The 72,089-nt window shown below is 41.2% G+C and overlaps 1 protein-coding gene across 1 annotated transcript; it reads left to right on the top strand.

Annotated features, from left to right (window-relative positions):
• The first annotated feature begins 26,846 nt into the window (after positions 1 to 26,846).
• Nampt (nicotinamide phosphoribosyltransferase) lies at positions 26,847 to 59,113 on the top strand. Its single transcript, XM_055624551.1, is given in 12 exon segments — positions 26,847 to 27,142; positions 35,773 to 35,929; positions 37,525 to 37,628; positions 39,514 to 39,642; positions 45,033 to 45,191; positions 45,860 to 45,996; positions 49,680 to 49,905; positions 51,428 to 51,547; positions 53,511 to 53,531; positions 53,533 to 53,652; positions 55,015 to 55,149; positions 56,983 to 59,113. Coding segments are annotated over 12 exon segments (1,476 nt in total). The 5' UTR covers positions 26,847 to 27,085; the 3' UTR covers positions 57,094 to 59,113.
• Positions 59,114 to 72,089: the final 12,976 nt, after the last annotated feature.

Here is a 72,089-nt window from a genome sequence, read left to right as displayed (position 1 = left end):
GTGATGCATTTATGTATATGTGCGTGTATGTATGTGTGTGTACACACACACATAGTCACAGGGGTTTGATGGGTAGAAGAGATGGCTCAGCAGTACTTGCGAAGGAGCATGTTTGATTCCCAGCACCCCCGTGGGGCTGCTCACAACCATCTGTAACTCCAGCTCCAGGGGATCAAGCTGCCTGCAGAGGCAGCTGCATTCATGTGTGCACAGCCACACACAAGCACATTATTAAAAATAATATAACTGTAAATGTTATGGAAAGAAGGTACCTGGTCTGAAGACTGTGGTGTAAGAACCCTGCTTGAGTTCCCGGCTTGCGTGATCTGTCCTGCAGATTTTCAACTCAAACTTGCAACATCAACTCTCACCTAAATTTCTAGTCCACTGCTCTGCCCTACGGAATTTGGGCTTGTTAGCCTCTGTCCTCATATATGCCGACTCCTCAAACCCCCTTTCACTGTCTCACTCCTTCTCATGTGTATAATGTAGTATGATTCTCTGCTTTGTCGAACGTCACAGAATCAAAAGCTCCCAACAGTTCTGCACAAAAGAAATCATTTTCTTCTGGGAAATACTTCAGTCACAAATATGATCAGAGTTGCTTTTTTTTTTTTTTTTCAATAGTAAGAGAGCTTTATTATGAGCGCGATCATCGAACTCGGGACCCAAGTCTCCCTGACGCAGCATTAGAGAAGTGAGACCCCGAGCTCTGAGTGAACGGGATTTTTAAGGGGAAAGTCTGTGAGCAGGGGTTTCCATGGCAGCAAGCAGGGGGGCACACGCCTTGGCCTTACAGAACTGGGTGAAGTTTAGCAGGGTGGGGTGACCTTTTCTGAGGCACACAATCACAGTGGGGAAGCTAAGGGGGAATGGCTTAGTCACAGCAGCTTTTTTGCTTTTTTTTTTGTCAGAGCCGCTGACAGAGTCAAACAGTACCTGGGTGGGGAGTGAGGATTCAAATAATTAAAACAAATCACAATACACACGGGACCGGCTCGGCTTGAGAGGGCTGTCAGTATGACTGAAGCAGCACGGGTTTACCCAGGGTTCATTTTTGATAGGAAAAACAAAAACTAGTCACACCCATACAAAAAGAAAAGGTTCATGGAAACGCCTAACTTCTTTTCAAAAACTACTTCCCTATAGAGGATATAGTCCTTTTCTAAATTCCCTAAAGCAATTATGGTCCAAGGTCACACAGACCGGAATTTGGAACAAGCTTTTGAGGAATTTGGTGATACCTCCTCTCCTCTCTGTCAAGGTGAAAACATAACAAAGCAGCTCGCCACTTTTTTTTTTTTTTGAGACAGGGTTTCAGAGTTGCATTTTTAAAAGAGTGCAAACCTCTACCGGAAAGGACAGATGCTGTGGGGAACCGCGCCAGATCTACAGGCCCCACCTAGTAACCCCCAGAGCTGGGCGCTACCACTATCGCTCCTCTGCGCCTTTGACTCGGGGTAACACCGGTTTCCAAGAAAAGCTCAGCCAGTATGAATCACTGGACTCCAGACGGCTGGCTGTTTCATAGAAGGCAAGAGAGGCGGCGGCAGCTACAGCCAGAGGCTCTCCCAGGTAACAGCTGCCTGTCTCATCTCTGCCCTTGTCTTCTCTCAGACCACCTGCCTCCGTGTATTCCCTCCCCTAGCCACGCACCGCAGCCTGAAGCTCCTTCTTGTTCAGCCATCTAGAGAGAGCCAGGTGTGAGTTTTGGGCCAAAGTCTAAATTCCTTGAGATGCAGACTGGAGCTCATATTCAGCCCGGGGCTAATCAACCGTGGCCAAAGAAAGCATAAACTATATTAGAACTAACCGCATGGATAAGCCGGAAGGAAGCGTAGTTCCTAGAAATGGGAAGGAGCACATCCAAAGGAAAGTGGAATGGAGTGGAGCCAACAAGAGCCCTCACACCTGCCCTAGGACATCCATCCAACTCTGGGAAGACATACAGGTGAGGTTTTCCTCACAAAATATTTCAAGAGTCCAGGGTTAGTTTTGGTAGTGGATTTTATCTTAAAGTGCAACATTGTTTCAGAATACAAAAAAAAAAAAAAGGAAGTAACGGTAAGAATGCAGATCCTAGTTACTGGATGAGAGATGAGCTCAGATGTCCATCCCAGTGTTACACCAGAGAAAGGCGGAGCAGCTCTGAAGATCAGCAATCCGGGATGGAAGCTCTCTTGATGCATCCTGCCTCAGCTAGCAGTGTTAGCATGAGCCCGGCTTTGCTAACTGCGCTCTCTGGGGACAGAGACCCTGAGCATGGACCCTGGGCTCCCCAGGGCTAATCTGCAAGTCTGAAGATAGGAAGCCCAAAAGAGAATATTATAAAAGGGAGACCAGGCTGAGCCCATCCCTTCCACCTCCTCCCCTTCCCCCCAGCTTCTGAAACAGACAGCCTTAGCAACAGCCCCGTTCTTAGAAGAGGAGAAGTTAAGTGAGGTCTAGTTGTTCCAGCTTGCACAGAAGATTAAGAAAGACAAGAAACTAAAAGTGTTAATCACTGGTGAGGAAATTGGATGTTTGGGGAAGAATGTTGAGAGAGAAACTATTTTCTAGGTAAGTATTTGGGTCTTTTCTTTTTTTTTTTTTATTTGACTTATAGAGTACTAAACAAAAAAAATTAATTAGAACAATTTGCTCATGAAATCATTACCAGACAGTCATAAATAAGAATGTGTGAGAAACAAATTACTGGCCAGATTTTATGTATACAAAATTTATGACAGAAAGGAATTATTTTCAATACAGCAAAAAATACCAATCCAAGTTTATGTTCCAAGAAAGTGGCAATGGGCACAGTAACAACAGGATCTTTTTCTTGGTAATATGGGCCAAGGGTGCAGAGGGTGACGAAAGTCACCCTTCAGCTGCCTCGTGACATCCTTCCAGCTTCCCACCTTATATCTTCCACTTTATCAGCCCTGGCGTCTGGGATAGGTTCCTCTGTGTTTCCCAAATGCAGCCATCTTTGCAAACCTGAGCCTCCTTCCCTCTCAGTGTGCAGAAGCAGACACCCCAGAGCCTTTTTTTTTTTTTTTTTTAATGTTTGTGTGTGCTAAGCACTGAGCATTATACCAGAATATACAGGTAAAATCACACTCTATTGGGGTCTGGAATAAACACACATACTGAGTTGATGATGCCAAAGCCATTTATTCATGCAATTTGCTTGTTTCAAATACTTGCTTAGTAACAAAAGCCTTGACTGTGTAAGCGGAACTTAGTCATTGCCTTGCGAAACAGGGAAGTCTCCACCGTGCGCACCAATTTAAAAATGAAAGCAACTGCATGAGCATAATTCACTTGGGGAAATTTTTGTGATACAAGAGATCCAAAGCTTGGTTTTTTTGAAGAACAGGGCTTGTTCCTCTTCAGCTTTCCCAAGGTTTCTCATTTCGAGTGTTCCTCATCCCTGTTTGATCTGCTTTTCCAGGTCTTGGTGCTTCCTGGTGAATTTTCATATGTGTTTACTGCAGTCTTTTTGTTTCCATGGACTGATCAAACAGGAGGATAGTCCATCCATCAATGTAGCCCTATGTTTCTTTTGTAGTCATTGTAGTTCTACCTGCTGGAGAATCTGGGGCAGAGGCTGTATGTAAACCCAAGGCCTTTATGTGAGCTCAAACAATGTGTTGTGTTTTGTTTTGTTTTGTTTAACAGAGAAGCCCCAGTTTTAATTTTTTGAGACGTGTTCATTTTTTTAAGTGTGTGGGTGTTCTGCACATGTCTGTGCACCATGTGCATGCAGTGCCCGTGGAAGCCAGAAGGGGGCACTAAATTCTGTGGCACTGTTTCTACAGACTGTTGTGAGCTACCCTATATAGGAGCAAGGAATTGAACCTGGGACCTCTGGAAGAGCACTCCGTGCTCTTAATTGTTGAACCATCTTTCCAGCTCGGAACAGCATTTTTTTTTTTTTTTTTGAGACAGGGTTTCTCTGTGAAGCCTTGTCTATCCTGGACTCATTTTGTAGACGAGGCTGGCCTCAAACTCACGGAGATCTGCCTGCCTCTGCCTCCCAGAGTGCTGGGATTACAGGCATGCACCATGCCCAGCTAGAACAACAATTTTAATGGTGTTTTTTCACCTAATTTTTCAGTAAATTCCACTGCAGAACATTAGTACTTCAGATTGCAATATAGTGAATCTCAGCTCGGCCTCAGATGAGTTTCCTCCGTCAAACAGGTTCCTTCCCCATTTCCAGGTGTCATTCACATCCTGCTCCCAGGTTCTCCAGTGCAGTGCTTTCTAACCCCATAGCCTGTATGACTGTTTGAAAGAGAACGGCCTTATATGCTCATATGTTTGAATACTTGGCCCCCAGTTGGTGAAACTATTTGGAAAGGCTTAGAAGGCATGGTCTTTTGGAAGAGGTTTGTCACCAGGAATGAGCTTTAAGACTTCAAACGCCCACACCATTCCCTGCTAGCTCTGTCTCTGCCTCATGCCTATCGGTGAGCTGTGAGCTCTCAGCCCATGTTCCAGAACCATCTCTGCATGCCCGAAGAGATCCTCCTGCCATAATGGGCACCGATGCACCCTCTAGAGCTACAAACCTTTCACAGACTCTTCCTTTTATAAGGTGCCTTCGTCAGTGTCACTTCAGAGCAATAGAAAAGTACCTAAGATGGCCTGTTCAGCAGCTAGAAGATAATGCCCTGGACAAATGCTGCATTTCTAACCCAGGAGGGAAGTGAGTGCTGGAAGAGTAGAGTGCTGGAAGAGAGATGACTATAACAGAAATCACACAGCATACCAAATGTGTGTGTGTGTATCTGTGTTCTGTCTCTTCTTCACCCTTATACTAGAATAACAGGATGGAATCTGAAGTATTAGAAAGATAAGGCATTTTCATTTGGAAAAAAAAATTCTAGATAAATCTGATAACCATTGTTCTACAATTAACTAGGAAAAATAAGCATACTATAAACCAACAGGAACTATACCTTAAACCTCAGAGGCAGAAGAGAAAGAGAAAAAAATAAGAAATCGGGACTAAAAATTAATGTTTTCCTAATTTGAATAGTACAAAAAATGAGAAGCATAAATGGACTGGTTTCCTGGCCTTGTTACTCAAACTGGTATAAAGTAATTAAAGGAGCAGAGAGTAGACCAAAAGAGTTGGTGGAATAGAAACATATAAAAACACATTTGATGATGTGAAAATAAAAAGAATAATAGAAGAAAAAGGAAAAAGTGGATAGCTTGCTCTAGAAAGCCAAGATATAGAAACTTAAGTAAGAGACAAGAAGACTAGACTCTATGATGTGATCATGAGCACAGTATAAGGGAAGCAATGGGAAATGGCTCTGATTTTATTTTTGAGGAAGTGAAGAGTTGAGAAGAAGAGGAAAGGAAGAACTAAGTGACAGTTAAAGAACGTGATAAGACACTCCAGCTGAGATACTCCATGCATGGGGATAACCTAGAACCTCTGCACAGATGTAGCCCATGACAGCTCAGTCTTCAAGTGGGTTCCCTAGTAATGGGAACAGGGGCTGTCTCTGACATGAACTCATGGGCTGGCTCTTTGATCACCTCCACCTGTGGGGGGTGGGGAGAAGCAGCATTACCAGGCCACAGAGGAAGACAATGCAGGCAGTCCTGATGAGACCTGATAGGCTAGGGTCAGAGGGAAGGGGAGGAGGACCTCCCTATCAGTGGACTTGGGGAGGGGCATGGGAGGAGAAGAGAGAGGGAGGATGGGATTGGGAGGGGATAAGGGAAGGGTCTACAGCTTGGATACAAAGTGAATAAATTGTAATAAATAAATTTAAAAAAAATTTTTTTTAAAAGAACCTGACTAAAAAAAAAAAGGAACTCTGTAGAAAGAGAAAGTGAAAGAAAAGAACAGAAAAGGGAAACATCGTCATCAGCAGTCCATACTTCCACAAGTCTGAATGCTTTCTCTTAAGGAGCTGGACATCAACTGATAAAGTGTTGGCCTTGCAAGCATGAGGACCTGAGGGTAATCACAGGAACACACACACACACACACACACACACACACACACACACACACACACACACACTCACACACGGCAGAGAGAGAAAAACCTCAAAAGCTACATAAGCAATGTTTCCTCCAGTGCAGGGAAACAAGGCCATTCTATGAAAGAGTGGAGAACGAGGCCTGCCTGCCCAAGGCTTCCAGATTGGTGCAAAGTGGGGATGAATTAGGCCTGACCTGTTGGATAGAGTGGAGGAGAGAAGCTTTTCAGTCACCCCCTCTCCACCTCAAGTGCACTGAGTGAACGCTAGAACTGATTGCTGTTTACCTAATGTGGCGTGCTTCATTCAAGATCTTTTTACCTCTAAAGGACAAGCAAGCCCTGGAGTGATACTTGGCACTGGAAGGTGAGAACACTATGAGTACTTAGTCATGGGGACTAAGCCTCACTGAGGGAAGATAAGTACATGCCTCAGTTGCCTCCCATGTGACTTCACAGCCTACAATGATCACTGCGTGAGTGTCTTCTCTTTATCCGGGGCACTAATAGCTAGGTGAAAGAAAGGGAGTTAGTGAAGGAGTCAAGATTAAATGCATGCTCGTTTCCCCCTCTCCATGAATTATTAAACACCACTATGTATTTTAAATCACATATTTGGATACAGACTTGAGTAGGATATTTTGTGGGCTTGATTCGTAGAGTTTTTATGAGAATCCCTTCCATCTGCTCCATATTGTGAGTGGATTCCACCCCTACTCTTGCTATTACATGGGATTTGTCCCATTTCTCTTCTTTTTTATGTATATAAATTTTATTTTTTTATATTAATTACAGGTTATTTACTTTGTATCCCAGCTGTAGCCCCTCCCTCATTCCCTCCCTCATCTCCTCCCTAACCATCTCTAAGTTCACTGATAGGGGAGGTCCTCCTCCCCTTCCATCTGACCCTAGTTTATCAGGTCTCATTAGGACTAGCTGCAATGTCATCCTCTGTGGCCTAGCAAGGCTGCACTTCCCTTGGGGGGGGGGCAGCCACTGAGTTCATGTCAGAGATAGTCCTTGTTCCCCTTACTAGGGTAACCCACTTGGATGCTGAGCTGCCATGGGCTACGTCTGAGCAGGGGTTCTAGATTATATCCATGCACGGTATACTCACTCATAAGTGGATACTAGACCTATAAGATAGGATAAACATACTAAAATCTGTACACCTAAAGAAGCTAAACAAGAAGGAGGTTCTGAGGTAAGATGGTCAATTCTAACTTAGAAAGACAAATGGGATGGACATTGGAAGTAGGAGAAAACAAGAAACAGGACAGGAGCCTACCATAGAGGGCCTCTGAAAGACTCTACCTAGCAGTGTATCAGAGCAGATGCTGAGACTCATAACCAAACCTTGGGCAGCGTGCAGGGGAAACAAAGGGGAGTTACTAAGACCTGGAGAGGACAGGAACTCCACAAGGACCAAGTATATCTGGGCACAGGGGTCTTTTCTGAGACTGATTCTCCAACCAAAGATCATGCATGAATATAACCTATTTCTCTTCTTGAAACACGTTGATTTCTCTGTTTTAATTTGGACTTCTTGCCTTCCACGCCTGCTGAACAAATGCCACTCTGAGTTTTCTCCTGTAGAAGATGATTGCATCAATGACCTGCTTCATTATTCTTCTGGCGTCATGATTCTTCTCATTTACCCTATGTTGCCTCTTTCTGTGCATTTTCCCCTTTGTTATGCTATATTTCACTAAGGAAATTGAAAAAGTAGCAATGGTATCTTTTAAAGCACTAAATTTTTCTACTTTATTCTAGGATCTCTTATGTGATTAATGTGGAATAGGCCCTTAGCTTGTCTTATTTGCTGATGAAGACAGGGTAGCAATCTTCAGTTGCATATTCGCCCAGTTTTAGATGTACTCTGAAACCCAAGTCTTCAATCACCCTGAAGGAAGATGCACTCTCAGCAGAGTTTGGATCTGACCTCTGGTAGGCCACGGGCTTCGTCATTTGAACTGCTTGCAGGGTTAACAGTGAGGTATTGGTGGTGCCAGGTTCGATATTCACAGTGGTGAGACATGGAAACTGCCTGTACCTCATCTTCCCCACTTATCTGAAATCTAAACCTGGAGTCAGCCAAAACACTGAATCCCGCAAAGAGAGCTAGGGGAGATATAAAACAGTCCTAGATGAAAGGACTTCATCCCCTAAAAAGCACATACCACAAATGTATTTCAAAAAGGGGGGGCATGTGCACAATGTTAGTATAATGATGCCACGGGCAAATGACTTAAATGGTCCTGCTCCATCTCATGTCCATTGGCTGGGTCAAAACCAGTAAACAAAAAGCTGTGGTCACCACACATCCACCTGGGCAAGGTTTCAGAAGAAATTATGAAGCAGAGAGACATTGGAAATGTGAGAGACAGTGCCTTTTACGAAGGAATAAAAAGAGGCAGCTAGAGAGGGAACCAGGCCTGTGTCAAAAGCATTGCAAGGATCCAGTTAACAAGCATTTACTAGTTCCTGTTCGAGACCCACACTCTCTGTTCCACCTGGCATTTACAACATGGGGTCCTTCCTTTTTGATTAGGCTCACTGCAGTCTATATAGCCCAGATTCTTTCCGTTTGTTTTGGTTTTGTTTGGGAGTGGCAGTGAGACAAAGTCTCGTGTAGCCCTGGTTGGCTTTGAGCTTGCTGTGTGGTCAAGGATGACCTTAAGTTCCTGTGGCGTTTTGAATGAGGAATCCTTCCATAGGCTTCTATGCTTAAATAGTTGGTCCCCAGTTGGTGGAACTATTTGGGAAGAATTACGAGATATGGCCTTGCTGGAGTAGGTGTGTCACTGAGGGTTACACAAACCCTTTGAAATGGTGAGCCTCAAAAAAACCTCTTTCTTTTATAAATTGCCATGATCAAGGTTATCTATCTTACCACAGCAATAGAAAGGTAACTAAAACAGTTCCTGATCACTCCAGCCTTATCTCCAGTCTCAAGAGTTCTCAGATTATCACCATACCTGGTCCTCAAACCAGGCTGTAGCGGTGCTTTTTTTCTAAATTTTTTATAACATGCTCAACTTTTCACATTAAAAATAACAATCAAAGTATAATGGTGCACAGTCCTAAAATCTTAGTTGCAAGAGGCTGGGGCTGGAAGATGATGAGTTGGAGGCCACTTTGGCTATACAGTAAATTCCAGGCCAACTGGTTTACCTACCAAGACTTTGTCTCAATAACAGTAATAGTAATGACAACAGGGTCAAAATGAGAAGGACAAAGGAGTCAGGGAGACAGAAAAAGAATGAAAAGAAAAAGCACAAGAAGAAAAGAAAATCATTTTGAAGTCATTTCTCTCCCTGGAGACACCCTTTTACCTCTGGACTCACGGATGGGATTGGTTGCACCTGCTGTGCCTCTAACCTCCCAACTTTCTTGTTGGTTATTTGTGTTCTTTGAAAATACATTCTTGCCTCATACAAGTCATTCCAACCACAGTTTCTCCTCCCTCCACAACCTCCCCAGTCCCTTCCTACCTCCTCTCTCCCCCAGATCCATCCCCCCTCTGTTTCCTCTTCAGAAAAGAGCGGGCCTCCAAGAAATGACAGCCAAAGAGGACAAAACAAGATACCATAAGACAAAATAAAAGCCATCATATCAAGGATGGACAACGAAATGAATTAGGAGAAAAAGAATCCCAAGAACAGTCAAAAGAGTCAGATACACCCACTTCCACTGTTAGGAGTCCTGCAAAAACACAAAGCTTACAGCCACAACATAAATGCAGAGGACTTGGTACAGACCCATGCAGGCCCTGCACTTTCTGCCTTCAGTCTCTGTGAACCCATGTGAGCGCTGCTCAAGTTGATTCAGAGGGCCATGTTCTCCCAGTATCCTCCATCCCTTCTAACTCCTTCAGTCTTTCTTCCTCCTCTTCTGTGGGATTCCCCAATTTCCATGTGGAGAAACCCAACAGAGACTTTCAATTTAGACTCTCTCCACATAATTTCTGGCTGTGGGTCTCTGCAGCAACTCTCATCTCCTTCCATAAGAAGCCTCTCTGATGACAAATGGACAAAGCACTGATCTTTGAGTATAGCAGAGTATTGTTAGGAATCATCTCACTGATTTGGCTTTTCCTTGTTTTGTTTGGTTCTACCCTAAATCTCTGGACCATCAGGTCTCCAGTTCATGGCCACCCAGGCAGTGTAGGGCATGGGCTCCCCCACATGGCATGGGCCTCAAATTAAACCAAACATTGGTTGGCCATTCCCACCATTGGCCTAGCATATCTTGCAGACAGGATAGATTGTGTAGATCAATGTTTTTGTGGCTGGGTTGGTGTCCATGTTTCTCTTTCTGTAGCCTACAGAATAACATCCCACACCAAAGAGACTAGAACATAGTGGTAAAGGTTCCAAGCCTGCACCAGCATGACCTCTCTACAAGGAGCTGTGTGGAAACCGTCCTTGGCAATGGAGCCCAGATGTCAGTTTTCAGAGAATAATCTTCTGTCCTAGCATCAGTCTGGATTGTTTAGGGATCTCCTTAGGACCTTCTTGGCCAACAATTTAACCAAATGTAACCCAGCCCCCCCCCCCCACTGGAAGCCTTGCATGGCTACAAAAGATGGCCAGCTCAGACTCCGTACCCTACATTACTGGGAATCCTTATTAGAGCCACTCTCGTAAGATTCCAGGAAAATTTCAGTGCACTTAGATTTCCACAATAGCCCCAGAAGCTCCCCAATTCCAGCTGTTTCTCCTAGCATTCTCTTCCTCTACCCTGCCACTCCCAGGACCCCAGACCCTCATGTGTTCCCTCCTGCTCCCAACCCCACCCGCCCCCAGTCTACCCACTAAATCTATTCTAGTTCCCCTTCCCACAGAGATTCATGCTTCCTCCCTAGAGCCCTCCTCTTCACCTAGCTTCTCTGGCTCTGTGGATTATGGCTCATCATTTACTTAATAGCTAACATCCACTTAAAGTGAACACATACCAAAGTCTGGGTTACCTCAGTGGGGATGATTTTTTTTTTCTAGTGTCCTTGTGGGAAGATGGAACATTTTTGGGTATATGACCAGGAGTGGTATATCTTCTTTGTTTTTTCATATGAAGTTAAATATTGTCCTTTCAAGGTCTGGAAAGAATTGTGTTGTAATTTTAATGGTGATTGCATTGAATGGGTAGATTGCTTTTGGTAGGATGGCCATTTTAACTATGTTGATCCTACTGAGTCAAGAGCATGGGAGATCTTTCCATCTTCTAATATCTTCTTCAATTTCTTTCTCAAAAGACTTGAAGTTCTTAGCATACAAGTCTTTCACTTGCTTGGCTAGAGTTGCTCCAAGATGTTTTATATTATTGGAGGCTATTGTGAAGGGTGTTGTTTCCCTGATTTCTTTCTCAGTCCATTTGTCATTTGTATATAGAATGGCTAATGATTTTTTTTTTTTTAGTTAATTTTGTATCCAACTACTTCGCTGAAGGAGTTTATCAGCTGTAGGAGGTTCCCAGTATAATTTTTAGGGTCACTCATGTACTCTATTGTATCATCTACGAATAACAATACTTTGACTTCTTAGCTTCCAAAATGTATCCCCTTGATCTCCTGCAGTTGACTTAATTGTTCTAGCTAAAACTTCAAGTACTATATTGAATAGATATGGAGAGAGTAGAAAGCCTTGTCTTGGTCCTGATTTTAGTGGAACTTCTTTAAGTTTTTCCTCATTTAATTTGATGTTGTCTATTGGCTTGCTGTATATTGCTTTTATTATGTTTAGGTATGTCCCTTGTATACCTAATCTCTCCAGGACTTTTATTGTAAAGATGTATTGGATTTTGTCAAGTTTTTTTGCTTGTTTGTTTGTTTGTTTTTGGCATCTAATGAGATGATAATGTTTTTTTTTTCTTTCAGTTTATCTATGTTGTGGAATACATGGACTGATTTTTTCACATGTTGAACAGTCCCTGCATCTCTGGGATGAAGCCTACTTTGATCATGGTAGATGATCTTCTTGATGTGTTCTTCGACCCAGTTTGCAAGAATTTTATTGAGTATTTTTGCATCAATGTTCATAAGGAAAATTGAACTATAATTCTCTTTATTTGTTGAGTTTTTATTTTGTTTTGGTATGGGGTGACTGTGGCCTCAGAAAATGAATTGAACAATGTTCCTTTTGTTTCAATTTTATGAAATAGTTTGAGGAGTACTGACACGAGCTCTACTTTGAAAATCAGGTAGAATTCTGTGCTAAAACCATTTTATCCTGAGTTGGTTTTTTTTGTTGTTGTTGTTGTTCTGTTTTGTTTTTGTTGTTGTTGTTGTTGTTGTTTGTTTTGGTTGGGAGACATTAGATCCATTTAAATTGATTTAACTTTGGTAAGTAACAACTATATGTTTCTTTTGGATTTTCCAATTTGGTGGAGCACAGGCTTTTAAAGTATGCTTTTAAAAATCGGACCAAATCTCATGCCATTTATACATTATGACCCTTGCCCTTTGCTTCCGGCCTTTTTTCTATGTATATTTTGCTAGCCATCTGGTCCCTTTAGCTTTCCTCCATTCCTCAAAGTGTGCTAAGCTCTGCCCTGCCCTAGGCCACCTGTATATTGTTCTTTCTCCCTCAAATGAGTTTTTCCTCACTCACAGCTTCGCCCACTACATGCCTGCTCTTCCTGCATACTTCACCTCATGAATCATCTTCTCTTCCAGCCCCAGTTAGACTATGTCACACACAGCACTGAAGCCTACTGGTTCTTTCCCGGGACTGACCAGGACTTGTGACAGTGGAAAAAAATATCTTGTGCTTCCCCATCTACATTATGAATTCATAGAGCTACTGATAGGGGATCTCCAAAAGCTTAGACGATTTCTTCATCTCTGAAATTATCCACATTCTATATGTGCTTGATTTTCCAGGAAAAGAGCTGTAATGTGAGGGAAACAAATTATGTATTCTGTTTAACAAATTTGCATTGTCATGCTTTATTATTTTTATGTGAGAGGGTTTTTTTCTCTCTTTCTGATTTCTTGTTTGTTTTTTTGTTAGTTGATTGGTTTGAGACAAGGTCTCTCTGTGTAGCCCTGGAACTCTCTATGTAAGCCAGGCTGGCCTTGAATTCACAGATATCCACCAGCTTCTGCCTCCCAAGTGCTGGGACACCAACACCATGCCCGGCACTTACTGAACTGTTTCTGAAGTCATTTGCATGTCTCAGGTAGTTTTCTTGCTTGTGTTACAAACCATAATTTTCCACCTTCTGTTCTCTGCCTGCTCAAACACTTTTTTTTTCTGTTATGGTTCATTGTTTTCATATATTTTTTGTAAGTTTTTGAAGAAAAGAAGCAAGTGGATCCGCTTTACTGAGACCTAACAATTTAGTCCAAAGTACTGTGTTTATTCTTTTACTCCATTCCCCACCCCCCATCTTGCTATCCCATTTCCCAATAGTTTCTCTTATTAGAAATCTCACCTTCTGTGTGTTCCTAGAATTTTGTATTTGGGGGATGAAATCTGACAACACAGAGGACCCAGCATGGAACTCCTTTTGGTCCAGTTCCTAAAACATTTATAATTCGTCACTAGAAATCTTATTCTTGTTAATTTTTTTTTTTCTTTCTCTGAGTCATTTTATTGCCTGGGGCATAGAATTAAGAGTGCTCTTTACTTCTGTGGGTCTCCTAAACAGTAAAACCATCACGGACTTATTATTTATTCAGCCATTTGCTTTGTGCCAAGTGCTACAGTAGGTGCTAAGGCTGTGGTGGGGTCAGTGTGCCACAGGGGGATCCTCTGGAAGGAAGTGGAAATCCATCAACCGTTGACTAGCAGGCGATAGCAGCGGTGTGAGGAAAGGATACAGGAGGATACAATAACATCTAAAGGTGGCTTAAACTTGACCTGAGAGTGATGACGCTGCTTCCCTGAAGAAGTCTTGAATTGAATCTAATGAGGAGCAGAAGTTAACTAGGTATAGATGAAGGTAGGCGCATGAAGGGAAGAAGAACCATTTGGGTAAGCACCCCAAGTCAGATAAGAACATAGCATATTCCAGGAACTGAAAGAAAACCAAAGGGTCCTTGCATGAGCAGTACTGTTCAGTAAAAGTGGAACCACAATTTGCTTCTGACCAATAGAACACATGGACATCCAGACTACCCAGCCCTATTCAGCCCTCAGGACCCACATGGTAGAAGGAGAGAACTCTTTCAAGTTGTTACCTGGCCTCCCAAGTACATGAATACACATGCTCACAAAAATGAATAAATAGTTGTGAAAAAGGAGTATATGGCAACGATTCCATGCATTTCTTTATATTGTATTAAAAGCAATCCATTTTGAGAAAAATACCCTTTGCTGGCTTTGAGCAAACAAGCAGTGTACTGGACAATTCATGTGACAGGAAATAAGAGTGGTGCTGACATGGATGTGGATTGTTCTTCACAGTGGAGGTTCCATCCACATACTGGCAGTGCTAAAGCCATGGACCTTTAAGAGGTGTCGTCTAATGGGAGCTCACTTCTGGACACTCCTTCAAGTCTGGCTTCCTCTGTAATTGCTTTAAATAATTTCTCTGTGAGAAAAAGCTGTAGATTCTCCATAGATTCAATGTTCCTGGCACACAGCTTTAAAGACATCCTCGAAACTTGAATGTTGTTGGCACGGGGATATTGTTGGCCTACACTAGCTTATCCCCTGGGAGAAAACAGAAAGCAATATGATTGTAGCACAAAACATTTAAGACATGCATGGGTAAAAAAATGTGTTGGTTCCGTAAGAAATTGACCAACACTTGTGTTGAGACGATAGGGCTCAAATGTTCCTTAGAGCAAAACCTCACATCCAGGTGCTTTACAACTTGTATGGCACATGGAAGCAGCAGTGTCTCCACAATTCATCAGTGCTTATCTGATGTGTACAGAGGAGACTGATTTTAGAAGACCAGTGGGACTAGCCTTGACAGAAACTCCTCTGGAGTACAGGAAACTAATTTCCAGATTTGGCTTAACAAAGATAGCCTTTTCAGGCTATCTCACACGGTACACCCTATTTTGTACCTGCCAAGGAAATCTGTGATCAGTAGACAGACTCTAGAGGAAACCTGCTCTGCAGATACCAGGATCTCATTGTCAAGTCTGCTTTCTTTTGTTCACACTGTTCTTTATCATGTCTTCTGTCAGAGAGATGAAATCGGTTGACTGCCTGTTTAGAGATTCTCAGTCCTCCATGGCCAGATCAACTTTGGGGGACCTGATGGAATCATTTCTGAATCTGACATGCTGAGCATAGATAGGCCCTAAAGCCATAAGATGCTCTTGAACTATCTCCGCATAAGGAAAAATAGGGTAGGATTTTTTCTTTATTTTCTGTTTTCCATACATAGTATTTATTGGTTTTCTCTTCCTCCTCCTCCTTCTCCTCTTTGTCTCCTTCTTCCTTGTCTTCTTCTTCTTCTTCTTCCTCTTCCTCCACTTTTTTTTTGGGGGGGAGGGGTGGGTATATCTCAGGCTATCTTGGAACTCCACAAAGAGCCAAAGACAGTTTGAATAGGAATGGCTCCCATAGAGTCATGTGTTTGAACAGGAGGTGTGGCCTTGTTGGCAGAAGTGTGTCACTGGGGGTATGGGCTTTGAGGTCTCAGATGCTAAAGCAAGGCCTAAGCCTCTGAGCTGTAAGCCAGCTCCAATTAAATGTTTTCCTTTATAAGAGTTGCCGTAGTCATAGTGTCTCTTCACAGCAATAATATCGCAACTAAGACAATGGCATCTATAGCAGCCTCCTAGTTCTGCAGCTGTGGCTGGACTCCCAGCAGGCCGCTATACCAGCCTCAAAATTCTGCGGCTGCAGCACCACTGAGCTGACAGAGCTCCTACACTCGCATTTGCCCCAGCAGGCCCTAATCTGAGGGTAGAGAACAGAAAGTACCTAGTTATGACTCCAACCAAGCAAGTGAAAGACCTGTTTGAAACAAACAAACAAACAAACAAGCAAAAAAAACTTTCAAGTCTCTGAAGAAAGAAATAGAAGAAAGTATCACAAGATAGAAAGATCTCCTATGCTCATGGATTGATAGGAATAACATAGTGAAAGAGCCATCTACAGATTCAAAGCAATCTACAGATTCGATGCAGTTCCCATCAAAATACCAACACAATTCTTTACACACCTTGAAAGAACAATACTCAACTTCATATGGAGAAACAAAAAACCAGAATTGCCAAAACGATCCTGTATAACAGATCGTCTGAAGATACCTGAAGATCCCTGATCTCAAGCTGTACTACAAAGCCATAGTAATAAAAACTGCATGGTACTGCCATAGAAACAGAATGGTGGATAAATGGAACTGAATAGAAGATGCAGAAATAAAACCACACACCTAAGGATACTTGATTTTTGACAAAGAAGCCAAAACCATAAAATGGAAAAAAGACAGCATTTTCAACAAATGGTGCTGGTCTAACTGGATATCTACATGTAGAAAAATGCAAATAGATCTATATTTATCACCCTGCACAAAACTAAAGTCCAAGTGGATCAAAGACCTCAACATAAACCAGACACACTGAACCTCTTAGAAGAAAAAGTGGGGAAGAGCCTTGACCTCATTGGCACAGGAGACAACTTCCTGAACAGAATACCAACAGCACAGGCTCTCAGATCAACAATCAATAAATAGGACCTCATGAAACTGAAAGCCTTCTGTAAAGCAAAGGACACTGTCATCAGAACAAAACGACATCCTACAGATTGGGAAAGGATCTTCACTAACTCTATATCTGATAGCAGGCTAATATCCAGTATATATAAAGAACTCAAGAAATTAAAAAGCAACAAACCAAGCAATCCAATTAAAAAATGGAGTACAGAGCTAAACAGAGAATTCTCTGTAGAAGAATATCGAATAACAGAGAAACACTTAAAGGAATGTTCAATATCTGTAGCCAACAGGGAAATGCAAATAAAAATGAGCCAGAGATTTCACCTTACACACATCAGTATGGCCAAGATCAAAAACTCAAGTGACAATACATGCTGGAGAGGATGAGGAGAAAGGGGAACTCTCTTCCATTGCTGGTGGGAATGTAAACTTGCACAACCACTTTGGAAATCAATCTGGTACTTTCTCAGACAATTAGAAATAGTGCTTCCTCAAGATCCAGCTATACCACTCCTAGGCTTATATCCAAAATATACTCAAGTACATAACATTTGCTCAACCATATTTGTAGCAGCTTTATTCGTAATAGCCAGAATCTGGAAACAACCCAGATGTCCCTCAACTGAGGAATGGATACAGAAATTGTGGTACATTTACCCAATGGAATACTACTCAGCAATTAAAAACAAGGAAATCATGAAATTTGAGGGAGAAATGGTGGGATCTAGAAATGATCATCCTGAGTTAGGTATCCCAGAAGCAGAAAGACACACATGGTATATACTCACTTATAAGTGGATATTAGACATATAATATAGGATAAACATACTAAAATCTGTACACCTAAAGAATCTAAGCAAGAAGGAGGACCCTGGATAAGATGATCAATCCTCATTCAGAAAGGCAAATGGGATGGGTGTCGGAAGAGGGAGAAAAACAGGGAACAGGAGAGGAGCCTACCACAGAGGGCCTCTGAAAGACTTTACCCTGCAGAGTATCAAAGCAGATGTTGAGACTTCTAGCCAAATTTTGGGCACAGTGCAGGAAATCTTATGAAAGAAGGGGGAGATAGAAAAAACTGGAGGGGACAGGAGTTCCACAAGGAGAGCAACAGAACCAAAAAACCTGGGCACAGGGGTCTTTTGTGAGACTGATACTCCAACCAAGGACCATGCATGGAGATAACCTAAACCCCTGAACAGATGTAGCCCATAGAAGCTCAGTCTCCAAGTGGGTACCCTAGTAACAGGAACAGGAACTGTCTCTGACATAAACTCAGTGGCTGGCTCTTTGATCACCTCCCACTGAGGGGGTTGCTGCCTTACCAGGCCACAGAGGAAGACAATGCAGCCTGTCCTGATGAGACCTAATAGTCAAGGGTCAGATGGAGGGGGATGAGGACCTTCCCTATCAGTGGACTTGGAGAGCAGCATGGGCAGAGATAAGGGAGTGAGGGTGGGATTGGGAGGGGATAAGGGAGGGGGCTACAGCTGGGATACAAAGTGAATAAACTGTAATCAATATAAAAAAATTAAAATTTAAAAAGAAAAAGATAGGAAGGGTACTTTGTACTCATCAAAGGAAAAATCCACCAAGATGACATCTGAATTCTAAACATCTATGCACTAAATGCAAGGCCACCCACAGTCTTAAAAGAAACATTACTCAAGTTAAATCACACAAATGAACCCCACACATTGATAGTGGAAGACTTTAATACCCAACTCTGACAAATGGATAGGTCAACAAGACCAAAACGAAACAGAGACAGAACGAAAATAACCAGTATTATGAATCAAAAAGGACCTAACGGATGTCTACAGACTATTTCACCCTAACACAAAAATGTATACCTTCTCAGCACCTCATGGAACCTTCTCCAAAACTGAGCATATACTCGGTCACAAAGCAAGCCTCAACAGATACATGAAGATTGAAATAGCCCCTTGTATCTTATTAGACCACCATGGGTTAAAGCTGGAGCTCAACAACAACGGAAACATGTTGCAGCCCCAGCAAGTAGCAGAACTTGGGACCTTCAGCAATGCCAGTCTGGCTTTAGAGTCAAGGACAGAAGATAGATGTTACAAACTCTCTCTCCACAGCTAGAAAAGCAGCTGAGGCCAGTCATAATGTCTGGGGTGTCCTTGCATGGAGCCCTGGAGAGGCCATTGTGTGAAACTGTGAAGGTGAAGCCTGGATCACCTTGAAGATTCCAAAATGTTGATGATGCCAGAGCCTTGGGATGCCTGCTGAGGAAGGTTGCTAACAGGGAGTGACACTGCCCAAGAGAATGAAGGGTGTGGCAGTCAACAAAGCTGAAAGGAGCTGGGGAATCTGAAGATCGCTTTGACATCAGACAAGGAGATGCAAAGTTTGGAGTTTGCCCAGCTGGTTTTCAGTCCTGCTTTGGTCAAGCATTTCCTTACTATGCTCCCTGTCCTCCAATTTGGAATGGTAATGTATATCCTGTGCCATTGTCTGTTGGAAGTAGGTGATCTGCTTTTTGATTTTTATTTCACAGGGGATTACAGTTAAGAGATTGCATGAGTGTCATAAGAGACTTTGAACTTTGGACATTTACACAAGTTTAAGAATGTTACAGACTATGATTTTGAAAGCTAAAGTAAATGCATCTTGCATTATGATATGGCTATAAGCCTTATCAAGTAGAATGTGGTGGTTTGAATAAAAATGGTTGCCAGAGGTCCATAGGGAGTGGCCCTATTAGGAGCTATGTGTGGCCTTGTTGGAGTTGGTGTAGCTTTGTTTGAGGTGTGTCAGTAGGAGCAGGCTTTGAGGTCTCAGAAGCTCCAGCAAGGCCTAGTGTCCCACAGTCATTTCCTGCTGCCTGCCGATCTGGATTCAGAACTCTCAGATACCTCTCCTGAACCATGTCTGCCTACCTGCCACCATGCTTCTAGCCATGATGATAATGGACTAAATCCCTGAACTGTAAGCCAGCCCTAACTAACTATTTTCCTTTATAAGAGTTGCCATTGTCATGGTGTCTCTTCCCAGCAATAGAAACCCTAAAACAAATATCTTGCCAAATTAATTGCATTGCTCTGCTTACATGTCTGCTAGTACATTATATGAAAATAAGTGCATAATTAATGCTTTCAGGTGGTGGCAATAAAAATCTAGGCAATAAAAATTGAACAGAAGCTCAGATTATTTTTTTAGGACTCTAATTATTAAAAAACATAGCTATCCATGTATCCAAGCACAGTGGCTCAAGCCTATAATTTCAGCACTCAAAACACTGAGGCAGAGGCAGGCGGATCTCTGTGAGTTTGAAGCCATCCTGGTCTACAAAGCAAGTTCCAGGACAGCCAGAGCTGTTACGCAGAAAAACCCTGTCTTGAAGACCTCCAACTCAAATTCAACAAACAATAAATAAGAATTCTGCTGTAAGTGGGCATTTGAAAGCTCAGAAACAAGAGTTGATCACCTAAGATAAAGTGAAGGAGCAGGACGATTAATCTGAGCTAAATTAGTTTCTCTGAGCCTAGAGGAAAAAGGAAATGCGTGGGGTCTGTTGGGATTCAGCAGGTTACAACTGTATGACATCTGGGAGTCTCTACAGCTTCTAAGGAAGGCTTGTTTCTCTCACTACATATCCAATGTCAGTGGCTCCGATTCATCTCTTGTTCCTGTGAGTCAGGTGATTCCATCAGCCCCTGTGTGGAATGTCACAGTCTCTGTAACAGAAAGAAAGGAGAAACGGAAAATCATACTCTCACTCATAATGTTCCTCCCACACATCATCTTAGCCCACATTTTGGCTAAAGCCACTTACAGGACTGAGGTGATAACTGAGCTCAGCAGAAGAAGGAGGGCTCTGTATATAAATGAGCAAAGGAATAAGAAAGGATGTCAGATCTGAGTGAACAGGGCTATATTTGTTGATTCGGTAAATATTTACTAGTCCTCAATATGTGTCCAGCACTCCACTTTCCTCTGAGAACAAATCTGTGCATAAGTTATATCTCTGCTCTCATAGCTATTATGGGTTAGGGGAGTTCCTACCTGATGGCCTTAGTTTTACCTAAGCCATAGGCAACTACATCATCTTCTAAGACAAAGGGATGGTTTGGAGGTAAGAATTTAGGAAGAATAATATTTTTAATAACCGTTAAGCAAAATGGGGGAAGAAGCTAAGGAAATACAAGGTTCCAGATGCTATGCGTGGCTAGCTCACAGTCATGTGGTATTCTCTCTTACCACATGACAGCCTGCCTACTTCAAATTGCTCTTCAGGTCTGAAGATCGGAGGGCTTTGAGAGAAATCAGAAAGAGTTGATCTCGGCATAAAGAAATGGAGTCCTAGCCAGGTGGTATTACATATTGAATATAAATGTGCCCATAGGCTTCCATGCTGACGATTTGATCCCCAGCGGCCAGGACTACTTTGGGAGGTTCTGGAAACTTTGAAATCGGGCTTAGATAGAACAAACAAGTTACTAGCAGTCCTTTTTAACCCCTATCCTGCAGCTGTCCCTAACCCTTTCCTTATGCCTCTCTGCTTCCTATCTCCCATGTGGGACAAGCTTTGCTCTATCTTGGCCTTTCAACCATGGTGAAGGCCAAGAAAAATGGAGTGAAGCAAGTGACTGTGGACTGAAAACTCTTGAGACAATGAGCCAAGATGACTCTTTCCTCAGGTTGTTTCTTTGAGGCATTTACTACCTGATATATTTGTAGCAATGAAGGGCTAACACAAACAATTGACAATAGGATCATGATGTTGGTATCAGAAACTTTAGGGAGTCCCACATTGGGCACCACATGTTCCTTTCATCAATAAAAACCAGAATCAAAAGGAAACGTTGAAGACAACTTATTAGAGTTTGAGGGAAAAAATAAGGACAGGAAATCTGAAAATCTTGGCAATGGGAAGTCAGAGACAGAGAAAAGAAAGGTGTGCCTTTTGTTAGCACCCCCATAGTGAAAGGGGAGATATATTCACAGGAAGAGTGAGAAGGACCATGGCTATCATGGAAAGGATAGCTATCATGGCTATCACGTTTTAGAAAAGGAAGAACAAAAGGAAGGTTCAGCTCTTCTGAATAACTCAGAAAAATCAGTCAGGCTTTGCAGAGCTGCTTGGTGGTGGCTCTGTCAGCCACTGCACAGGGGCAGGGTATCTAGGGAAAATAAGTACAGGGTCTCCACTAAGGGGATAATTATTCTTCCAGCTTCTCAGCCTGGCTTTAGGGGGATCAGCCTTTCTGGGTTAGGGTGGGATAGTCTCTTGGCCAGGTGATTGATAGGTCCTGTTAGATTAACTGGGGAAGAGAAAATCATATGTATTATTTTAGTTTGTAGAGCAGGTCAGAAGGTCCAGGGCCAGAGGTAGATTCCATTCTTTTGACCGGGAGGAAATAGCTTTCCCTTTACGTGTCTCAACCAAGTGCTAATATCTCTGAGGCTACTGAACACTTAGGAACTGTCTACTTCCAAGAGAGTTCATAAACCTTTGGAATTAGTTTGCCGAGAGGAATTTGGAAAAGTTTGAAGGCTGACAATGTAATAAAAGCTTAAGGGCTATTCTCTTGGGAGACAAAGAAACCTGAGTACTGGTAAAAGGACAAACAGTAAATACTTACAAAGTTTCACACAGAAGTAAAAAATCTGTGTGATTTGAATTAGAAGCATTCATATAACACTGTGAAACTCCTCTACATTTTGTCCACACTGTAAGTCATGGGTAAAGCTAAGCTTAAGAATGATGCAATAATTACTGTGACAGAGGAAATGACATGGCAATCCAGCATTCACACTGCTAGTATTGTTGCTACCAGACACTTTCAGCAACATTTACACTTATAATAAGAAGCACAATGCAGAAAAAAAATATTTTAAAACATGTAGTCTTGCAAAAAGGGAGCAAATTCAAAGGGACAAGGAAGATGTGGTTATTAAAGGCAATTAGAAAAGGCCAATCATTCTGCACTGGGACAATAGGACAATGTTTTGAGGACATCACAGGAACTGGCTTCATCCCACTGATCTGAGTTCCAGGGTATAGAAGTGTAAAATCATTTTAAAAGATTAGCCTTGAAAAGGGAGCAGAACTGGAATGTACTACTCACTTCTCACATGGAAAGTTGCTTTTCCAGGAGTCACTTGACCACGCTTAGATACCCGGGTTCTTAGAGGCTGTTACTACCATGGCCAAAGGAAACCAGCTGGAGCTGGAGCAAGGGGCAGGCGCTGGTGTTGTCTGCATGAGGCTGGTTTTATAGGTATACAGAACGCACGTCATGGGATCACAGAGGCTTTTCCACCAAGTAAAGCCTGAGAAACCGGTCAGTGTGCTCTTTGGTTGGAATTTCACAGCCAGTCCTATAGAGACGACGTGTGAAGCTGTAAGAGCAAAGCTGAAGATGGAGTAGATGTGGGGCACATGGGACACTTGCCAGGATAAGGAAGAAACCATATGCACCACAATAAGAATGACCATCCAAGCCTTAGAGATCACATCCTGCCAATGTGCGCCCCAATTGCCAGACACGAAGTTATGCAGCTGCAGGACCTGATTTTTGTTTTGCCATATCTCTGATTCGCTTTGTTTCTATCCCTCATCTCTGTGCTCTAGTTTCGGGAACGCTTACTCTGTGCTGTTGTATCTGAAAGCCCGATGTTTGTCTTGAGTTCTGCAGAGAATCTGGACTTGAACTTCTGAGATACTAAGGATTCTTGAAGATGGACTAAATGCATTGCATACTATGAGATGGTCATTACTCTTTGAGGCCAGGAGTAGAAAGTTATGGTTTGAATATAAAATGTTATCTACTGGCCCATGTGTTGAAAGCTTGTCAACTAATGGTAATATTTTGTGAGGTTATCGAAATATTATGATTTGGAGCCTCGCTAGCAGTGGGAAATCAGGGCGTGTTCTTGGGACTAAACCTTGTGTCCTTCTCCTCGCTGTCCTCACCCCCATTTCTGGCTTCTTTGAGGTGAGAAACTTTCCTGTCACACATTCCACCATGGTCCACTTCCCCACTTTTAAGTCCAAAACACGAGGCCAAGTGATATGGACTGAAAACTCTGAGATTTTAATATTTTAATTTAATAAAACTCTGAGATGTTAATATGAGCCAAATAAATATTTCCTCTTTTAAAACTGTTTCTCTCAGGTGTCTACACAGTACCAAAAGTCTAACACACATGGTAAGAATACAGAGCAAGGCAGATGGGGCAAACTGGGGTCTGGGGCAAAGGTCTTGAGAACCAGAGCTAAAGTACAGGGAGAGGGATGAGTGAAATAGAAAGCAAGGACGCAGTGATCCAAAACCAGACCACTGCAGCTTGTGGTTTCTCTGGTGGCAAGTCCTTTACCTGGAAGAGTACAGAGCATGGAAAATGGCTAAATTAACTATCCAAGCCTTAACTGTTCCCCAGAAGTTCCTCCTGCAGAGAAGGGTTATATTCACGTGTAATTTTATCTTGATCTTACAATCAGATGTTGAGCCTGCCAGGGATAATGAATGACCTCTGATTCTGTCTCCCTCTGCAGATCGCAGTTACTTTGTAGCTAACAGGTTTGCTTTTGAAACCATTAGTGCCTCAATGTACAGTGTGGTGCCTGGGCCAGGTGCTGACATTTCCCTCTTGGGTTGATAATATTAGGATTAATTCTTTGTCCCAATTGATACCTAATAGCAGGAATGTTCACTCTTTTGGTTTTGGGATAGTATAAACATTCCGGAATATCCTTTATCTAATCAGGGCAAAATAGTGTTCATTGCCTAATCATGCAAACAATGAGATGGAAACAATGAGAAGTGAAGACATAAAGTCCAGGGGTAAGAGCCAAGGAGACAGAATCCAGAACCATTTAAAGAAGAAAGGTGTTCTTTGTTCAGTTTTAGACATAGAAGTTACTTACAATTCACAAATTTTAGTGTAGATTCTAGTGATTCTGCTTCCCTTCACTTCAGCCAGTACAGCCATTAATCTGCTTTCTTTCCCACATTTTTGTCTTTTCTAGAATTTCATATAGAATTCGTGTAACATGTAATCATTCATGTTCAGTTTCTTCAAGAATATGTCAAATACAGGCTATGGACACTCAAAGAAAATACATCTCACCATCTGAGTGTCCTTCATTTGGATTCATTCTAAGTTAAAAGTCCTAAACAAAGTCAGATTCTATATGCAAGTTATATTTTTCTAATATCCCTTAAAATAATTATTAAAATTAAGAATGCTTCTCTGGACACCATTAATATTCATCTCCTATAGCATAAGTGATAAGCATATCTCACTTAGAAAAATACTAAGTTAAAAGATCTTGACATCCTTTAATAATCCAATTAGCGGTATTTTCTCAGTCATTGATTTGGACTATTAAATCTTAGACAAGTAGAAGTGAGCAAAATTTCTAATAATGACAACTGGACCCCATATAACATTGCGACATATGCATATTTACCTTCCCTTTAAAGGTGAACCTAAACATTTTAGCTCTGCTATATTTGTTCCCATTGTTACTTTTTTATTGTAGTGACAGAACACCATGACCAAGAGAACTTATAAAGGAAAGCATTTAACTTGAGGAATCACAGTTGCAGAAAGCTAGAGTCTGTGACCACCATGGTGGTTTCAGTCAGCTTTCATCACTTCTACAATATAGCTGAGAAAATCAGCTCTGCCAAGGAAAGAGTTTATTTTGGCTCACAGTTTCATTGCTCAGTTTCGTGGACATCTTGCTTTGTGCTTGTGGTGGCATGGTCCATCTCACCCAGAAGACACAGAGAAAGAAATGAGACAGAGTTCCAGTATCTCCCACCTCCTCAGTTATGGAACTACCTCCAGTCAGACCCCAACTCCTAAGAGTTGTGCCACTTCCCACTTGTCAGAGGCCTGCAGTCAACATTAGCATATAGGTCTTTGGGTGACATTTAAGATTCAAACTCTGACAACTTCATTGCTATCTTTTTAACTAGCTGTGTCAGTATGCTTACGATGTTAACATTTTTACATTTTGAATCTTTCCCATTTTTATACAAGAAAACTCAACTTCAAAGATTGCAAGATCAAATTTTGCTTTTTAAAAACGCTGCCGTAAACAAAGACTGCTTTGTAATCAGAATCCTATTTTTTCCCCCTACATAAAACGGCCTCGAACAGCGGTCAATTGTAGATAAATGGATTCCAGGAAGCTACTAACTTGATGCAGTCTGTGCCAGTTTTCTTAAACCAATTTCCCCTGATACTTGGATTTTATAAAAAACAAACCAAAAAAAAAAAAAAACCTTAAATCTTACAATTGTTAAATGCTATTAAACACGCAAAGGAAATTTTGGTTTTACAGTTTTATGCAAAAAAAACCCCCTGCAATTATGAATGTGAAAACGGACCAAGAGGATGGTTTCAAGGATATTGGATGACGTCATCAGACGTCATTCGCTTATTTGGGTGGCTGCAAGCTCTATTCCCAGAATTTAACGATTTAAAGGAAAAACAAAACAAATAAACAACAACAAAAAAACAGGTCCACCGTCAAAGACTTGGCTGGACGCCTTTTACTTCCCAACAATATTAGATTCAATTTGGTCCTGTCCCTACACTGTCCGGGAGGATTGACTTTAACCTTCCCCTTTAGACGCAAAGGACGGTTTAGACTTTTCTGCAGGAAAAGTCAAGCAGCCTTCAGAGGATCAAGGCGCTCAGCTTCAGACAGAGCGGGAAGGAAAGCGGGTCCGCGCAGCAGGACAACTCAGACCTCAGGCAGCTTCTCGGATTTTAAAGAAAAATCTAGAGGATCAAGATCGGCAGGACGGGAAGGTTCCATCTGTACTCCGAGAGGGAGACAAAGGTAATTCAGCGCGTGCGGGAACAGGGAGACGACAGTGGGAGGCTCTGCGGCCCAAGCCGGTGGCGTGACTCCAGCAAGACTCCCAGGACGAGCAGGGACTGGGTAGGACAAGAGGAAGGTCCGGGTTGGGGCGGGCAAAGAGGCGCGCGGCGGGAGGGGCGAGGCTGGGAACGCCCAGGCCACGCCCCGCCTCAGGCCACGCCCCTCGGAGCCGGAGGACTGGCGCGGAGGCGGGCGGCCAGGTCACGCGCTGGGGTGACCGACGGCCTCAGGCCTGGGGCGGGCGCCGCTGAGGCAGCGCGCGTGCCTCACGTCCTCCTCGGCCCCCCGCCCCGGCGCTGCGCACGCGCAGCCGTGCCCCGCCCCTTGTCCCCGGGGTGGGCGGGGCCGGGCCGAGCGGGGAAGCCGCGGGAGCGCTGGGCCAGGGGAGCGCACGAGCCTCCGCCGCCGCGTCACGGACCCGCCCGCTCTCCCGGCCCCTCCCCGCGCTCCGTTCCCGGCTCTCCCGTCCCCCGCCCCCTCCCCCGCGAGCGAGCGAGCGGTGACTTAAGCAACGGAGCGCAGCGAAGCCCATTTTTCTCCCAGCTCGCACCCGCGCCGGGCAGCTCGTGGCGCGGCGCCTCCGCTCCGGCCCGAGATGAATGCTGCCGCAGAAGCCGAGTTCAACATCCTGCTGGCCACCGACTCGTACAAGGTGGAGCTGCGATGGGGCCCCGGGGCCGGGGGGCGGCGGGATGGGGCAGGTGGAGGAGCCGCAACGCGGCGGCTGAAGGATGGAGGCGCGGGCCGGAGGCGGGGCCTGCGCCGCGGCGGGGGCGCGGCCGGAGGCTCGGCGGGATGGGTGCACGCTGCCGCTCCGGTCGCCGGCGGCGGCCTTGGCTCCCCTGCCGGGTGCGCTGGTTGAGACAGCTCGGCCATCGGGCTGGTTAGGTAACGGCGCCAGGCTGGGCAGGTACGTTCCTGCCCCGGGGAGCGCGGGGAGAGGTCCTGGCGGCGTGCCCGGCACCCAGCCAGCGGCCCCCAGCGTGGAGGACAGACCCGACCCCTGGAATTCAGCCGCCCCACTCCTCTGGGCTGCATTTCAAACTCCTTTGCACCTAGGGATCCTTCACGTGGTTGGCCCTGCTTGCAGAGGCCAATGTGCTCTGGCCCTTCAGGGTCACTACAGGATTTCTGTGAAAAGGAAAGTGAAACACCAGGAGGTAAAGGAACTGGAGTTTTAACCCAGGAGAACTTGTAGGGAGGGAAATGGCACATTTACTTTAAGGTGCCTATTGATTTGGTTTTTGCAGTAATCGCATTTGAAACGCACCTTAGCAAAGAGAGGAGTGATGAGGAAATGTCCCTTCGATCTTTAAGTTAAGTTTTGTTGGCCAGGATGTCTAGAACTAGGACAGATTAAATTTTAGCTTTCAAGTTTAGTAATTACTTGAGCATCGTGATGGTTTTGAGTGTAGTGATTAGGTGTAGTACTCTGGTGTTTTTGTTTTGATTCTTTGCTTTTTACTTTTTAACCCTGTAATCTGAGTGTTTCAGAAAGTCTCATTTTGATTAAATTCTAGTTTGTCCATTTCTTAGTAATCTATTTATTGTAAGTAGGTGAGTTTTCATTTTAAGAGATGCAAAATTTATTAACAGGTGGTCTTTCACATAATTTTATAATTTCACGTTAGTTTTTAGAGGCAGAATTTCTATGTAACAGCCCTGGCTGTCCTAGAACTTGTTTTGTAGATGAACCTAGCATCAGAGATCTGCCTGCCTCTGCCTCCTGAGGATAAAAGGTTTGTGCCACCACACCCTGCTTCAGATGGAATTTTAAAGTAGAAATCACCTTTGCAAGATTGCTATCATTGCTACTGTGGTACTTGAGACTCAAAAAACAAAAAAACAAACAAAAAACCTCTGCTTGTTTTAGTTCAATTGAGGTTTAGGGACATCCTTAGTGATTTTAGAAAAGTGGTTCATAGTTTTGTAAAATTTAACTATGTCAAAATTATTTTCAGATATTTACTGTATTATGTATGAAATGATTGAATTTTCATGGGAAACATAAACAGATATTAAGTGCAAACTTTAAAAAGGTCAAGCCTGGAAGAGCTCATCTTAAGCCCAACACTCAGAGGTCAGAGAGGTCGATTGCTGTGAGGTACAGACTAGTATGCTCTCTATAGCAGTTAGGGACAGCCAGAGCTCCGTATCTTAGAAAGAAAGCAGTAGCTCCTTTGACTGTGGTGAATATCAAATGTGAAGCTGCTTTAGCAGCAGGTTTTGGTGGTTTTTGGAGACTTTGGAGACACTTTTACTTAATAAAGAATCTTAAAGCTTTTCTAACCTCCTAGCAAGTCATGATTATCTGCAGGATTATAATTTTCATATAAATTTTATTTCTGCCCAGTCTCATTACACTGATATGAAGTATTTATCCTTTTTGCCTTTTTAACTTAGGAAGAGAGATAGCCAAAAATGCTGTACTTGAGATTACAAGTAATGAAAATTCTTTTCTCTGGAAATTACATATTCTTGTCAGTACATAGGGCGGTGGCCAAGCATATAGCAGCATGTGGGATGCATTTTCACAGTGTCCTTAAGAGAGGGCGGAACACTTGGGACCAGTGGAGAAGCATTTGAAACACTTCACTTCTGTGATCTCGTATTTCATTATGTGTAATAAGGAGCTGAGAACATAGGCAAATGCAGCTCTTCGGTTTCATCAAGATTTCTTTTTTCAAATAAAAAGGGCCTGCTCTAACATCTTCAATCATTTATATTTTCAGAATGGCTTAAGGCACAGTTCCTACCCAGCTTTAGTGGCATTGCACTAACCCAGCTAGGGAAGATGGGTGTGAACAGTCCAGTCATTGCAATGGTTGGGTTGCATTCAGGACTTTTCCTGTAAAGGAGACATGGTTTTTCTTTTTAGCTTACCTCTGGGATCATCAGTTTCCAAATAACTGAGAAGCAGTAAAAGATGCTTTTCTTCTGGGTTCCACAAAACTGTATACGTTTTGTTTGTAAGCGTCTACAGCAGAGAATAGTGTTAACATTTTTCAACATTTTATCTCTAGCAGATTAGCAGAAGACATTGTCATTGTGCTATGGCTGGAAAAGACAGGATACACAAAAGTAGTCCTTCATCGATGTTCAGGTCCCATCAGACCACTATGAAATGTGCTGCCAGGGTAACTTGCTTCTCAGAGGCCTCCTAGGCCAGCTGCCTGGACCTCAGCACCTTAGTCATTCACTAACCCATAGTGGAGGAACACGGAGGGAAACAGCAGTGTGATACAACCCATAGGGCAAAGACGCTTCCACGTACTGCTTAACTTTCTCGTCACAGTGAAACAGTCAGATATTGTGTTACCCAATGGCTGACGAACACAGGAAGCTGAGCATTATTGCAGAAGAGATTTAGAGAGATGAATCAAATGACCAAGTTAGTTCTGTGGAACTTCCAGTGTTTTCCTCTCACTGGTTCCCATTTTTTGTAATTGCCTCTTTGGTGCTTCTAAGTAAATACTGAAGGATTAGGAACATGGACCCATGACACCAGAGCTTAAGAGTGACAGGGGCACTGCTAGGACTATGTTTTCTTCTGATGTATCCTTAAAGACACATTTGTGCCAGTCAGTGGCATACCTCTGTAATCTTAGCACTGAGAAAGTAGAGGTGGGAGGCTACCCTTGGTTACATATCAAGTCTGAGCCACGCTAGGCTACATGAGACCTTGTCTCGAAAAAGAGGATGACATTTTGTATATATATATTTTTTTCACATAAGCTTCTTAAATTGTAGAGAAAATTTGGGCAATTGAAATAAAACAGTAGAGCTGGAAAGATCAGGTAAAGAAAGATACTCGCTATCAAGCAGGGACCCACGTGGTAGAAGAAGAGACTCAACTCCTGCAAGTATTTATGAAGTAGTTTGTGCTTCAGAGCTAAATAGCAATCAGTTCTTTTCTGTGGCTGCAAATTTCCAGGGCGGAACAGACCTTAAAAACTCCTGAAAAGCTAAACTGGTTATTTTTGCTGCTTTTCATACATTAGCTGTAGTGAGTCAGTCGGCCAGGATGGGGCTAGAGGATCCTTTTCTGATGCTGAAGACCTTGGCTTTTAATTATTTCTGAAAAGTTAAAAATACAGGTGTAACTGAAAAAAGTAGGCAAGTACTAGTTGCCTTTGGTGATGAGATACCAGTTTAGGAGGAAAGATCTTGAGAAGCCATCTCAGGACTAGCTATGGAATGCCTTAAAGAAACATCTAAAGAAAATTACTCCTAATTCCCCATACTGGTTAGGGTTTTATTGCTACATCATGACCATGGCAACTCCTATAAAGGAAAATGTTTAATTGGGGCTGGCTTTCAGTCTCAGGTTAGTCCATTATCATCATGGTGGGAAGCATGGCAGCGTTCAGGCAGACAAGGTGCTGGAGGAGCTGAGTTCTACATCTTGATCCTCAGTCAGCAGAAGGAGAGCTATGTGTCATAATAGGTGCAGCTTAAGCATAGAGACCTCAAAGCCCGGCCCCACAGATAACACACTTCCTCCAACAAGACCACACCTACTCCAACAAGGCCACACTTCCTAATAGTGGCACTCTTAGAGGCACGCATGAGCCCATACCTATTCAAACCACTACATTGTCCCAGGAGGATTCTGCTTACCTTAAGTACGCGTCCATCCTCAGCCCCCACAGTCATAGTAGGCCAACGGTAGAAGCCCTTGGGAGTGGAATGTATAGATGAGGTTGCTTGGCTAACTCCCCACATTAGAGACTGTTCCCACTGTTAAAACGTGGGGCTGCAACCTTTTTATTCTACACGGTGAAAGTTACTGTGTGGCGCCTAGTCATTGTAGAAGCATTATAGGGGGCTACTTTTTTCGTTTGTGTGTGTGACTATGTTGCCTTCATGCATGTCTGTACCACACGTGTGCTAGGTGTCTCTGGGTTCCCTGGAACTGGGATGACAGACAGTTTTGACTTGCCATATGGGTGCTGGGAATTGAACACCAGTGCTCTTCACTAACCTCTGAGCTGTCTCTCCAGAACCTGAGCTTATCTTTTCATCAGGAAAGCAAGTGGGATGAAGTTTTGTTAAAAGGCTATTGTCATGGGCTCCCATTGTTCTTCAGGGTGCTCCTTGAGCCTTGGGGGCCCTGCCAGTATAGGAACATTTACTAGTGAGGTTGCTGGGAGTGTGAAGAATTTTCTATTTCTCACACGCAACAGAAGTCAAAGCAGTACAGAAGTTAACCGGAGCCAAAAACTTTCTTCTCGTAGGCTTTATTATGAGCATATAAAACTGATGAGTATTGCTTAACCTTGAACACTGAGCTCTTGATTTTCCTGCTCATTCCTTCCATAGTCTTGAGGAGGGACTAAAGTAGGGTTTGCTGTGTGCCTCACTAGGTAGCCCTGGCTGGCCTTTGGCTTAAGGCATTCTTCCTGCCTTACCTGAGTGCTGGGCTCACAGGCGTGGCTTAATGATACCGTTGTTAACCCGGTTGTTCAAGCCTAACTCTAGGAGGTATTTGTAAAGTCTCATTACACTCCATGTCCAAGTCTAATTCCCTTTTACCTCCAAAAATCCTAGGTAGGCCTGTTTTCTCATCTGACGTAGTTGTGTGCAGTAACTTAATTCCTGGCTCTGCTCTGAGCATCCTGTAATCATATTCCCCTTATTATGAGATTGGTTGTTTTATATTGTTGTGTTACACACTTCCAGCTGCGCCACCTCTCCTCCCCAAGCCCCCAGACTTGTAACTTGTGAGGAGGGTCCAGGAGTTGTAGCTCAGTGTTAGAACATACACTTACCATATGTAAGGCCTAGATTCGATTTCCTGGCATCAGGGGGGGGGGGGGGGGCATGCAGATTACGTTCTGTTTACCCCAGCTTAAATCATCATGGCTTCCAGTGTATTTACTACACAGCAGGAGCCCCTTCTCAGCACCTGTGCCTATCTATGTATGATCTCACCTCTTCCGACCTTAGCAGTCCCACGGACCAAAGCATTCTGTACTTTACCCAACAGCATGCAGGGTGTTCAGAGGTTAACAGTTCTCTTTCGTGATTAATTACCCATGAATTTGCCTAGATAGTTTACACTCTTAACCTGTATTCTCTAAAATAATTCTTTTAAATTTCTCTTAATTGTAGAATATGATTCGCTTCTAGTTCAACAGCCTATGCAACTTAGAAATAATGGTATCTTTTTTTAACATAGGAAACATTCTGAATATTTAGGGAAAAGTCGGTTATGAAGCACTATTTTTTTTTTTAAAGTATGCTAAACAAAGCTTAAAAAAATTAAATGCTTGTGGATGAAGACACGGCTCAGCAATATAGAACACTGGCTGCTATTGTAAAGAGTTCAGTTCCAAGCGTCCACATGGTGACTCAACCCTTTGGAAGTCCAGTTCCAGGAGATCTGATGCCCTCTCCTGGCCTCCTCAGTCACTGCATGAATGTGGTACGCAGACACACGCAAGGTACACAACACCCATACACATAAAGTAGGGGCTTTAAATTTTATAACTGTTATTTTACAGAAGTATAACTGCATTGGTATGATGGAATTTTTTTTTATAATTTTAGACCCTGGTGGAGTTATATTAGACATGTTTCCATTCAACTTTTCGCTCCTGCACGTTCAGAAAATTAATTAATTTGCCTTGTATAATTGTATTTATGTGGTATGTGTATGCATGTTTGTGTGCTCTGAGCTATTCCGTTCCTACAGACATGGTGTATGAATATGTGTGGAGGCCAGAGATTAATGTCCTCTATCTTCCTCAATTGTTCTCCAAAATAATATATAGAAGTGGGTTCTCCCTTGAGCCCAGAGATCTATAGTTTGGGTAGTCCTAGCTAGCCAGCTTGTTCGGTGGACCCTGTCTACACCTCCCAGTTCCAGAATTGAGTTGGACCACCACACCTGGTTACATTTATATGGGTGCCAGAGATCCAAATGGTCCTCCTGCTTGGGCAGCGAGTGTTGACCCTTCCCCCAGCCTGCCTTATAATTATAAAATCTGGTAGCAGATACACTGCTAAGTATAGGAACCGTAAAGGTCAAAACTCAGGTCAAGGGGGATGCATGAAGTACGGCTCTGAGCCTGAGTTTTATAGTGTATACTGTGTGAGCCAGACCTGAATTTCATTTTTCCTTTTCTCCTTCTTTAGTACCTAGTTTCCTCAAAGAGTCAGCGTTACCAGCTTGTAGCTTGGAGGACATTGTGATTTACATACATCTTGGGTATATTTTAAGTGTGGGTTATCTTTTATTCCTAGCAAGCTTAAATGTTACCAAATCATCATTTATAACTATACTTACCTTGGGTTTTGTTTGTCTGTTTTGTTTGCACTGTGGTAGATTAATAGGTTTAATTACTGTGGGTTCTGTTTAGCTTTCTTACTTGGTTTTTCGGAGCTTTCTTTAAACTGACAGTGATATCAGTCCATGGGTTCCTGAGCCTTTTATTATGTTTTTCTGCTGTGCCTAAACAAAACGGAGCCGCAAGCCTCCTGCAGGACTCAGGCTTTCAAAGTCTGTGTCACTGTAGAGATTTTCCCACACTCGCCTTTGCCTGTATGCAGCGGAAGGGAAGCTGCAAGCTTGCCTCAGTGCAAAGGGAGCACCGAGGATGGTCTGTCAGAGATGACAGTGGAAATATATTTTACAATGCTAGTGCCGAGCTACAAAGATTCTTTAGACTAGACCAGGCTTCACTGAGATTGAGATTGTGCAGCCAAAGAAACCCTGGCTTTCCTAAACTTGAAGTCATAGCTCCAAAGGGAATGTGGTATGGATTGTGGTCACCTGTGGCGCCGGGTCTACATGGTATGATCTGCCATTTGAAAGCTTCTCTGGGTTCACTACACTCTACGTACCATTTTAAAGCTTCTCTTTCTATTCTTTCCGCTTTGTAACACATACTGCTCTACTAATCATTTACTTGTAAGTTTGTAAATTTACAAATAAATGCATCATCCATACATTTAGTTACCTTAGTGTGGCAAAAACACTAAAATAAAATTGAAAGTCTAGTGAATAACTTTTTCTAAAACTGGAAGTTGCTAAGTTTTTAACAGTGGCTCTTACCAAATTCATAGAATAGGAACTGATTCTTTTAAAAAAGGCTTTGATGTTCTTAAACTCATGAGCGTTGGCTCGTGTAGTAACTTACTATTCAGTCAGGAAGCAGTTTGAGAAGTAACAAAGTGGAAGGCTCTGTTTTTGTTCTTAGATGTGTGTGGAGGGGCACGTGTTAGGTGTTCATGTGGAGGTCAGAGAATGGCAATGCAGTAATCTGTTCTCGCCTATTGGGGGTCCAACTCATATTGTCAGTCATTAGCAGCAAATACCTTTCCTACTGAGCCATCTCAACAGCCCCCAAAACAGGCTATTTGCTTTTCATTACTTATTTTTGCTGCTGCTGTTGCTTTCATCCAAGTTTCTGTGGAACACCGTGGCAGCCACGAGCAGACACCGACTTACTGCACTCGGAACATTAGATAGTAATGGTATAGGTTGGGCAGTCCTGATTCAAAACTCAAAATGTCTTGAGCATGGATGTCATGGAAGCAAAATTCCAAACCTGACCTCATAAGTCACAAGACACAGTCACAATGTTTGCTGCAGGAACCTGAGGACCCAGGTTTGATCTCCAGCACCTGACATGAAAAGCCAGGCATGTTGGCACATGCTTACAGTACAAGTGGCGGGGAAGCAGAGGCCGGAGAGCCCTGGTTGGCTGGCAGCCGAATTGATGAGCTCGCAGTTTGATGAGAGCTCCTATCTCAAAACTCTGAACTCAACCCCTGGCCTCCCCACACCAGCATGCGCATGTATGTGGGGCATATACACCACACAGACAAATGATGGAAGTATTTTCCTCATCTAGGCAGGTCCTAGCCCCAAAGTACAAGTACAGTTGAGTATTCCAAAACCCAGCTTTGAAGTGTCTCCAGTCTCAAGCATTTCACTGAGAGCAAACACGTGCTCAATCTATCTGAATTGGCCACCCTGGTCTGCTTGAAATGATTGTGTACCTCAGACTGCAGGAGAAGCTGCACCCTAAGACCAAGTAACTCTTTCTGCCCTAAGGACTTCGAACCCACTTAAGAGTGATCTCTCAATCACTTGTTTTGACTGTAAGATAAGGGATTGTTAGAAGGATTGTGGTGATACGCTGTGTCTTGCTCTGTGCAGCCAGGGTGGGAGGCTGACCAGTAGCAAGTAAGAAACAGTCTGATTTAGAAATAATTTGAAGGCTTTAATTCTACTCTTAGTGCTTCCTAATGAAAGTGTTTTTCTTTATATAGGTTACTCACTATAAACAATACCCACCCAACACAAGCAAAGTTTATTCGTACTTTGAATGCCGCGAAAAGAAGACAGAAAACTCCAAAGTAAGGAAGGTGAAATACGAGGAAACAGTATTTTATGGGTTGCAGTACATTCTTAATAAGTACTTAAAAGGTATTGCTTTTCCCAGTACATTTAAAACATTGCTTTTTATGTGACTTCATTTTTTTCTATATTGTTATGTTCTGTTATTTGAAATGACTTTTTGAGTAACTAATTTTGGTGTTTAATTACATTTGATCATCACTTTAGGTGTTGTTTAAATGTTTTCTTTTGTTTTTGAGACAAGACCGTACCCTCTAGCCTAGGCTGGCCTTATATTCTTTGAGTAGCTCAGGCTGTCCCCAGATTGACAGCAGTCTCTTGCCTCAGCCTCCCAAGTGTTAATATTACAGTGTTGAGCGACCTCCATGCTTGCCCTCTTTTACAAACATTTGACCCATTAATTTGAATGCATTAAATGCATTAAATCTTAGAATTTGGTGACTGTGTGTGTGTGCATGTACATGCGCGTGCTTGTGTTAGAGAAAGGTTTTCCAAACTGATGTGTTTCCAAAGAAAGTTTAGGACAGTCAGTAGTAATATTCTCAGGCCATTATAGTTTACTCCTAGACAGCCATTCACTCAGAACAAGAGATTTATTATTGATCCAGAAAATCATTTTTTGTACTGTATAGTGTTAGTGTTTGATTTGAAAAATTGCTGTTAAGTTGCTGATCAGAGTTTCATAAAAAATTCTTGTATGCATTTGGCTTGGGATTAGGACAGGACTTCCACCAATTTATGAAGTGGTCTAAACACACTTCTTCTGGAGTTAAACTGTTATGTTTCTGTAAGAGCAGAGAGTTTTATATACACTTAAGAATCCTGCACTTTGTAACAGTCTTGAAGCTGAGCAAGATATTTTAAGCTGCAGTTGTTGACATTGTATGGCATGGCAGCATGCACATACAGTGGACACATGTGTGTTCAACACAGGTGAACATGGCCAAAGCCCACCTTTGGTTTTAAATTAACTTTTGATGCTTGTACATTCAGAAGTTTTTACTATTGTGAGATTTTTATAAAACTGGTTATACATTCCTATCAATGGTTTAAGAAATTGGTCTGGGCCAGTGTTTTGTACTTTGTTGTGTATCTTAAGCTGTTTATTTCCTAGCACCATCCCGTAAGTAGGTACTATACCTTTATCTTCTTTGTACAGATAAGAAAAGCAAGCTAATAATGGGGGTGGGTGTAGACAGTAACTGTAAAAATTACTGATTTCCAAGCCCCAGAGGCATGTCTGAAGAAAGTTCAACTGGGAATTAAGCTATTGGCTAGCTTAAATTTAAAGAATCTCCAAAAGCATTAGAGATGGGGTTGATTTGTTTTGTTTGATGCTATGCAAGTGATTTTCTGTTCTCTACTTGTTGGTTTTCATTTTTTAAGACAGTCTCACCATGTAACCCAAGCTGGCTTTAAAACTCATGATCCTCCTACCTTGGCTTCCTGAGAGCTTCATTTAGGAGCCTGAGCATTTATGCTTAGGGTGAACTCCTGGAAGTACAGGTTCCTCTTCTGAATCTGCCCTTGGCCTGGTGAAGCTCGTTTCTCTTCTGTGTTCCTTTCAATCATGAAGTGGGTGAGAGAGCGAAAGATACTGCTATGGTGACTTAGCAAGTGAGAGTGAATTTCAGAACATAAGCAAGACCCATGTGTCCTTCCAGGTAAAGTAGTGACCAAAGAGAAAATCCAGGAGGCCAAAGAAGTATACAAAGAGCATTTCCAAGATGATGTCTTTAATGAAAGAGGATGGAACTACATTCTTGAGGTAAAGTTGGCCCTCAGTTTTTATCTGTTTGAGTTTTTGTTTTAATTCAAAATTTCTTGCCATGGAATTTGGCTAGAAAACTCAGCTAACACTAAAGCTTTTGGTTGATGATCTAAATATGATGGTTATTTCTAGATATTCTTACAAAAAACTGTAGGTAACATTTGGTTATCTCCTGTAGTGTGAATCATTAACATAGTTTACCATAGATGTAAATAATATGCTCTGTGACTTAGAATTTAAGTAACTCATGTTTTTGAAAGGTAATTTAATATATTTCTGAAAAATATACCTTAAAAAAGAGATTAACTACTAATTCTTAAAGGGAATGGTTAATGGGCAGTTTCAAAAGTTATTTTTAAGTTCCTCAAGTGAAAATAGGTGCTATGAATTAACTGCAACATAATAATGTTGGGAACTTTTTCCTCACCAAGAGTCAGAATAATTTGGTGTTGCTCTTTGGAGTTGATGCTCATTTTTAACTTTACTATAATGTCCTGAGCATCCAAATACTGAGAATTGGTATTACTACACTACACTAAGACTGGAATATGTTATGTAGAGTTTCAAACCCATAGCAATTAGAAATACCTGTAACTTTCTTGCCTATAGTAAAATGAATTTTTTGCCCTGATGCTAAAATGATGTACCTGTGTGTCTTTGTCAAAGTCAGAGAACCACAGCATATTGCATATCTAAGTGAGTATGTAGGCTGTACTAACTAATGGGCACTTGCCATTACTCCCTTCTGTGAGGCTTGTGAAGGTAGTATGCAGTGAGGAGTCTGTAATTTCTAGTGCCCAGTCTTTTGATGATGTGTTCAGGAAGTCTTAGGGCTCACTAGACATAATCTGGTCTAGCCCAATTTGTCATCAGGTCTAGAGGTGTTAAATGACTCCCCAAGGTCTTGCAGAGGCGTTTGGGATCAAACCAGGATTTGTAAAGTTCTTCTGCTACATCTTGATGCCTCTAGGGTTTCATTGTACATAGCTTTTTTCTCAGGTCAATGCTGTGTCTTGAGTCACATAAACTCTTAGGATTCCCGTAACAGCTTGCCTTGTATACAGGGTTGACTATAGCTTTCAGCTTGAGAAAAGGTTAGAGTGGGGGCTGTGGCCTAGTTCTTGTCCTGTCGCTGTGCTAAGAGACCATGACCAAGGAAAGCAACTTACAGAAGAGTTTATTAGACCATACAGTTTCAGAAGTTGAGTTCTGTAACCATCACCGTGGCAGGGAGCTAATGGAGCAGTAGCTAAGAGCTTACATCCCTCTCCACAAGGCACAGGAAAAAGTCTACTCCCCAGTGACACTCTTCCTCCAACCAGGCCATACTTCTTACTTCTCCCCAAAAAGTTCGTCATCTGGGAACCAATTCACATACATGAAGTTATGGGGTCAGTAACCTATACTTCAGTGTTCAATGTCAGGCTCTTCGTGGTTTTAAAAGTATTTCCAGAAAAAAAGTTAAAACTTAAGTCCTCTCTAGTAATTTGCTTTCGTCATGTGTTCTTTAACAGTAGTGTTTAATCTTCCTTCTTTCTTCATGTGTGAAAATGTAAAACACATTGGTTTGTGCATGTTTTATAGTATCTTAGTTTGAACTTTTTCACTTTTCTGAACAAGTCTGGGAATGCTGTTTTGATCAGTGTTGATCATAAGTGGTAGGTGTTCTTAGCAAAAACAGCATGAATTTAAAGAGTTGGATTGGTGCCTAAATTGTTATCACTTCCACTCCCTTTAGAACCTGCAGGATACTCGAGTAACGAGATCTGTACCTTCTGCAGTGGTAAAAAAAATTAGTTTCCATAAAATGTAAAAAAATACTTAATACAACAGGCAGCTGCATATCGCCTGTTGAATAAATGGATGTATTGTCTCCTGCCAGAAATATGATGGTCATCTCCCAATTGAAGTAAAGGCTGTTCCTGAGGGCTCAGTCATCCCCAGAGGGAACGTGCTGTTCACAGTGGAAAATACCGACCCAGAGTGCTACTGGCTTACCAACTGGATTGAGGTGAGAGGGGTTGCTGGGTTTCAGAGTTCACAATTCTGTTTTAGTGGTGATTGAAGGTACTGAACTAGAATCTGGTGGCTTGCCATTAGTAAGGCTGTATAATGTGCAGTTAATTTCTGCTTCAGCTTCCTCATCAGTGATCTTTTAGGTCTTTCCAATAAAGTCTGATTGTAGGAGATTCTGTCTAAATCAAATGGCCGATAGTGATTACTTAAAGCCCAGTTGACATCTGTCTTAAAATTGTTTTTGTTTTTTTGGCACCACTGGGGCTGGAATCCAGGGCTTAGTGCACACTAGGCAACTCTCCCACTAAACTACACCGTCAGCTCTTTCTTCAAAAAGTTTTTTTGAGGCGAGGCCTTACTAAGTTACTCAGGCAGGCCTTGAATTGGCTGTCCTGTTTCCACTTCCATAATGGCTACTACCCCAGACCCACTGATCCCTTGTCATTCTCCGTGTATGCTAGCTCAGGGCACAGGGAGAAGTGCAGCCCAGCTCCATCCTTACTAACTGCAGGCTTCCAGTGGACATTATTTTCAATTACAGTCAATTCCTTCACTGATTTTTTTTTTTTTTTTAGCTTCTAATCGAAATATAGACATGATTCTGTGTTCCCACTGTTTAATTTATAAATCAAAAAAAAGGGTACATTGGTAGTCTGATTTTTGTTTCTTGCTTTTTTGGTGTAGTGGGGGAAGGCTCCTTATATGTATCTCTAAGTGGTTCCTCATTGCCACAGTCACAGTGTTAATGAAGATATCTAGCTTCTTGATGGATTACTATAATAGTTCATCTGTGAAGGAAATAACCCAGCATGCAACAATCAAACACCATGGTCACTGACTGGTGTTTATATAGTTAACATCAGCATTTCAGCATTGATGAAAGTAATTTGTTGTTACACTGCATAAAGTAAGATTTTGGAAAAATAGACCCAAGAATATGTTTGAAATATGTTTTGTAAAATGAGCTTTTATTCTCCTGGTTCAGTTGTTGTCTGGGAGGCTTATTGCCTCCTTCTGCTAACCTAGGCCTAGTCTTGGAAGCCTCTAGCTTCCATATGATCTAATCAAGGCCTAGAATGTGCTCAGCCTCTGAGACTTACTGCTTAATAATAAGCTCGCCCTACCTAGTTTTTTCTGGGCTCAGGGCTGGCTTTTCTCTCAGCCTCTGAATTGTTCTGCTTGGCTTCAAACTATCTCCAGCAATCTGCTCTAATTTCCTGGATCCTTCTTAGTCTCATGCTTGGTCTTCACCAGAATTCTCTCTGTTACTGCCCCAGTAAAACTGCCTCCTCTCTTCTCGTGAAGAGTTGACCATATCCTATTCTGTCAAATCTTCTCTGATTCGTTACCTTTTCTTCCACTCAATTAGACATTACTTTCAAACATGGAAAAGGGAAAAAAATGATTAAATAATTAGTGCTTCATCTTGCCCCTTAGAAAGTTTTCCTTATTCTCTTCTGAAAGTGACTATTTAATCATTTTTATCTTTGTATATTTTACTAAGAAACCACAAAGTTAAGAGGAATTAAAAAAAGTTCGATCACAGGGTGGTGACTAGTAATACATAATTAGCATTTGTTCCCCTCCTTTGATAAATACCAGTTTTAATAAAAAACTATTAAACAAGATTATCAATCCTCATTTAGAAAGACAGATGGGATGCGCATTGAACATATGACAGGAGTCTATTGAGCGCATTTGAAAGACTCTAACTAGCAGTGTTCTCAAAGCAAAGACTCATGACCAAACCTTTGGCAGAGTACAGGGAATCATAAGAAAGAAGGGGAGTTAGTCTGATGAGGAAAGGATAGGAGCTCCACAAGGACCAAATATATCTGGGCACAGGGTCTTTTCTGAGACTGACATGCAACCAAGGACCATGTATGAATGTAACCTAGAACCTCTGCTCAGATGTAGCCTGTGGTAGCTCAGTAACCAATTGGTTTCCCATAGTGAGGGGAACAAGGACTATTTCTATCAGGAACTCAATGACTGGCTCTTTGGCCTCCCCACCCCCCAAGGGAGGAGCAGTCCTGTTAGGCCACAGAGGAGAGCTTTGCAGCCAGTCCTGAAGATACTTGATAAAACAGGATCAGATGAATGGGGAGGAGGTCCCCCCTATCAGTGGACTTGGCAAGGGGCACGGTGGAGATGAGGGAGGGAGGGACTGGGAGGGAATGAGGGATCCGGACATGGCTGGGATAGAGAGTTAATAAAATGTAACTGATAAGAAAAAAATAAAATAAACTAAAAAACTATTAAACAAATGGGGCTATAGACGGGGCTGCACCAGTATGACAATCTGAACTCCAGGATTCAGTGTCCACACAAGTCAGGCAAGGCCATGTGCACCTGCAACCCCAATGTTGGGCGGGGCAAGAACGGGAAGTTGCTGGAGCTTACCCGGCTACCAGCGTCACCAAAAACCATCAAACTCCAACTTCAAGATCTCAGTCTCCTCAAGGCAACAAGGCAGAGCACAGAGGAGGAAGCTCATCACCCTCCCTTTGCCTCTGCAAAGGCACACACATTATTGCTAAACATAATGCACAATCACTGTATCTTCTGAAGAAATTCATCCTGAGTCCTCCGATCTAAGTTTCCACTGGCTACTTAAAATCTGTTGCCAGACACAAAAAACTTAGGACTTACTAGCTTGAACATGCTCATCCTTTAAAATATTTTAAGTAGCATCAGTTACCTCAATTTATCTTTTTGAGCGTGAGTTTGAAATAATTAATAACTTTGTGGATTGCTACTCACCTGAGTGAGCATTGTGTCAGTAGAAGCTTTGGTCCTTTCAAACCAGGTGTCCAGGTAAGTTTAAGAGAGCCTCGGAGTTCTGTAGATGGCCTCGGGCATGCTTGTCGGCTAAGGAGCAAGCACAGTAGGTCAGACTCTCCCTTGTGACCAAAAACCAGAATGAAAACTTTCTGGTACTAAAAATGATTTTTAAAAGATTATACTGATGAAATGCCATTTCAAAGATAGAGAAACCAAGGCCTGCCAGGTGAGCAGATGGGCAAGTATATTACAGCTATGTAAGCACTTCTGGAAGGAAAGTTCTCAGTTCTTTGCTAAAAGCAGACTTGATCTGTGTGGGCATACTGCTGTTTGGAAAAGTTGCCATCAAGGTCTGCCTATTTCAGTAGACCTTGGATTAGCCCAGACTAACTTGCCTTCCCCAACCCCCTTTGCTCCTTCCACCTACTGTGTCTTTTGTAAAGGGGTGTGGTTTTACAGCAGTATGACTTAAACTGGTTTGGTTGGTGTTGTGCAAGGCTATATCTGATAGTAGTTTCTCTCCTCAATGGGAATAAGGTCGGTCTTCTGTTGTGATAACACAACTAGAGTTTTTCAGGTTGCTCTTCATTTGTCTTTCAAACTGATGACTGAGCTTAAAATACAGAGGTGAGCCATGTGTAATAGCACACGCCTCTAATCCCAGCACTCAGGCCTCTGAGTTCAAGGCCAGCCAGGGCTACATAGGGACCACTCTAGAAAACAAACAAACATAGAGTGATTGAATTTGATTGAACAAGTGAATGTAAATCAAATATTTATCTGTCTACCACACAGCACTGTGCTTGGCACAAAAATAAGAGTAAGATATACCTTGTTAAAGTCTTTTATGGGAGAATGGCAGCTTGTTAGCTAACCATGGATATGAATATAAAGAAAATGTATGCTGAGTTGGTATTAGAAGAATGGGTAATTCTGTATTAGGAATCATAAAATCCAAAGTGTTGGCTTTTAATGATGGGGGTGGCCGAACTGACGTGTGAGAGAGAAATGATTAAGGTGGTAAACATCGCAAAATCATAGAAGACCTCAATTCTCTTTAAATTGCCATTCACTCCCATACCTTCTGGAAAGCAAAGAGATTATAACTAAACTTTGTGAGGAGCTAGACATGGTAGCAGAAGCAGGAGCATGACAAGTTCAAGGCTGGACAACACGGTGAGATCCTGTCTTAATTGAAAGTAATTAATTAGTTTGCAAATAATGATAGAACCTGTCTAAAGCTCACACTGGAATGATACCTACTGAAGCGCAAGTTACTGAGGCTGTTGCTTGGAGTTAGGAGGATCATGGTGGGCAGTGGGATCAGAAGAGGAATTTTGTGAGCACTTGGGTCAGAGATGGGATTTGCATATTTATTGACTAAAAAACTATTCCTAGACTTAGTTGTTTCACACAGTTGTTCCGTGGTTTTGTGATTCCCTTGTTCTTTGGGTCTTGCTTGGATTTAAACCTGCATTCAGCTAAGCTAGGCAGTCTCTCAGGCAGGCAGGCAAGGAGGGGTTAAGGGAGAGACAAAGAGAGAGACAGAGACATGATTGATCACAGGATAGCCCAGAATCAAGGAATGAGGGCTAGAGCTTCAAATGAGAAACGTGGAGGACCATATTAATTCAACAGTAGGAGTCTAAGGCCACAGTGGCTTTCTTTTTAGATGAGCAGAGTGTCATGTCCAAGGTGAAATAATTTCTTCTAACTTGTTTCATTTACTGATCACTGAGCTTATGTATAGTAAAAATTATATCAGAAATGAACTGTTCTTTTTATCAAGCTCAGTTATTTGTCATTCCCATTTTAGTAATGATATCTTTTAGCTTTTTCCAAAGTAGATTGGAAGCTGCTCCTGATAATATACTATTAAGCTTGGGAACTTGAAAGTAAAAATGGAAATTTAACATCCTAGACTGAAGTAGTACATTCTCAAGCCAAATTAACTAGAGTGATTCCAGTGGTTACACATCAGCCTGAATTTGGAGTTTTCTGGCAGCCAAGAAAATAGTGAAACTGCAGAACTGTTTATACTAGAAAGTAAGAATCTCACAATTCTAGCAGCACTTCCTCACATACGTACTTCACGCCACTTTTTCTTTGACAAAAGCTCAGGGTGCTAAGCATGGGTCTCAAACAGATTCTCTTATATCAGGTAGCTCCTCTAGAACCAAGTTAGTCTAAAGGAGTAAAGCCCTGACCACTTTAAATAAGTACTTCTTAGAGTCTCGTGCATAAATCAGAGCTGTTTTGTGGGCCTGCTTGGTGCAGATCCATACACATAAAGAATCCAGAATAACCATTTAGGAACTTAGGGTGATGTGCCGCAACATGAACTGATCCTTCATAGGTCATTCAAAACATTATATGCTTCTTTGGAGCTTTGAATCAAAACTTGTGTGGAGTTGTCTCCTCGGGCTCAGAGAGCTCACAGTGAAGAGCAACAAGCTGCATCTACAGTGCACCCCCTGCCGCCCTCAGAGAGACGCCTGGTTCCTAAGAGGTCAGAGGCACAGGAGGTCCTGAAGAAAGCTGTGAGATCCCCAGAAGGAGCCCAATATTTTATGTTAATAATGTGCTTAATTTTTGTTACAGACTATTCTCGTTCAGTCCTGGTATCCAATTACAGTGGCCACAAATTCAAGAGAGCAGAAGAAAATACTGGCCAAATATTTGTTAGAAACTTCTGGTAACTTAGATGGTCTGGAATATAAGTTACATGACTTCGGGTACAGAGGAGTCTCTTCACAAGAGGTGAGCAACCAAAATGAGTCTCATAAAGACAGTGTAGATTGTCAGTGTTGTATTAACTGCTTCTTTTGCTGGGAGAAAACGTCATTACCAAAAGCAGCAGGTGGAAGACAGTTGTGAGAGCCACCACGGCAGGGTGGTGTGGCGGTGGGGATAGGAAGCCAAGCACTTACATTTTCAAATGCAAGCATGAAGCAGAGTAGGAAAACTGAAGTGCAGTGAGGCTTGGAACCCTTGAAGCCTCCGCCAGTGATGGGCTTCCTCCAGCAAGGCTGTACCTCCTAAGCCTCCCCAAACAGCACAACCTGTTGGGGACCAGGTGTTCAAATACCTGAGTCTACACTAAACTAGTACAGTGAGAGGCCACTCGCTGTCCACTTCTCAAAACATCACCGGGACAGAGTTTGCCATTTCTTGCGGTTCTGGAGGTGTGGTCAGCAGATAACTAAATACCTGTTATGTGTCCTCTTCCCAGTGCATAGAAAAGACACATCTCAGCAGATGAGATGGTCCAGTTCTTTATGTATTAGATGGAGGGTAGACAGACAGGTGCAGCGAATCCTGGTGCAGAGCAGCACAAGTACAGGGTTAAAGAAACTGGTGAGAAATGGGATGAGGCGAGTGGGGTGTATCTTCCTGTTTTGAATTTTGGTTTGTGGTTGATCTTCCAGACTGCTGGCATAGGGGCATCTGCTCATTTGGTTAATTTCAAAGGAACAGATACAGTGGCGGGAATTGCTCTAATTAAAAAGTACTACGGAACAAAAGATCCTGTTCCAGGCTATTCTGTTCCAGCAGCAGAGCACAGGTAAAACTGAGTTTGTTCTCATCCTTGTGTTTGCTATTTGAACACTTGTCTTGCATGCATAAGGCCCTGGGTTCTTTCTATCTATGGGCCTGCAAACAAAAAATTGCTGTCTAAAATTTGTTTGAATTTTTTTGCAACTCAGCAACACCTTACTTGACAGCCAAGCCAGATGCTAAATAAACTCTCATGGACAGTACAGATTTTTCACACTTTTTACAAGACTAGTATCCAGCAGGACTAGGATTCTTTAACCTCTCTAGTAAAAGAACTGAAGAGCTTTCCGAACACTTAACAATTGCCATATTGATGTATTTTAAGGAATGGTTTTTCATTTACTGCATTGCTTCTGCAGATAAATTCCTCTTCATTAAGTAAAGACTAGAAGTGCTGAATGTGCTGGTTACTTGCCCCTGCTTTTCTGTGTGATCTCACCTAGTTTTGCCCTGGCAATTGTCATCTGGACCTAGTATCTTCAATTCTAGATAAGATATTTTAATAAATAATAAAGGTGTTCTGGTTCTATGCTTGCTTATTTGCTTTTATTAAATCATCTCAAGGTACACTAGAAGATTAGAATCCAGGCTGCAGCCAGTCTGGTTCTAGAGTTCTCTGAAGTCACCAGCATATGTAGTAAGTGTGTCAAACCTTGTCTACGTTGAGTACAGAATAAGCTGAGCTTTACCATTCTGACACAGTAACTCACCAGCTTTCATGTGCAAGGCAGTCTGCTGGGTGCTGCAGGAGGCAGAAAGATACCAAGCTGATCCCCAAGATAAAAATAGTGCACCAGTAACAGTCTGCTCTGTTTGCTAAGCATTTTTATTTAAAGAGTACAATTTGGGTGCTTGTTGTAACCACAAACAAGTTGAGGAAGGTTTATATCCATTGGCCAGATCAAAAAAGCTTTTATAGAGATAATATGTGAAATCTTGACTTCTTAAGGGAACACTAACATTTGAGTGAGCATTTTCTGAGTAGTACCTTTTCATGTTTATCAAGCATTATGGTTAGAGTGTGTGCATGCTTCAGGGGACTAAGGGCTAAAATAGCTATGTTTAAAATAGATTGCAAAGTTGGGTGAAGGTTAATTTATTCATAACCTTAATGCTGAATGTTGTGTGCACATTAGGCTGGCTTGTGTGTTTGTTTTTTTAATACAGGGTCTTATGTAGCCCGGGATCTCATGTAGCCCAGGTTGGCCTCGAACTTGTTATGTATGTATTTGTGTGTGTGTGTATGTGTGTGTGTATGTAATTCTCCTGCCTCCATTTCCAAAGTGCTGTGATTATATTCAGCTCTAGCTTACTTATGAATTAGACATTTTCAAAAAGAAAATCCTTAAGTTTTGAGGAAATGATACATTAGGAATAGATTTTAGGTTATTTGGATAGAAGGAAAATAGAAGCTAGAAACTAGAAGCTAGGCTTTCTAGGAAATAGTAGGTTAGGTCCAAAGCTGGGTGGCTAAATGAATGCAAAGAAGTCGATAAACATGAGATAAAGTTACTAAAACAGATCATTTGAACTGTGATTCGGGAGAGTACATTTAGCTAACATTACAGACATTGCTATGTGGGAAGGCCATTTGAGAACTTTTTCATAAAGTTTCAATATTAGGAAACAGGAAATTATGGCTGTTAAGTGATAAAAGTTATTTGGAGTTTTAGTCTATACACGTCTTAATTTTTTAACATAGTGACACAGTAGGCTCTCAGCTAAGTAGGCTTTGAAGTAATAAGCATATGATATACAGTGAGTCTAAAGACAAGGAGAGTCTATTAGAGCTCCTGCGTTAAATGAAAAGGACAGTGTATTTTATGGTCCCATAATATTTTTTGTGTTTGCCTAAAAGCCCACTTGACTTAACAGCTGAAACAGTAGGTGGCCTTGGGCACATCATTCTTCTCTTGTGGCTTCCCTTTCTCTATCTACCACACAAAAGGAGAAGCTATAGTTTTATACCAGATGGCTGTTAGGATGAATGCTAACATCTAGAATAGCTCTAAATCATTACTGCTATTGTAAATATTTCCTTAGAGAATTGGAGTCTGGAAATAAAAATAATTCAGTTATGCACCTTTTTCTCTCAGACTAGAAAGATGTGAGCCTAATCTGAATTGGAGTGATGGCATCAGTAGCAGTCATTGAACAGATGTGACACTGCTCAATAGAAATGCTGTCCTGGGGAAATAGGCATTTGGCTCCTGCTGTGCAGTAGTCACATTCCATGTGTCTGTGGAGTGTGTAAAGAGTTCCGGTCTATAACAGAGAGGCTGGTTCCCGATTCGATGGCAGGAGAACGGAGAGGCAGCAGAGAAATGAAGAAATTCCACAATACTGAAATGTGGACGGTGACATCGACGTCAAGGGAAAGAGAACATGCATTAGGAAAGTTCAGCAGCTAAGAACTGAAACTCACCCTGATGATGACACTGACAGTGGGTAACAGACCTGTGCACATAAACTTGGGACTGTCAGTACAGACTTAGTCAGTAGGAGCTACAGAAGCTACATAAAACTGTAGTGCTTTGTTCTTACAGCGTGATTTTCTTCAGGGTTGGTGAACACTGAGCTTAATTCTCTGACATAAGACAGGAGCAGTTGCAATGAAAGTGTGCTTCTCACCTGTGTCTTCCCCGTAGCGTGCAAACAACTGCATGAGGCAGAGACTTGATAGCATAGCTATTGGTTTGTAAGAATGTTCACTATGATGTGACTTGTATACATAGGCCCTGTCTCAATTTCAGTGAGTGTAGTTTCATAGTCCTCAGATGCACCTGCTAGCTACTCCTAACAGCCACTGACGGGGAAAAGGTATTTACTTTAGTCCTTTAGGATAAAAAGAATAATATAAAATGACAGTTTGTGAGTTAAAGGAATGTAGTTCTGCTAGTTGCCTTTTCATCCTTATCAAGGAATACCTGAGAAGAAAATCTTCTTAAAGGATGAACAAAATATGACTCGTAGTGTCAGGGTTTGCTCTTGCTTGCTTGGTCTGTGGGCCTATGGCAAGGCCACGAGTCATTCTCTCCTAAAAGAAGTGTTTACATTTTGTTTTCTGTCTTAAATTACATTGTGCTCAAACTAACTCTTACGATTCTTGTTCCTTGAACACATACTTGTAAGTAAAGAACCTGTAGGTTGTAAACTGCATCACTGCCTATTACTGGGCATTTTAAGATATAACAGGTATAGTTACAGTTATTTGATTGTATATGCCATAATGATGCCATAAGAAAGTATAAATAGTTGCCTCTAAGTACAATATTTTGGAAGGTAGAAAAGACAGATAAGTCACTTGATATTCAGTTCCAGAGATTCATAGAAAAGACCCAGGTGCTAGCATTGCCAAGCGAAAATGGGAGCATGGGTTCCCCCATTCCAGCATCCTGGAAGGCTGCATGTGTTCACTGACTTTGAGTAGATTGAGGGATGCTGAAACAAAACCAGTTTATTACTGATTAATTATTGATTTAAGAGCTAAGTAATAATAACTGCTAAGCTGAATATAATTAACTTGTGGTGTTAAAAACAAATTGGACAAGGAGTAGTTTATTTGCCTTCTGATGTGCACTTATTAAACTGGATCCCCTTCCCAGTTATACTGATAATATGGTTAATGATGCTTAAGAAATAGGTTGTGTGTCTGCCTAAGAAAATCTGTATTTTTGGTTTGTTTTCTAGTACCATAACAGCTTGGGGAAAAGACCATGAAAAAGATGCTTTTGAACATATAGTAACACAGTTCTCATCAGTGCCTGTGTCTGTGGTCAGCGACAGCTATGACATCTATAATGCGTGTGAGAAAATATGGGGTGAAGACCTGAGACATCTAATAGTGTCGAGAAGTACAGAGGCTCCACTCATCATCAGACCTGATTCTGGAAATCCACTTGACACTGTGTTGAAGGTGAACTGCAGTGTGTATTGTTAGGGTGCCTGGGCACTGGCTACTTCACTGCTCATTTGTGTGCTCTGAGGAAAGGCTTGTTTCTTCAAGGTTTAACCCAGAGACAGAGCAATAGATTTGCCCAAGGTTACACATTAATTACAGAGAAAGGACATAAAGGTTAGCTTATTTATACATTGTCAAGTAGACAACTAAGGTCTGCTGAATACTTCCTTGTCTGCCTTCAGAATTAGTAGCATTACCATCTTAATCAACTTACTTGTGGTTTATTCCACTTATTAGCAATCACAGTTCTGAAGTTGTCAGTACAGAAGGTGTGTGTTCAGGGTAATAAGGAATACAGATAATTCAAAACTATTTTCAAGTCATGCCTGACTGGAGATAATACTGCTCCTTTAATAAGCAGAAAGGCCTGTTCAGGGCCCGATTTGCCTTTCTTACAAAGTATTTGTCACAGCAGGAGTTCATTGAAGCCTTCTACTAGAGAACTACCATGTGGTAATCTAAACCAAAACGCTTTCTTTAATCCTTAAAAAAAGAAAAAAAACCTCTGGTAGGTCTTCTGTTGTAAAGGAGGAAATTACCTGCCAAGGTTGAGAAATGTGGAAATAGGGCCCTGGTATCCAGTGTGGGCCTCTGTCTCCCTGTACAACTGTTTTCAGCTCATGAGCAGATGGCATGTCACTTCACTCTAGGATGTGGGACCATAGGTTACAGCCCAGTCTTGGTGCCTTAGCCTGAAGCATTTTACTTCTGACAAACTAAACAACTTTAAATTTCCATTGTGATGGTTATAAGAACAAATTTATATGGAATATTTTTATTAGGATCTTTAATTTCTGTCAGGAAATGAAGTAATTATTGTGTGTGTGGGGGGGGATCCTATAGGTCTTTTGTGTCTCAGACCAAGTTTTCCTGAGCAAGTTCTAATCTGTGTTAGTGTGAGCTGCTATACAGTCCTGAGCAGCAGTCATCAGATAGCATGGCTTACGTATTACAGGAGTTAGATTTAATGGAGCCAAGAGCTTTGGACCAACTATACATTGTATATGCTTTGTTTCCATCTTACTCTGGTGGTTGTATTTTCTCTCAGCATTGTGACTCAGATGTTAGACAGATGTAAACCAAGCAGAACTGTTGGCCACAAGCAGAATAAACCCCAGTCAAAGGCGTAACTATGAGTTTGTCATGCCGTGCCTTATACTCTTTAAAATACATGCTGTTTTAACATTAGGGATTTTTTTTCCTTGAATCTGTATAATTTGAAAGATGTGAAGGAAAGAACATTGTGTAATTTTAGTGATATAAATTGACTGAATAGGAAAAGACACACCTGTTTCTAATGTGATTAGAAGGTATTGGAACCAAATTTTATAAAACTTTATAAGATTAAGTAATTGAATTTTTTTTATTCTCAAAAATGTTTAACAAAGAAAAATACTTCTTTAGTTTGGGAAGCATACTCTCCTCCACCACAGTTTTAGTTACTTATGTCATGTGTGTGTGTTTGTTTTTCATTCAGGTCTTAGATATTTTAGGCAAGAAGTTTCCTGTTACTGAGAACTCAAAGGGCTACAAATTGCTGCCACCTTATCTCAGAGTCATTCAAGGAGATGGAGTGGATATCAACACTTTACAAGAGGTATGTGTTTACCTGAGTGTCTCAGTAAGGAAATGCCTGTTCTTGAAACACCTCCTTTTTATTCATAAACAGCCTATTAAAACTTAAATGCAATTGTGAGTCTTTTCAAATATTTTTGATGGTAAATGCCCTTGGTGTGCTTACAGTTTAGAAATAATAGTAGCTTAAAGTACTGAAATGGTAGCCAAAGCATACCTCTCCAGGCCTCAGTAGCCCCCATCTGTCTTGATTCTGAAGACAAACAGAAATAAAGGCTTTTGTAGGAAGAGCTCAAAGTAGGTCTAAGAATTAGTGTTCATTGTCAGCATGCCACTCTAGAGTCACTTGGGAACAGTCTCACTGAGGGATTGTCTAGATCAGGTTGGTGTGTCAGCTTGTGGTGGTATTTTGATCACACTGATTGAGGTGGGAAGACATACCCAATATGGACTACACAATTCCTTGGGTTTGATTTTGAGCCCTGTGCTCTCTTGACTTCTCCACGGTGAGGGACTGTAACTTGAAATTGTGAGCCAAATGCTGTCTCAGATTGATCTTTTCAACCTTGTAAACAGAATCAAAACCCCAAATAGCATCATGTGCTACTAATCCAACAATGAGAAATGCAATCATTTTAAAAATTCCAACCGTCTAATTCTTCTATGTGTTTTTTTAAACAAAAAAAATTTTTTTTTTCAGTAAGAATTAAGGCAAAACATACAGTTTATTTAATAAAATGCTTCCTTTAGCTTTTATACATATCTGCTCTTGTGCCTATTGTGGTGTCCGTCTTGTGCTCACAGATAAGCACGAGGGAACCAGGAATGTAAACACAGGACTGTCTCTTCCAAGGGAGAGAGTTACATAACCTGTTTTCTGCCAAGACAGCTGGGAGCAGATATGTTGATAGCCTAGTGACTTCTGCACTTTCTGTGTGGCTGAGACCAAGCAGATCCTCCTCCAGACCCTCACTATATAAGCTTGCCAGCCTACAGAACTCATCTTTATGGCAGTTTATAGACCCCATCTTTATGGAAGATGTCAGGTGTACTTTACAAAGAGTGTCCTAAGCTTTATTGTACAAACAGGATCGAATTAGTATCACCGAAAAAAAAAAAAAAACCTCCGAATTGTGCTATGCTTAGATATGCCTAAAATAAAGTACTTGCGGTCAGATTCTTGAAATTTGAATCAACTACTTAGTTGTGCTGAACTAAACTACCTTCTTGCCACCTGAGTATTACTGAGAGTGTTAGCAGTGGTGGTCACAGCCACCCCACTCTGCTCCTCCAGCCAAGGTGTTAACCCAGTCCTACAGGTGTCTCAGGCCCCCTAACGACAGAGTTTTCACTGAGAGGACTATGAATGAAGTGAATTTCAATAATTATTCTTTCAAGTGACCTAGTCATAAGTCCCAACACCTAAAACACCGTTCATAATCCTGCTTGTGACTGGATTGCATGTGCCTGCTTATGACCAGGCAGTGTCACTGCTATCACAGTAAACGAGTATTACATGCTCCTGCCAGGAACCGTTGACTCACACAGTCACTAGCTGTGCATATAATAACCTGCATGTAGTAACACAGTACTATGATTCGTGACAATTAGAAATCCCTGGGGGTAGTCATATTTCAGCTTTTGTTGATGGCTGACCGTAGCTTTGAGGTGGCTAGAGAGAGAGAGATTGCAAAGCCTTAGGTATAAGGAGCGAATTTCTCACTACTCTTCACTCCCACAGCCCAGTCACAATGACAATACACAAAAAAAACTGCAAGTGAAATCCCGTCCTTCCACACACCCATTTCAGCCTGCCTTTTTTTGTCCTAAGTGGGACTGTGGAAAGAAAATGTGCACTATACTATCTGCAAGGCTTATCTGAATATTAACTGGTACAAAGCAACCGTAGAGTTTTACTGTATTGTCTTTAAGAATAACCTTCATCATTTTCCAGACCATCTGTTTGCTTGTTTTTAATCTTCTAGATTGTAGAGGGAATGAAACAAAAAAAAATGGAGTATTGAGAATGTTGCCTTTGGTTCTGGCGGAGCTTTGCTGCAGAAGTTAACGAGAGACCTCTTGAATTGCTCCTTCAAGTGTAGCTATGTTGTAACAAATGGCCTTGGGGTATGTCCTTCAGTTTTTCTTTCCCTGTTACTTCCATGTATCTGTGACAAGTATAGGGACTGCCATGGTCAATGAACACAATATGGTGTTGATGGGAGAGAAAGATGTCAGGCAGTAACAAAGGAGATGAGGAAACCAATAAGCTGAATGATTTAAGGGAATGGTATTGGTCAGTTACCACCATTGTTTTGGCATATGCCTTTGCATGAAGAAGCTGGTTCTATTTGGGTAAGATTGTCAGCTAACCTGGCCATTGAATTACTGAAGGTAATCAAGTATGGAATTACTATTCCAAGAGTGGAGTTTGAGCTTCTGGTTTTGATACCAGAATCATGTTTGGGAGCCATAGTGTAGCTAAGCAGCCATCCCTTTCATCTTTCATCGCCTCTTAAAGGCTGAGGAGTCTGTGAAGTAAGGGTCAGGGAAAGCTAAGAGCCCTGAGGGGCTAGAGCAGGCAAGATGGTTCAGCAGACAAAAGTGTTTCCCATACAAGTGTGGGAACCAGAGTTCAATCCCCAGAACTCACTAGAAGTGTGGAGGAGAGAACCAATGCCACAGAGCTGTACTTGGACCGCCTTCGCGCACAGGCACCGCAAGTATAAATAAAACCCTGAAGAGAGCCTGTGTCCTGTCCTCCACCTCTCTTTGGGGAAAGCCAGAGACCATCTTAGCTGTTGCTCTTCCATGCCACTGCCACTGCTGGTGCCATCTGTGGTTTGCCCCCTTGTTTTCTGATCCTAGACATTGGACTGTCTTTAGAGTCTTTATTTATCTATTTATCCAGTTCATGTCCAGAAGGCAGCCCCCTTCCTCCTCCTTCCAGTCTCATCCTCCCACACTTTTCCTCCCTCCTCTCCTCCCAGTCCCACCCTCGCTCCTCCCATTTTCCTCAGAAAAGGGGAGGCCCTCCCCATATTCAGATTCTTTAAATCTTTTTTGTCATTGTTATGAGTCCTGGTCCTGCAGTGTGGTCCTGGATGGATTAGATGCCAGCACCATCCCTCTGAGCTCTTACTAAGGTAAATGTGAGAAATAATGAAAACAGAGGGATCTTAAATACCGTAGTGAATACACATCTGTCCAAATTACCCTGTAAAAGATATCCAAGATTTTGGTTTCCATAACATGATATTTTGAAGGAAAACAGGCTAATTACTGAGTTATGTTTCTAACAGCGATTGTAGACTGATGCAGTTACACATACAACACTATAACCTTTTAAAACTTGTATATAACACTTTAAAAAAAAATGGTTCTAGCTATAGGGATCCAACCCAAGGCCTTGTGTGAGCACGTGAGATGCTCTAGCATTGAGCTCTGGTGGAAGATGATTTATCGGTTTTCACTTAATTTGGATTTCAGGTTAATGTCTTTAAGGACCCAGTTGCTGATCCCAACAAAAGGTCAAAAAAGGGCCGGTTATCTCTACATAGGACACCAGCAGGGAACTTTGTTACACTTGAGGAAGGAAAAGGAGACCTTGAGGAATATGGCCACGTAAGTATCTGTTGACCGGAGATTTAAAACAATAGTAAACTGGCTTTTCAAATTAAGAAAATGGAGTTTTGTGTTAAACTTAAAAAATTGTTTTCAGAACAGTTTTCTGGCTTTAATATTATTTTGTTTTGTTTTTTTCTACAGTGACTAACGTGATAGATATTAATGGCCTTTAACAGGATATTGTATATTTGGTCTTAATCTTACTGTCTCCTGGCAGTGACTAATTTCTGGAGAAGCAGAGCAAAGAATACTTGTGCTCTTGAACTTCACATAACTATATATATTATAGTAATATACTGTAATTTTATAATAGACCAACTAGCCAAATTTCAAACTTTTCGAAAGGAATTGTTTCTTTACAACATAAAATAACCACTTCAGGTTTTCTCTAGTCTTATTTGAGTCTCAGGAAATTCTGATCTTAAAAAATAAAAGCAGTTGTCTTAGTTGTCTTGGTATCATAGAAATGGAGTGGGTTATTCAGAGTACATGATTGGCAAATGGGGAAGCCCTAACTGAGTTGTCCGTGCTGAAGTAGGCCCTGTGATCTGGTGATTTCCAGCATAAGTATACTTCCATTGTGTACTAAAAGTTTAAAAGGTCTCTAAGCCACTAGCTGGGAGGAGAGATTGAGTTTGAGAGGAAAAACTTCTCATGAGTATAGTCTTGAAGCATAAACACACATTTATGATATGTTTATTATGATGCTTTAGTACTGTGCAGATTGGACTGCTTACGACAATTGTATTATGTCTTATAAGATCTGGGGTTGGAATTAATAAAATAATCTTTCTATGAAAATCATATGAACTTGTAGATGAGGCTTTTAGAATGAAATCTCTTTGTGTAGCCCATCAGCAATTCATTGAGTAGATTTCACATAACAATTGGAGCAGCCGAGGTTTTGCTTATTGGGTCATCAAATGAAGCAAAGCCAGTTGAGAGAAGTCAAAGGAAACATGAATGTGAACAGCACCTGAGAGCTTCTGTCCAGTCTGTACGATGGCAGTCTCTGAGCATGGAAACATTTTAGTTAACACAGAGAAACCAGCCTTCTCCAGGAGGTTATACTGAAACTTACAAAAGCAAATGCTACATCTAGAAGACTAATTTAGAGAACACAAGATACCAGCTAATGTCATGTGTATTGTAAGAAAGAAAATTAAGATGAATTTAAGTGGATTTTTCATATAGAAACTAGGCTTTTCAGGGCCTAAGGGAAATTCAGTCTTCATCCTCTGTTGATTTCTCCATGACTTGCAGATAGAGTCTCTTTTTTTTTTTTTTCCTTTTCTCTCTTTTTTTAATTAATTCAGTTTATATCTCAGTCATAGGCCCCTTCCTCCTTTCCTCCCAGTCCCATCCTCATTCCCACACTCCCCTCCCCTATTCTTCAGAATGGGGAGCCCCTCCACAGACACCCAGCTCCTCTCTTTGCAGTTAGGGTCTTTTTCTGTGTCATTCACTATGAATGGAACGCAAGTCCCGTTTGATTTTAAGGCGAAAATTTCATGGCTAACATTAAACTTGTAGATAGGCAGGTCTAGACAGTATTGAGGCTGTTGACCAGGCTCTGTTGAGTGGCGGTTACCAGGACCACTTAGACTTCTCCCAAGCAAATAGGATTCTTCAACAGTAGAAAAGATCAGGTATCTGGTGTCTTATTTCTCCTTTTAAGAAAACCAGCCTAAGAATGTTTTATCACAATCTCACTATTGTAAGCTGACACTCTGAACAGCTTTGTATCTTTGACCTTTTAGGTAAATTCGTCAAAGCATGATTTGAATATTTGTTAATGGTCTTTTTAATTACAAAATTTATGCTCTGCAGGATCTTCTTCATACGGTTTTCAAGAATGGAAAGGTGACAAAAAGCTATTCATTTGATGAAGTCAGAAAAAATGCACAGCTGAATATCGAACAGGATGTGGCGCCTCATTAGGCTGTATTTGGCCTGGTTGTTATGTGTGCAGTGTGTGTAGACATACATGCACGGATGTGTGTGTGTGTGGGTGTGTGTGTGGGTGTGTAATAACATGTTCATTGTACAGATGTGTGGATTTGTGTTTATGATACATTGCAGCCAGATTATTTGTTGGTTTATGGACATACTGCCCTTTTTATTTTCTTTTTCTCAGTGTTTAGATGATCTCAAATTAGAAAATACTTATAACCATGTACAAGATTAATGCTAAAGTAAGCTTTTTAGGGCCCTTTGCTAATAGATAGTAATCTGGTGTTGATCTTTTCACAAATAACAGAACCAAGAAACTTTTATATATAACTACAGATCACATAAAACAGATTTGCATAAAATTACCATGACTGCTTTATGTTTATATTTAACTTGTATTTTTGTACAAACGAGATTGTGTAAGATATATTTAAAGTTTCAGTGATTTAACAGTCTGTTTCCAACTTTTCATGATTTTTATGAGCACAGACTTTCAAGAAAATACTTGAAAATAAATTACATTGCCTTTTGTCCATTAATCAGCAAATAAAACATGGCCTTAACAAAGTTGTTTGTGTTGTTGTACATTTGGAAATTATGTCAGGACATATACCCAACAGAATTACTAATCTCACTGCCCTTGTAGAATATGCATTGGTCATTCTACATTGAAGAGAATAATGGTTCTTCTTCCTCGAATGTCTAGGCATTGTACAGTTCTAGATCTTGATCATTGTATTGTACCAGTGATGCCAAATTCAAAAGGCCTGTTCTGCAATTTTATATGTCAGATATTGCCTGTGGCTCTAATATGCACCTCAAGATTTTAAGAAGATAATGTTTTTAGAGAGAATTTCTGCTTCCACTATAGAATATATACATAAATGTAAAATATTAAAAGTGGAAGTAGTGTATTTTAAAGTAATTACACTTCTGAATTTATTTTTCATATTCTATAGTTGGTATGACTTAAATGAATTGCTGGAGTGGGTAGTGAGTGTACTTATTTTAAATGTTTTGATTCTGTTATATTTTCATTAAGTTTTTAAAAAAATTAAATTGGATATTAAACTGTATGGACATCATTTATTAATTTTAAATTAAACCCTCAGTAACTAATGCTTAAGCAATTTCTTGATGTTATCCCTAATGGAAAGCATAATCCTTAATAGAGTTTTACTTAATTCAGAGATTTAGCTAAATTTAAAATATTCATCATCAAAATGTTTGTAGTGGTTTACTGCTAGATATCCTGAGTCAGTCATTGCACACAACAAGACACTAGTCCCTTGAAGGTGACTTCTGGGTCTAAGGCAGTGTTGGCCAGCTTCCCCTGAAGGCCAGCTTCCCACTGCTCCTTCATTTGTAATTACACACTATCTAAGGCTGCTTCCCACCTCACTGGCAAGAGTTGAGTATTTGCAGTAGAGACAAACAGTCCTCAGAGCCTGGAGTGTTCACCTCTGTTCACTAAACACACAAAGAAAGCTGACTAGCCTGTGTCAGCTTCTAAGAAAAGGAGCTTGCCTGTGCACTTCAGAGAGATGCTGGCTTTTCTGGGAAGGGGGAAGTTGAATTTTTATGAAGTTTCTCTAGTTCTTTCTCATTTGAGAATCTGATACTAGAAACCCGATTTAGAAAAGTTTTAACAGCTTCCTATTAAGGTGAAATTTTAAAAGCCATAAATCATCAAAACGGTTACATGAGAAAGCATATCAATAATCTAATGAGATAAATTAGAAGTTTTTGCAAGTGATCCTAAAACTCAGGAGAACAGTAAGCATTATGCACTTTCAGCAATCCTTCTCCTTGTCCATGGTAGAAAATAAAAAATGATTTTAACATGACCTACAACAAAAAACTACCCTAAATTGTCTGGGAGTGCTGTGCTACACGCCTGTAATCTATCATTGGTCCCACACTGCAATCGTTTTTGTGTCACATGAATTCTACCAGCACAACATACCGGTTTTGTCTTGAAACTTGTAATAAAAGCTACTGGTCTCCATTTGTGGGTGTGGAAGTGGAGTGAGTCACTTCTCTTAGCTCTGGCACCCTTGGAACTGATTTTGAATTTCTGTCACTGAGCAGTGTCCGACCGTCCCTGTTCTGAGCACCAAATGATTAACAGGAATGTCAAATGGAATTAGATGGTGTGTCACACTCAGATTTCCTATCCGCCCCTGACAAAAGCAAATAGCAGGTTCAGATTTATGACAGTAGATTTAGGTGACATTAGTTAGTCCCCCTCAGCTCATAACTTTAAGTAGACAGTAGGATTTTGTGTTAAGACTTACTTGTACCCTATACTTAAAAAGGGTTTTATGAGTAACCCTTCCTTTCTTGAAAAGAAAAAAAAAAGCTTTTATAGTGAAATCCATCTTGGAAAATTAGAGAAAAATAGCAAGACATTTGTTGTTGTATTTACCATAACTTAGAACTTAGATCTAAACCAGTGTTTTATAGTTTTACATTCCTTTTTAACCCATTCAGTGGAGAATATCAAACTTTCAACCAAGTTGTATGTTAAGTCAGTTCTAATATGTACTCAGCATCCAAGACAAACATGTAATAAACATGGAAATAAAATTTAGTTCTGTTAGTGAAATGTAAAATTTGACTTTCTGTGTCAAATGCCATTTCCAGACCTACCTCTTCTAGGTATCTCCAAAGAATTAGAGGATGAGAGAGGAGGGCGTGTTCAGGATCCCTCCGCCCTGCCGCACTCTGCTCCAGTGTTCTGCCTTCAGCAGTTCTGGATGGCAGTAGCATTGACTAAGAATGCTGGGAGGGCACCGGGTTTGGGGGACTGGGGACATTTAAGTATAGAAAGTAAATGGGGTATCTGGAGAAACAGTTGGATACAGAAGTGCCTCCAGGCATGTGTAAGAGGTGTGTGTGTGTGTGTATGTGTGTGTGTGTGTGTAGAGTGGAGCAGAAGTTAGCAACATCCATCCCACCCCTGCCACTGCCAGATCCATCTGGTTTGTAGATAATTTTATTGGAACATAGCCCTACCCATTCTTTAGTTACAATCACTATAGTGGCAGAGTTGAGTAGTTGACACACAAGCTAAAGCCTGCAAAACTGAGATACTCCACTACCTTACATTTTCTAGAAAAAGGAATCTCAAACTAATAAAACAGGACCTGAGACCAACTTGGAATGAGCTCCTGAAGGTTAAGTGGCAGAGCTTAAGCAAGCAAAGGATACTGCTGATCAGCATCAGGTAAAGAGGAAAAGTAATAGCATAGGATCCAAGTTCAAATCCCCAGTACGCAGAAAGGGCTGGCTGAGTTGGGGACGTGTCTATGACACCAACTGGGTAGCCAACCTGTCCAGATAGTCAGGAAGCTCCAGACACAGAGACTGCTTTCCATTCCTAAGCTCCTGAAATAATTTCATACACATATAGATGAAAAATAAAACTGGAATTAACTTGTCCAAAATTACTTTGTATGTAGTTCAACAGTTTTGTAACAGGCCCAGAATTTGTTGAAAGCTGTGGACCCTCTTCTTATATAACAGTTGTTATTTGAGAATAAACACAATTTACATACTCTTTTATGTTAACTGATTTCACTGACACATGCCCCAGATCATGGCTGTTAGGGATGGAAGTCAAGTTCAAGAACTGAAAGCAAGAAATCCAGAAGCAGGTGTGTACTTGGGGGTCTCAGCACTAAAAAGGTAAAGCAGGAAGGTGGTGATTTCAGGGCCAGGGCTGCCTAGTGAAATCCTGTCTAAACCTCCCTTCCCAAAAGGAAAAATCTGACCAAATGATGTAGGAAGATGAAAAGAAGCTGACATCTGCAGGCAAGCAGCGCCAAGCCTGCGCTGATGTCCTGAAGGCTAAACTAGCAAAAGAGAAATTACCAGGTCAAAAGTATAGATGAAATGTCATCAGACAGCAAAGGCACTTTTACCTGGAGATATTCACCAAAATGTGCTCTACTCAGTTTTGAGCACCAGGATGGATGTGATGGGCAGAGGTGATACTGCTCTAAAGCAGGCTCCCTAGAAGTCTACCTTACCCTTCAGGATGAAGATGAGCCAGTATCCCCTCCAGCCCCTGGGATGTGCCATAGAAAGCTGCTTATACTCAGAACAGGTAATTAAGGAAAAAAATAAATTGGCATTGCAGTCCCTATCACATCCTTGCATATTAAGAGAATGTCGGAGTAAGAACACAGATAGAACCGGATGGGCAAAATCCCTTATGTGATGGTAGAAATAAAAGCATAACCTCAATGAGTTATAAAAATAATGTTCTAAGAAGTACGAGCAGCTCACAGAGTAATCACACAAAATACTACCAACAAAAGCAGGGGCTTCAAATACTATAGTTATGAGACAGGTTAGTATATTCTTTATAAATTAAAAAACACTTTGAAATATGTCAAGGGATGAGCTTTTAAATGATGTAATACTTGAAATGAGGATTGATAGAATGCGAGAATTAAAAATGCAAAAGCTGTAAAGGACCCAATGACTTAGAAGGTGGGTCAGAAGGAATTGTTCACTATAGGAAGAAGTGGAAGTTAAGCAATTAAAAATCAAAAAACAAGACAAAACAAAACCTGAAAAAGACCCAACATCGTTCTTAGGAGTGTTCTAGAAGCAGAAAAAAGTGGAAGGATAGAGATATGTTTTAAGAACTTAAGATTTCAACAAAAAATACTATGGCACAGGCAACACATATATACATACACACATACACACTGTGGTGGTTTGAATAGGTAAACTTCCCATAGGTTCATGTCTTTGAGTGCTTGGACATAGGGAGCGGCAGTGTTAGGAGGTGTGGCCTTGTTAGAGGAAGTGTATCACTGCAGGGGCGGGGCTTTGAGGTCTTAAATGTTCAAGCTATGCCCAATGTGAAACGCATCCAGTCTCTTCCTGGCTGCCTTCAGATCAACATGTAGAACTCTTGGCTCCTCCAGCACCATGTCTGCTGCATGCTACCATCCTTACCACCATGATGATAATGAATTAAACTTCTGAAGCCCCAATTAAATGTTTTCCTTTATAAGAACTGCCTTGGTCATAGTGTTCTCTTCACAGCAATAAAACCCTCAGTAAGACACTACGTACATACATACATGCATGCATACATACATACATACACGGGCAGACATACTGACACAGAGCATAGATCAATCCAACAAAATTGAGAATTCAGGAATTAAATCCAAGCAGTGACCTGATTCTACAGTGAAGAAAAGACAGCCTCTTTAAAAAATAATACTGAAAAATGGGGTGCCCACATGCAGAAAAATAAAACTGGAACTGTATTTTCCATCAAAGATCTCAATGTAAGAGCAAGTATAAGCACCACACTGGAAGACAGTAAGACATTAAGTAGGACTTGGGGGCTCAAGAATAACAGCCAGACTTGCATGGGACCTAAAAATGGGGAGAGCTTTACTATTCATCTAACAGGAGATGAATCCAGAGTATACAAAGAACTCAAAAATAAACAAGATGACTCCCAAAAGAGTAAGAATTGAACCGGCTTTTTAAAAGAAATCTCCAATAAATGAATAAATAAATAAATGCATGGGGGAAAGATTCAGTATTCTCAGCCACCAGAGAAATACAAAGTGAAACCCCAGTGAGATTCCACCTCATCATAGTCAGAGTGGTTACTAAACAAGATATAGTAACAGATGTTGGGCAAGTGGGAGAAATGGAGGCCTTGTCCTCTGTTGGTGGGAGAGTAAGATAGTGCCGCCACTATGGGAGTTTGGAGGTTTAACATACAATTCTTTTAAGTAGAATTTACCGCTTGGGTATATACTCAAAGTCACCATCCTTACTAAAAGGTAGATGCACACTCATGTTTATTGATACACTGTTTACAGTAGCCCAGTTATGGAGTCATTTTAGGTTTCCCTTAACAACAAATATATGTTTGCACAGTGTCTTTTGATTCAGCCATACAGAGTAACAAACATCATTTTTGCAGAAAAATGGATGCAACTGAGACCATCATGTGAAGTAAATAGGTCAGGCTTGGACAAATAATGAAAGTTCTTTCTCATTTAGAGACTCTCTTTTTACATGTGAATCCAGAGGAGGGGCCTGTTTAGGATGAGGAATGGGACCAATAAGCATGGATAGTAATAGCTGAAAGAACCAAAGTACATTGTATACATCTGTAAAAATGCCATAATGAAGGCTGAGGTAGGAAAATGACAAACTGGACCAGCTTGGGACACAATGAAGCCCTGTCTGGAAAGTCTGTATTTTGTACAACTAGTAAATGGTTGTTTTTCATAAAGCCTCGGGACTCATCTGAACTGGGGAAAGCAACCATCTGAAGACTAAATCTCAATGAATCCTCGACAAAATACAGCCACATCCAGACAGGAGAGTGAAACTGCAAGCCTGGGAGAACAGAGGGCATTTTTGAAGGCACAGGGTTGGGTGTGCACATCTGAGCAAAGCACAGTTATTAACAAGTGTGGAAATGTATCAACACATGATTTCACGTCCTTGCTACTAAAGAATATCGGGGGAAGCCAGAGCAAAACATGTTCTAAGGAAAGAGATTACTCTTACCTCAGCAGCTGCAGTGTTTACCAATGTCTGTATGGAGAAGTCATTCTCAAGACAACCTTGTTCCCACTAAAACAGCTTCAAGAATAAGAATAAACTGAGTTCCGTCACAACACCAAAACCTGAAATTCTGCATGCCACCATGTCAGAAAATTCTGAGAGATAAAGAGAGGAGAAGCAATGAGAAGAGTGAACACTAAACCCACGCTGACTATATAAAATAATACGGAATAGTAATATGCCCAGAATTTAACTTAAGCAGGATTTATATCAAAATAGCACCAATCAATAGCAAAATAGGTAGAATTAGAGGTATTCTGAAGTGTGTCAGTTATCAGGAAGAGTGGCAAAAGCTACTCATCAATTTCAGAGCATAAGAAGCATGTCCATACTGAACGAATAGACATGGAAGTATATTGCTTTCAGACTAACAGGCAGGAAAAGGTCATATGTGTATATTTTTTTAATGACCAGGAAAAGCAGGTGGAACAATTAGCAAAATAAGCAAGATTAATCATGAATTTTATGTGCATCATGTAAACATTATATATCCTAAACACATTAAAAGAGTCTTGCAAATCTATTTGCCACTTAGAAAAGCCACATCTGAAACAAGGCTGCAAGTATCTTTAAAGGGACAGTTGGCTGGAGTCGTAGCTACACTTTTTCCTGTGGTCAGATGACTTGTGTATTCAGGGTTGCTGACATCACTCCTCCCCAGAACAGTGTGCCAGCAAAGTGTGGCGCCCAAAAGGAACAGAGCATTCCAACACCAGGCTGTGGCTTATTTACCAAGCCTTGGGGAAAATAAAGCTTCAGACAGTGCTGGCTCTTCTCCGATGAGCCATGTTTAGAAATGCCAGAGGGCAGTTAGTGCAGGAAAAGAGGCATTCTGAGAAACAGTGCCCACTCTTTGACATTCTAGATCCTTGTGCTTCTGGTCTTTATGTTTTCTCACATTCAGTGTTTATGTTTTCTGCACTTGTGTGGTGTTTGGTATATTGGTCTTTCATTGATAGGTGAAAGATGGAAGGGACAATCAGATTACCTGTGGGTTTTTCTGAACCTCACACATTTACTCCTAAATGTGTGAGATTCAGAAAATGTATGCCAGAATATGATAGTGGAAAGGTCTTGTTCCGATACCTGGTTGAGAACCACTATTCTGTGTAAAGCACTTACCCAGCGTTGGTGCAGGACTCCACCTCTGGGACCAGTGCTGTCTACCGCTGTGTTAGTACTGCTCTCTCTCCTGCCTAGAGAACAAGGCTGAGCACAAGACAGCCAAGAATGGTCCTCCGAGGCTCATAAAACTTGTCATCACCCTAGCCTGCCTGTGGATGGAAAGGTCACTGTGTTTTTCCTACAGGGAGCAAAGAGGAGGAGAACTTAACTGAGAAAGACATCTCATATCACTTCCAGACTGCAAATCTATTGACCAGTCCAAACATGTTCTTTTCTGCCTTTCTAAGGAAATTTGTATCATAAAATTTACATGAATAAAAATTCTAGATTTGGGGGGTTACTTTTTCTCTATAGTATATAAAAGTATTACTTTTATTATCAAGCCAGGAAAACAGTTCTGTACACTTGCAAGTGCTAGCTGAGCCAGACAGTGGCATCCCCAGGACTTCTCGGGGCGAGCCCACTGCAGGCGAGGGAGAGAGGCGGAGGACAATGAACTAAACAACAACTCAATTTAGTATTTTGTGTGTGAGAGAATGGAGGAAAGAGGAGAGGGAGAGAAGGAGGCCTAGATACCTCATTCCCCTCATGTGGCTTTTAAACAAAGAATAGAAAAAGTTATACATAATTGTGAAAAACTTTATATATTCACAAAACAGACATCATGAATAGCTGAAGACTATTTCAGGGCCATTAAGCCAAGAGACACTAAGTTGATGAGTGAGACTTTTGACTCGTTGGCTGGAACTGTCTGGTAAGCCCTTGCCTTGTTCTGCTCCCTGTATTAGTACTCTACGGTCTAAGCTTGGCCTACAGAGCAAACCCACCTGCCATGTACTGAGCAGAGGAAGGCTCGTTATCCAGAACTCTTCCCCTGCCCCCCAGCTAGCATCCTCAAGCCACAATTCATCCTGTGCCCACTTCTCATATGCCTCAAGTCCTCATTTCATCAGGCCAAAAACTGGTGCTTTTTAAGCAAAAAAAAAAATTAATTAATTAATAGCAACCATCTGCATCTTGTGGGAAATTCCAGACTAACATTTCCTCCTATTGTCCTAGAAAAGGCTCTGTACAGGAAGGGCTGTTTGACTCCTAGCCTGCCTCTTCTGGTCCTGACTGTGTTCACCAACCACATCAAAACGGACCTCTCCTCCTCACCTTCTGTCCATTTGTAGCATCTCACTCCATATCTGGTTTTCTTGTCACTTCCTCCAGAGGGGCCCTTCCAGGAAACATGTTTGTGAACCTACAGACATACATCACCTTGGTTCTGCCCTAGTGTGAAATGCCTGGGCATTGTGTGGCCCGTGTGCATATTATCACCCAGATGCAAAAGTGCAAAAGTGTAAATGCAAAAATGTGTCGGTGGCTCTTCTGCTAATGTCACATGCAGCTTCTGAGAAACAAGCAATTCCTTTTCTCGCTTATGAGGCTCCATGTTTCCTTTTTCTGGAGCCTCAGCTAACCACTCTCTTGAGACAGTCAAACCAAAACATTTGCAGCTATTTTTAATTTCTTTGGCTGCTCACTTGGACTATTTGGGAGGAGAAGGCTTGATTGGTCTCCCTCAAACCACATCTCAGACAGTTGATGGCCACAGCTTTGAATCAAGGACAGAAAATACATCTATAGGATGAACTTGCCAAATGGGCAGAGCACAACATAGACCAGACTGGCTCTGGGCCATCGGAGCTTGCAGGAAGAAGGCTGCTAGGGAGGAAAGGGCATCTTAGCCAGCCTGCCTGGCCTCTGGAGCAAAGCCATCAGCATAAGGAGGAGAAGCCAGTGGCTTCCTCCCAAGATTCTCTCTCTCTCTCCCTCCCTCAGGGACTTCCTGGTGTTTGAGAACTGGGGGAAACTGAAGCAAATCACTCAAGCCATGGACTTGGGGAAGCTGCCACACTCATTCCCTGGTAACACTGACAGGCTCGCACAGGTCAGCTCCCTCCACTGGTCTGTGCCTTTTGAAGCCATACATGTGAACTCATGGACCCATTGCTCTGCTATCAAATCAGCACCACATCTGATCCAGGATTACTTCTGCGGAGTGTTTAAAAGATTTGTAGAAGAAGAGAGATAGATGGAACATGCCTGCAGAGAAATGGAGAGGTTATGCTTGCAAGTTTTATATGCTGCTAACTAATAATTAGTTCTTCAGAGAAAAGCTGCTCTCAGTTCTGCTTGTACAAGTTCACACGTTTGCTCAAAGGTGTGCTAGCCAGAAAAAACAAATGACATATCTCATCATTTGAACCAGTATTTTTGTCTCTGTGTAAGAAAACTAAAAGAGTTAGAGCAATAGGAAGAAGATATCAAAGTTTTACCATTTCTCCTGAATAGTCGTTTTGTTTTGTTTTGTTTTGTTTTGTTTTGTTTTGTTTTGTTTTGTTGTGTAGTGTTGTGTGCTTTACTTCCTTGGCGGCTCACAGATCTGAAAACCTTTTCAAAAGTCTTGATATTTAAGTCATTCATCTATCTATTAATACCATTCTTTAGGAAGGCTGGTGAGAACTATTTCAAGTTTTGGTTTTTATGTTTCTTTCTCTCTCTCTTTCTTTCTTTCTTTCTTTCTTTCTTTCTTTCTTTTTTTCTTTCTTTCTTTTTCTGAGACAGAGTTTCTCTGTGTAGCCCTTGCTGTCCTGGAACTCACTCTGTAGACCAGGCTGGCCTCAAACTTAGAGATCCACTTGCCTCTGCCTCACAAGTGCTGGGATTAAAGGTACATGCCAACAAAACCCAGCAAGGTTTTTGTTTTAAGCATTAACGGATTCCTGTGGTAAAATAACTCTATTCTAATGAAACCTCAATTCCATTGTTTGTCACACCAAGGCTATAATTTTAATATCAAATATCTAATTTGTGCAGAGATTTCCCTTACTTCCTGTAGTTGTTGGAATGAGATGCCTTCCACAGGTGTCTGGTATTTGAATATTTGGTCCCTGGTTGGTAGCTGTTTGGGCAGGACTTAAGAGGTGTGGCCCTGTTGGAGGAAGTATGTCACAGGAGTAGGTTTTGAAGTTTCGAAAGGCTTGTGCCATTGAGAGTTAGCTCTCTCTGCCTCCTACTTGTGGATCAGGATGTGGACTCTTAGCTGTTCCTACTGTCATGCCTTTACTCTGCTATCAAGAGCTCTAAGCCCCTGGAACTTACTTAAGCCCAACTAAATGCTTAGAATCAGTGTTCAAATGAGATCATAAATTGCAATGGGCTTACGTGCCTTTTAAGTCTATTCTAGTATATGGGTTCCCTGTACCCATCCCTTTTCTCCCTCTGCCACACCATCCATTCTCGTGAATGAACTGCCCCTTATCTTGGAAACATTCTCACAATTGTGAATGTGTTGATTGTCTCATCAGGGCCTTATATCCTCTCTGTAAATGATGGTAACTCTAGAAGCTTGATTAAAAATTAGTGTTTAGGCACTTCTTCAATATGCCTGTAGATCACACAATTTTCATTTGCTTTTTGGTACTCCCTCAAACCCTGCTCTCTAGGTAGGGACACTAGGTTCATGCCATCAACTTCACCCAGCCCCAAGACCTGTCTGAGGACCAGGTATCCCACACTTTCCATCATCCCCCTCCTCTCCAGTTTCACTTTTCAGGCAGAGACCCAAGCACCCCCCCCCACTCTATCTATCCTGAGGCCCATCCTCTGACTACTCCTCTAAGGCTGGGATCCTAGATCTTGCTGCCTGGGAAATCCCAAGAGCCTCTCTAGACTACGGAGGCTGTGAGAATCTTCTAACCTTACAGAAAGTCTGCTACTGTCTTGGAACATCCCCAGATTCCTTTATAAAGCCAATATTATGCTGATACCACACAAAGATCTAACAAAAATAAAGAAAATTATAGGCCAGTATCTCTGATGAACATAGATTCAAATATTCTCAAAAATACTTGCAAATTGAATTCCAAAACACATCAAAAAGCTTATTCGCCATGATTAAATCAGCTTCACACAAGTGGTGCACTGATGATTCAGTGTTCATAAATCAATAAATGTAATCCACCATGTAAACAAATTCCTGGCAATCCTAGGGATACAGGAGACATAGCGCAACATAATAAGGGCAATATACCACAATATGTCACAGTCAGCATCATGCCAAACTCAGAAAACAAAGCTTTTATACTAAAGTCAGGAACAAGATGTGGATATTCACTCCTTTCTTTCCACTATAATACAGTGCTTGAAGTCTTAGCTAGAGCAATAAGACAAGTGAAGGAGATGAGGAGAGTACAAACAAAAAAAGAAGTCAAGTTATCATTATATGAAGACAAGAGTCTATATATAAAAGAGATGAGATTTTATACATAAAAGAAGAAAGAGGAAATTAAAAAGTCCCTTAAGGAAATCCAGGAAAATACAAACAAAACAGGTGAAGGAAATGAATAAAACTGTTCAAGATCTGAAAATGAAAATAGAAGCAATAAACACACACACACACAAACTGAGGGAATCTGGGACATAAAAAAAAATCTAGGTAAGCAAACAGGAACTACAGACGAAAGCATCACCAACAGAATACAAGAGTTGAAAGAGAGAATCTCAAGTGTAGAAGAAACAATAGAAGAAATTGATACATTGTCAAAGAAAAAGTTAAATCAAAAAAGTTTCTAACATAAAACATCCAGGAAACCTGGATAATAAGAATAGAGAAAGGAGAAGAAAATATAGGTAAAAGGCTCAGAAAATATTTTCAACAAAATTATAGAAGAAAATTTCCCTAACCTAAAGAAAGACATACCTACAAACATATAAGAATCTTACAGAACACCAAATAGATGAGAAAAAAGTCATTGACCCCACAACATAATAATCAAAGCACTAAATGTACAGAACAAAAGAAATATTAAAATCTGCAAGGGAAAGGGAGCAAGTAACATAAAAGGAAGACATATTCAAATTATACCTGACTTAACAGACTCTAAATGCCAGAAGGGTCTGAACAGATGTCTTACAGACCTAAGAGACCACAAATGCCAGCACAGACTACTATTGCCAGCAAAACTTTTAATCACCATAGATGGAAAAAAACAAATTATTCCATAACAAAACCAAATTTAAATAATATCTATCTATTTACAAATCCAGCCCTACAGAAGATACTAGAAGGAAAACTCCAACTCAAGGAGACAAACTACACCCAAGAAAACACAGGAAATTTCACACCAGCAAAACCAAAAGAAGCTTGATAGTTCTCTCTCTCTCTTACACACACACACACACACACACACACACTACCAACAACAACAAAATAACAGGAAATAACAATTATTGGCATTAATATGTCTCAATATCAATGGACTCAATAAAAGAGGCATAGGCTAAAAGAATGGATAAGAAACAGGATACCTCATTCTGTATCATACAAGACACACCTCAACATTAAAGATAGATATTGCTTCAGAGCAAAGGGTTGGAAAAAGAATTTCTGAGCAAATAAACCCAAGAAAGCTCTAGATATTAGAATGGTGTAGCCATTCCATTCTAATATCTAACAAAATAGATCTCCAACCAAAATTAATCCAAAACAATGACACCTCGATTCTCAATATCTATGCCTCAAATACAAGGGAATCCACATTTGTAAAAGAAACAGTATTAAAGCTTAAATCAAACCCTACACATTAAGAGTGAAAGAAACTTCAACACCCCACTGTCATGAATGGACAAATCAGTCAGACAGAAACTAAACAGAAAAGTAATGAAACTAACAATGGTTATGAATCATATGCACTCAACAGATATACCATATACTCAGTCACAAAGCAAGTCTCAACAGATTAAAAAACATTGAAATAATTCCCTGTGTCTTATCATACATACCACTATGAATTAAAGCTAAACTTCAAGAGAAACAATAGAAATCCTACAAACTCATGAAAATGGAACAACTCTATACTGAGTGACTACTGGGGAAAGAAAGAAAGAAAGAAAGAAAGAAAGAAAGAAAGAAAGAAAGAAAGAAAGAAAGAAAGAAAGAAAGAAAGAAAGAAAGAAAGAAAGAAAGAAAGGAGGGAGGGAGGGAAGGAAGGAAGGAAGGAAAAAAGAAAGATAGAAACTAAATTTTCTAGAATTCAATGAAAATTAATGCACAACATACCCAAACTTATGGGACACAATGAAAGTACTGCTAAGAAAAAAACTTCATAGCAATAAGGCCTACATAAAGAAATTAGATCTCTTAGTAGCAATTTAACAGCACATAGGAAAGCTCTAGATCAAAAAGAAGTAAATACACCCAAGGGGAGGTAGACAGCAGAAAATAATTAAACTCAGGCTGAAATCAATAAATTAAAAACAAAGAATACAATACAAATAAATCAACAAAACAAAGAATTGGTTCTTTGAGAAAATCAACAAGATAGACAAACCCTTAGCCAAACTAACTACAAGACAGAGAAAGAGTATCCAAATTAACAAAATCAGAAATGAGAAGGGGGACATAACAACAGACACCAAGAATATCCAAAGAATCATTAGGTCATACTCCAAAAACCTGTACTACACAAAATTGGAAAATCTAAATTAAATGGACAATTTTCTTGATAGATACCACTTACCAGAGTTAAATCAAGATCAGATAAACAACTTACATAGACCTATAACCTCTGAACCAAAAAAAAAAAAAAAAAAAAAAAAAAAAATGCCCTGGGCCAGATAGTTTTAGCACAGAGTTCTGCCAGATGTGCACATAAGAGCTAATACCAAATACTCCTCAAATTATTCCGCAAAAATAGAAACAGAAGGAACCTTGCCAAATTCATTTTATGAGGCCATAGTCACTGATACTCAAAGCACACAAAGGCTCAACAAAGAAAGAGAATTATAGGCCAATTTTACTCATAAACATTGATGTAGAAATACTCAACAAAATACTTGTAAACAAAACCCAAGAACACATAATCAAGCAGGCGTCATCCCAAAGATGCAGGGATGGTTCAACTCAAAAAAATATGTCACAATAATCTACCATATATGAAACTGAAAGAAAAATGCCCCTTGATTATCTCATTGGATTCTGAAAACACCTTTGACAAAATCCAACATCCCTTCATGATAAAAGTCTTGGAGAAATCAGGGATATAAGGGACAAACCTAAACATAATAAAGGCGATATACAGAGAAACTTAAAGCGATCCACTAAAATCAAGGACAAGACAAGGCTGTCCACTCTTTGTATCTATTCAATATAGTACTTGGGGTGGGGGGATGTCACCTCTAGAATGAGC

The sequence above is a fragment of the Psammomys obesus genome, unplaced genomic scaffold (assembly GCF_907164565.1).
Source record: "Psammomys obesus unplaced genomic scaffold, mPsaObe1.curated_primary_1811, whole genome shotgun sequence".
In the NCBI taxonomy this organism is placed as follows: Eukaryota; Metazoa; Chordata; class Mammalia; order Rodentia; family Muridae; genus Psammomys; species Psammomys obesus.
This window is presented reverse-complemented; position numbering and strand designations above follow the sequence as displayed.